This window comes from the organism of the source record quoted next, unplaced genomic scaffold, assembly GCF_019419815.1.
Source record: "Pyrus x bretschneideri cultivar Hongxiangsu unplaced genomic scaffold, Pyrus_bretschneideri_v1 Contig29, whole genome shotgun sequence".
Lineage (NCBI taxonomy): Eukaryota > Viridiplantae > Streptophyta > Magnoliopsida > Rosales > Rosaceae > Pyrus > Pyrus x bretschneideri.
The window spans coordinates 2,106,542-2,178,630 of NW_025999601.1; the positions used below are offsets into that span (position 1 = coordinate 2,106,542).

The 72,089-nt window shown below is 36.0% G+C and overlaps 6 protein-coding genes and 1 pseudogene across 7 annotated transcripts; 1 reads left to right on the forward strand and 6 right to left on the reverse strand.

Annotated features, from left to right (window-relative positions):
* Positions 1-8,470: 8,470 nt before the first annotated feature.
* On the reverse strand, positions 8,471-11,471 carry LOC125479466 (UDP-xylose transporter 1-like). The gene is made up of 7 exons (XM_048588758.1): positions 11,209-11,471; positions 10,547-10,690; positions 10,277-10,461; positions 10,115-10,182; positions 9,894-10,026; positions 9,575-9,736; positions 8,471-9,080 (listed from the first exon to the last, which is right to left on the reverse strand). Exons 2-7 carry the CDS (start codon positions 10,665-10,667, stop codon positions 8,718-8,720), a joined length of 1,032 nt encoding a protein of 343 aa, XP_048444715.1. The 5' UTR covers positions 10,668-10,690; positions 11,209-11,471; the 3' UTR covers positions 8,471-8,717.
* Positions 11,472-17,010: 5,539 nt separating this feature from the next.
* Positions 17,011-24,698, reverse strand: LOC125479446 (annotated as a pseudogene).
* A 15-nt stretch (positions 24,699-24,713) lies between these two features.
* Positions 24,714-25,175, forward strand: LOC125479447 (NAC domain-containing protein 101-like). The gene has a single exon (XM_048588723.1). The coding sequence runs from the start codon at positions 24,714-24,716 to the stop codon at positions 25,173-25,175; it is 462 nt and encodes a 153-aa protein (XP_048444680.1).
* Positions 25,176-25,663: 488 nt separating this feature from the next.
* On the reverse strand, positions 25,664-30,665 carry LOC125479448. The gene is made up of 14 exons (XM_048588724.1): positions 30,646-30,665; positions 30,409-30,517; positions 30,212-30,331; positions 29,837-29,941; positions 29,405-29,488; positions 29,199-29,314; positions 28,932-29,033; positions 28,705-28,818; positions 28,522-28,578; positions 28,077-28,143; positions 27,873-27,926; positions 27,070-27,144; positions 26,435-26,470; positions 25,664-26,101 (listed from the first exon to the last, which is right to left on the reverse strand). The coding sequence occupies exons 1-14, from the start codon at positions 30,663-30,665 to the stop codon at positions 26,009-26,011; spliced, it is 1,152 nt and encodes a 383-aa protein (XP_048444681.1). The 3' UTR covers positions 25,664-26,008.
* Positions 30,666-38,973: 8,308 nt separating this feature from the next.
* LOC103941265 lies at positions 38,974-44,705 on the reverse strand. 2 transcript variants are annotated; one of them, XM_048588764.1, is made up of 4 exons: positions 44,560-44,705; positions 42,183-43,317; positions 40,363-41,033; positions 38,974-40,233 (listed from the first exon to the last, which is right to left on the reverse strand). In XM_048588764.1, exons 2-4 carry the CDS (start codon positions 43,286-43,288, stop codon positions 39,212-39,214), a joined length of 2,799 nt encoding a protein of 932 aa, XP_048444721.1. In that variant the 5' UTR covers positions 43,289-43,317; positions 44,560-44,705; the 3' UTR covers positions 38,974-39,211. The 2 variants fall into 2 exon arrangements, with proteins under 2 accessions (XP_048444721.1, XP_048444720.1); XM_048588763.1 differs by lacking the exon at positions 44,560-44,705 and adding an exon at positions 43,434-43,606.
* Positions 44,706-52,933: 8,228 nt separating this feature from the next.
* Positions 52,934-56,742, reverse strand: LOC125479450. Its single transcript, XM_048588726.1, is given in 5 exon segments — positions 52,934-53,418; positions 53,548-54,218; positions 55,367-55,956; positions 55,958-56,502; positions 56,621-56,742. Coding segments are annotated over 4 exon segments (2,262 nt in total). The 5' UTR covers positions 56,474-56,502; positions 56,621-56,742.
* A 9,485-nt stretch (positions 56,743-66,227) lies between these two features.
* LOC125479451 lies at positions 66,228-69,969 on the reverse strand. Its single transcript, XM_048588727.1, has 4 exons — positions 69,797-69,969; positions 68,548-69,682; positions 66,734-67,404; positions 66,228-66,604 (listed from the first exon to the last, which is right to left on the reverse strand). Exons 2-4 carry the CDS (start codon positions 69,651-69,653, stop codon positions 66,228-66,230), a joined length of 2,154 nt encoding a protein of 717 aa, XP_048444684.1. The 5' UTR covers positions 69,654-69,682; positions 69,797-69,969.
* Between the last annotated feature and the right edge of the window lie 2,120 nt (positions 69,970-72,089).

Sequence of the window (72,089 nt, forward strand, 5' to 3'; positions counted from 1 at the left end):
CACTATGATTTAGACAATGCGAATTATATTTGAGATTTACGAGAGTACTAAAATTAGGTTTAAGCAAGCATGTGTGTGGAATTTTCATTTTGTACCTCTTTTTGATGTAAAGTTTCATTTTGTAACAACTCTTCGCGTACTATATATAACAAGTGTTTCCGCTAACCCCCCGGGGGGGGGGGGGTGGTTCTATATTTTGGACTGACAAATTACTCCCCTGTGCAGGTTCTAGCATGGGCAGTCTAGTTGAGTTAACCAGGTTTCTCATTTATTTTGAGTTTTAGCCCAATTACATAATGATACAACAGTCTTCAAACTTATGCAATTCAAGTACCAGAAATAGAAATAGATTGTTCAAAAAGAAAAGAAGAAATAGAAAATAGAGGAAATTAGACATAAGCATTCAAAATTTACATTTTCTAAACATTTGTGGGTTTTCAACTTTTAATAAGGGTGCTTCTACCTTTATTCATGCCATTTTTCTAATTTCCAATTAAACATTTATATATATATATAATTTTTTTTTTAATAAAGAAAATAAGAGTTCGTAAGAAAACAGAAATCTTCCTAAATTCATGGCATTTGAAATTATTTTTGAATTGTCTAGCAATTGAAATTCCTTTTGAATTGTCTATCAATTGATTGAGAAAACTGTGAACTAACTCCTTTTCTTTTCTTTTGTTTCTCATTTTTGTTTTTGTAAAACAATATGAGTCCCTATTCCAAGAAGTAGTTGTTAAGAACTAATAGAATATTTTTAGTACAACATTTTAATATGAAAACTTATATTTTTTGGGGTTACACATAATGTACCATTATATTTTTATACGTATCAAAATTAGGATAACACAACGTAACAATAACTTGGTAATTACCAATAAAGAATTACATAATGTACCTAATGTTGCAGTCCTATTAGATTATGAATGTAATTATGTAAATTCTAGTTTATCTAGGGATATCTTTGAATATTCTCTTTAGTAGTTAATATCATATTAGAGTTGTAATCCTAAAAGGGTAAGGAATTAACCTTCCCTACTACTATATAAATAAAGGCACAATGAGGTGGAACAGTGGAATAGAACACAACTCACAATTACACATTTCTCTCTTCTCTCAACTATTGCCGCACCCCTCTCTATGACCTCCATAATTGTTTAGTAAATTATGGCTATAACACATTATCAGCACGCTCTTGACGCTGCGCTAAAGAGAGTTTATTCTTCAATTAGGGAAGTATTATGTTTTAAGCATTCTTTTTATGATTAATTTATTGTTTTATTAAATTGATCTACATAATATTGATGCAATTTTATTTTTCTGTGTTGAATGTGATATAACGCATTGGAGATACAATTCTGGCTTTTCGAGAAGGATCTTTTACAAATTCAAAGGCTTTTGTTGTTTTCTGCCAATCAGGTACTTTTAAAATAAAGGAAGATATTCGAAACGACCATGAAGCATGAAAACATTCCCCATAATGCATGAACCCCTTACATTTATATTTACCTTCCAATACACACACACACACATATATTTCATATATTTGTCAATATATATATATACACGTTTTATGCATTACACAATTTTTGCTATGTGAAATTTGTGAGTCAAAGAATCGAAAGAAATTAGAAGCAATTAGAGGTTTTTTTTTTTTTTTTTTTTTTTTTTTTTTTTTTTTTTTTTAACCCCTAGGATTTTTCGAAAAAGAAAAGAAAAGAACAAAAAAGGGGAAAAATCGTTGAGCCGCGCCGAAGCAGTGAGCCAAGCTGCGCCTAGCTGGCCTGAAGCCAAGCCAAGCCGTGCTGCAAAGCCGCGCCGGTAGCTGAAGCCACTCGCTCGCGCCATGCCAAAGCCAAGTCGCGGAGCTCAGAATCTGGGCTCCAGAACGATGACCTAGCCGTTGTCTTCTCGAATCGATTTGGGCCACCACCTGGTGAGCCCAATGTCCAAACTCATCACCGCCGACGACCTACAGTCGTCCTTCAACGGTATAATCAGCCGTCTCCGACGACAAATCCACGAAATTCCAGTCGCAATTTCGTTGGAATTCTTGGAGATTCAACTCAAATCTCCAATTTTTATTTGAACCTCTTCGACGTCGAGATCATTCTCCATCTTTGTGCAAAGGTTTTTCTGACAAACCCATAATTTTCCCCGGTCTCCGTCTGGTCTGTATCATCGCCATATGTGGCGGCGCCACTGTCTTGCCTGGCAATTACACGCACCCAGCAAAGCTGGGGTGCCCCGAATCAAACCCACTTGGGCTTCTTTTTGTTTTGGCCCGTGACATTGCAGCAAGCATGCAGCTTGCTTTGTAGGTTATTAGGCTACCCAATGAGGGCAACCCGAGCCCAAATTTGGGCCTACTTTTTCCTGTGGCCTGCAGCCCACATTAAATAACATATGGGCTTAGATAATTTTTTTAAGTTTTCTTTTACGATCTATCTCGAATGGTCCTGGTATATTGAATTAATTAAAAGTGACATGCAATCCATTAATCCGATAATTAATTCAAAATTATTGACCTGAAGATCACTTTTGGATATTAACGATTCAATAATTTAATTCTCTTCTTTAAACCGTTGACATCCTTTCGTAGTCCTGAAGCTCTTACACTTGAGTTCCCGAAGAAACTTAAATTAACATATTGCATTCTGTGTTTTTGCAGAAACCTCTCTTTTATGAACTAAATAAACTAAATTGAATATGTAGTTTCAAATTTAGTGTCTTTAAAACTCAAAGTTTTCATAAAACAAATACAGCCATGAAAACTTGGCATTTTTCATGAAAGCCATGTCTTAGAACACTAATGTTCTAACTTTGATGCTTATGGATGATTCATTCCCATAGCACCAATCACAATCTTGTTCCCTCCAATTTAGTGGATTGTCGAACCGTCATAAGTTCGATTTTCCTGATTTGGACGTCTCTAATAGCAACCATTTTATGTGGGGGTACAAGACGTGAATCTCCACTTGACTATCAAGAAGTTGAGAAACCATTGTAGCCAACAATGGAATGGAAGAGCTGAATAAGCCTTTACCATGATCTTCATTCGACGACTTATACCTGAAGCATTACCCATGGAAATACTTCCCGAACGAGGATTTCATGGCTATTTGGCTCGCTCTTACTGACTGTTTAATCATGAAAGATATTGCCTGAAGCACACCATGATTATGTCCATGAATGAGTATAATTCTAAAGTTTATAAATCTGATAGAATTTTGATTAGAGAATACTTCTCTTGTCATTCTATGTTTCTAACTCGCTCTTGAAGCAGCATTGTCGAAGTTTTCCACAATCTCAGATCTAATTACTACCACAAATGTGAGAGAAAGGTATAGACTTAGTTCGGCTAGAGTCTACTTAATGGCTTAAGCCAGTTCGGTCAAAGCCTACCGAATGATGATGCCCTGCTTCGGCAGGGCTGTACACAAGGGCATGCTCTGCTTTGGCAGAGATGCACCGAATGGTACGCTTTGCTTCGGTAGAGGCCTATTGAACATACCCTTCTGGCTTCGACTAGAGCCTATCGAACCTAATTTTGGGTCTGTCTTTCTTACAATCCAATTTCGAGTTTGTTTTTTTTTACAACATATGGTAGAAGCAGGGCCTGCCAAGGTGTGGCATCATGCCCGAAGTGTGATTCTTGGCACCTAAGACCTAAAACTTCAAGAATAAGGGATAATATTCCTGAACCTCAACCCTGCATAATCTACTTCTGTCTGGATGTAATAGATCATTAGTTAAGCACCAGTTCGTGCCTCTACCAATGTTGTTGAGGAGTACCATTCTAGTAGTCAATATGTGAAACTAATTTTGCTCTATCAAACATCGTTGGAAAAGCATAATTTTGACATGGATGACCTTGTTGGCCGAATCCCCTCAGTAAACCATATACTTTGTGAACATTTTTTCATGTCCTTGGATTCAAGTTTGGTGTTTGGTGTTTGTTTTTCGTTATGGATAATCTTATTGATATTGTCCTTGAATATGAGTTAATTGAATCAAGTTTCTTAAAACATGTGATCGAATTCAATTAAACACCTGATTAGGTACGAATGTGGGAAAGTTAGTTGTCTGGATGAATGTGATACTACACACACTAACTTTATACCTAAATCACATCTCTAGCAACGACTTTAGGTCTATCCAACCTGATTAAGAGCCTTGGCACGCTCCTCATTGTATGAATGGTACTGAATTACCATTTAATAGACCTTATATTCTCCCCGTTCTGGAAGAGCGTTGTTGAGTTTTAAAGGATATTCAAGATGACAATGATCATGAATGAAACCACTGAAGAAAATAGAGTATAATATCTTTGCACCACCTCCAAAAATGAGCCTGAAGCTTTGCTTTGGGGCTAATGGGTTGTCTCCCAACTGGGAACACACCACATGTGGCCGGTCTGGAGCCTTGTGATTGAGCAGTTTACTTGCTTTTGCACAACCGTTTGGGATACTCAGGTTGAACAATGATGCTATGACGCATCTTCTTACCCGAAGTACGGATATTGTGCCTACAAGCACACTTTGCCAAGATATGAAACGACCCTCTTTTCACAATGGATTCAAGGGAATATATGTGGACTAATCCAACCAAAATGCGGACCATATAAATACTTATGGTTTTAGTTGATGAATCGACATACTAGGAACATGTTTGTCCACACACATTGTTGCTAAACCTCCTGGCTGATTTTAAGGGTTTACCACCCTACTTATCCCTTAAAGTCTGGGAGACTGGATAATGCCGGAGAGTTTATATCGACAGTTTTTGATAAAGTATTGCATGTATTTTGGGTTTATAATTAAACATCGAATTCCTATGTTCACCCCAAATAACCTTACATAGTGATCATAAAGCGCAACTTAAATGATCGCTCGGAGTGCCAAGTTTTCGGTTTCTGCCTAGGGCTATGCAATCTTGTACGCAACTATGTTGGTCTGCCTTGAGGCCCATTGTCACCCAACTTATTCGACGTTACAGTTGGTTACTGGGTACGAACTTGACGCTTCATATTTACGTGATTTGGGTGTGCATTCCATGTGCTAAGTTGCACTGCCGCAACGTACCAATATGGGTCTTTTAGCGCAAATTTGTGTGCTAAGTTGCTCTAGATGCATTCCTCTAATCTAGCTAAAGTGACAAGATCATATACCAGCTGCAAACATGACTACAAGGATAGACGTGTTTAACTGACATCGAGTCAACATCCCTAGAAGGTGTGCTGCCCCTGTTGGATGGTTTGGACGTCCCTGTTTGACGGTCTGTTACACTGGCGGATAGCCAATCAATATGTCTTAGCCTGGAGCATGACAGATCACTCGGTTCATAGGATTCACTTCCCTAGATGAGGAAGGTCATGACACAACAATGAATCTATACTAATCGTCGTCTCAAATCATTTCTATCTCATGAGATTAATCCGGATTACTCTTGGGACTTGAAGTTCTTGGTCCAGTATACTAGTTTGGATGAGTTGATGGAATTGAAATGAGATTACCATCGATGATGTTTTCACTTATATGATAGCTACCGACATAAATGAAAAACGACGATATCGAATTGTGTTCCGTTGATTAAGTGACAATGTAGAATTAATTGAACAACTGAAATTACAATCGCGGTTAAAATTCCTTACCAAAATGTGTTTTGGACCTATCGTTCCTACACTACCCAAGGTAGCCTTGTTGTGTTACAAGTGGGAAAGAAAATGTTATGAGATGAATGAAATAGTGCAATATGATGTATGCTTTACAGTGCAAGGTTTCTCTCAAACATTCTGTGATTGATAACAACATTATGAAAAGTGTTTAGTGTTTTCTCCATGGGGATATAAATATGGAGATTTACATGTAAGTTCTCGAAGAATTATATAGACTGGTTCAAATAGTTCCAAACCATGGAACACTCTTTTAACTCATTTGAGGTGTTCACTTATGGATTGAATCAATCCGACGGATGTGGTATACCCGTCTAAGTGATTATTTGATCTGTCATGGATGTAAATGAATGCCCTTACGTGTTAAATTATGAAGTCTTATTCCGAATTGCTAGAGTTACAGTTTATGTCAATGACATGAATCTCACTAAGACTTTGGAAGAGTTTGAGAAAACTACCTCGCACTTGAAGACGGAATTTGAGATGAAGGATCTTAGGAAAACTTGTTTATGCCTTGACCTAAAGTTTAAGTGTTGTTTTGACAGTACTTTGGTTTACGAGTCGAACTACACCCTGAATGTGTTACCTTTGAGTATACCTGTGATCGTCTATACGTTATATGCAAATGAGACATTTGAAGAGGTTATGGAATCCGAAATTCCATATCTATGTTCAACTTTGTGCTTCGTTGTACTTAGCTCATTGCATTAGATATGACATCTTTTTCGCTGTTGATCTATTGGTAAAGATGCAACACCGCGCCTACACAGAACCATTAAATTGGTATTAAAGATGTTCCCTGAAGGTACTACAAATTTGCGTAAATCCCAATGCATCTCGAGCGGATCCGACCCTCCTAATCCTTAGAATGATACTTGCTTTGTTTGTTATGTTGACGCATGTTACTTATCAAACCCGCACAAGGCACATCCCCGAATGGTTATGTCTTTACCGTTAGGGATATCGCAATATCTTGGAAGTCCATGATATGACCTTAGTTGCGAAATTTTTGAATCGTTCCAAAACTCACTTTACTTCACTACGCCATAAGTGAGACATGATTAGGAGTTCTTGTTGAGCATATTCGAAGTACTTACTGTTTTCATCTATTGTTGAGTCCCAACAACGATCCGTGAAGACTAAGTCGCATGTATCCACCTGACCAAGACATGATACATCAATGAAGTCAACACTAAAGACATATTGCGTCTACATCTACATCAGCAAAGCATCAAGAGATTGAAGTCATGCAAACCGATCCCAGACAACCTTGCTGACCTCTACACGACGTCACTGTCGAAGTCAACCTTCCAGAAGCTTGCCTGTGGAATTGGTATACTTAACTATTCATATGCAATGCTTGTAGTTCTCATTTGGAAGTTCTGTCAAACTCAAGGGGAGTATCCAGAAGTATACTCACTTGATCTTAATGTACTCTTTTTCCTTACGATTAGGAGTATTTTTCCCTTCGGGTTTTTGCTACCTAACTAGGTTTTGACGAGGTACCCATCCTGGGTTGATCATACCCTTGTGAGCTCTTCTACTTGCGTCCAAAAGACGTATAGTTTTGACATAATGCAACTTCTCACTTTTCTCCTTAGTCTATGAGGTTTTCTCCCACCTTGGGTTTTACCATAGCGAGGTTTTGTGAGTTTTACTTTTCATGCATTCTTCCATTGGTCTGAGACTTGCATTCGCTCATTGTGTCGATGACTTCATCAACTGTACTTACTTCATCGTTGAAGACCTGATGGGCCATTGTTTTAGTATTTACACACTCAAGAGGGAGTGTTGTAGTTCTATTAGATTAGGAATGTGATTGTGTAAATCGTAATGTATCTATGGATATCTTTGAATATTCCCTTTAGTAGTTAATATCCTATTAGGGTTGTAATCCTCAAAGGGTAAGGAATTAACCTTCCTTACTACTATAAATAAAGGCATAATGGGGTGGAATAGAACACACCTCACAATTACACATCTCTCTTCTCTCTACTATTGCCGCACCCATTTCTCTATAGCCTCCATAATTGTTCAGTAAATTATGTCTACAACACCTAAATTAATATTTTATAACATACTAAAATACAAATACGTACTCAACTTAGGAATATTATATAACGTACCAATAATTTGGTATTGGGAATGTTATATTTAGATATACGTGCGTGCATATATCATTTCTTGTAATTAGATGTGAATAGAATCTTTGTTGTATTTTTTAGAATTTTAAACTTTTTTATTTGAGTAAAAATTTCTTTTGAAACAAATTTTTATAAGATAAGATTTTTTTTTTTTTTTTTGAAAGAAAACGATTATATTGAAGCAAACTCAATGAGGGTTACATATGTCTTGAAGAAGAAGCTCCTGAATAAGATTAGGAGGCTTCTTAGTCCAAACTAGTGCATTATTAAAAGACAAAGCAAACTTAGCTAAATAATGAGCAATCCCATTACACAAACGAGGACCAAAATTAAGCTTCAAATATGAAAAAACAGGAGCAATTTGTAGCACATCCTCTGCAATCATCCCCAAGGCCGATGAATCCGAGTGAGTCTTGTTGAGGAGTTTTAGTAGTTTTGTGATATTAATTAATTTGTGAATTAATTGGTAAATTGAATATAACAAAGAACATATTTTTTAATTAAAAATTAGTAAAAGAATATTTGATCAAAAGTCTTAAAGCTATACGTGTTTGATTTAAAAAAAATCAGAATTGAAGGACCTGCGAAAACTATTTCCCAAAACACATTATAAGTAAAAAAATAAGAGACAAAAACAGAAGAAGAAAAAAAATGATATGTAAAGGGTAAACTTATTAATTCAAAGAATAGAACAACTGATGGGTTTCCACCTCAGTGGCAGAGCACTTTACCTTACACCAATGACAAGGGTTTGGGTCTTTGCCCATCCCCTTTTCTGACCCAAAAAAGTAAAGAGAAAACCATTTACACCAATCAAAATGTCTTACTTTAATAAGACTGAAAATTCAGAGTGCAATAATACACATGCATGAAATCATATGATCTAAAACTCTTATCAATCAAACAAGAGAGTTCTTAGTTGATTTCTTAACCTCATGGGTATCATTATCTTGGCTCGAAAGTGGAGTGCCATCCTTTCCTTTAGTCGGAGATCCCAATGAGAGGTCACCACCAGCTTGTTTCTTCTTGTTTTCCTGGGCACAAAAATATGAATACAATCCCATCCCAAAAATGGCAACCAGAATTCCAATTATATTCCTCTCAGTGAAGGGGTCATGAAGTAATGTGTAGCCAAACCCTAGAACAAGGCATGTCTTGAGATGACCTAGCACTTGATATGTAACTGGGGATGTCTTGCCAATTACTAAGAAGGTGCTGAAGTTCACAGACACAGCTATCAGGCATGATAGTATGATGAATACCTGCACACACAAAAACCAAAAATAATGGAAAAATATGTGAGAATAATATATTCTTGTCAATTTTATAACTATATGAATCTGAAGCCACATATTAAAATAAGAATCCACCTGATCAGTAATGTATTTTGGTTGTTTGATGATAACGTAATATATCAAACAGTCTATCAAGAGAACATTCAATCGTATGTATTTTTATCATCTAGATGAGCAACTTCTCTTGTTAAATAGGTTGACATGTTACGGTGTCATATTTTATATCAATTAGAACCATTATTGTGAACATATTTCATTAGCTCATTTTCTTCTTAAGCAGGCTTAACATGTTATATATATGTTGCCACATTATCAATCATAATCATAATTCCTCTTATATTAATCAATTTGACATATTATCTATGTTGCCAGATTACAAATAAGAAGAATTACTATGTTTAATTGAAATCAATCATGGAATATAAATTGCAATTAATATATGTAAAGGAGAATTTACCTACCAATACTATAGAAGAGTATTTATGGGCAAAAATATTTTGCTTGGTAAGGAACTGGTCCACCACAGGGCCTGATACAAAAAGAATAGCTGCTTGAAAAGGGGCTGATTGGTAGAGAAGCTGAGTAGAGGAGACATTGAGCCTTTTCTGTATTGTGTTTGTTAGCTAAATTGGAAACTTAGTTAAGAATTAACTTGTTCTACAAGCAACTGAGCCAGATGACCTGCCCAAAAGAGACTTCGAAAAGAGATGGTAGTTGGAAAATAAAAAATAAAAATTGATATGCAATAAAATAAAATAAAATAAAGAATACGAAGGATACAATTTGTCCAACACAGGTTGTTACGATGGCTAGAAGAGAGAGAATCGTTCCAACAAAATTGAGCTGGAGGTCTGTCACTGAGGCAATTCCAACTCCAACAACTAATAAGAAGAGAGAAAACTTGATCTTCTGGCTGCAATAATTAGATAAAAGTAAACGGGTTACTAATTTTGAAATATATATATAAACTTGTGGAACTTGCATTTAAAAATGCATTATACCTGAATTGCTTTTTGAGGAAAAGAGTTTCCAATAACACAGTAAAGGGTATAATTGCAAGCTTGGTCATCTACAAAAACAGAATCCAAAATGTTATAACAAAGACAATTGTGCAGAACATATGACACTCGAGGTGACCTGAAATTAAAACTAAATTAAATTACCTGGTAGAATCCAATGGAATTGAATCCGAGGCTCAAGTTTAGCAATCCAATGGAAACACCATTAAGAATGCCAAAGAGCATGACAGTCTTCATGTCAATTGACTTACTCTCGAAAAATTTAAGACGTTGTGCCGCATGAAGGGTGCCAAATGTTACCATCAGATGCCAACTGGTAAGCGTTGTTGCTACAAAAAGAAAAAAAAAAAATTGAAATGACAAAAGAAAATTTTAGTTTATTATCAAATGAGAAAAGAAAAATTGATTTATTACCAAAAGGGAAGCCGAGATTGCTCATCAAAGCTTTGTTGCATATAACAATAGAGACAGACGATGCCACTGAAAGAAACAGTGCACCAATAACGCCCAATTGGAATCCAGCCATCTCTCCCATGATCTTCAGTGATGATGTATATTGTATCATGAAAAAGAAAAAGAGGATTATAATATAGTTTTGAGAACTAATTACGTACCAGTATTATGATATGTTTTTCCAAACTATGTCAAGTGCTGCTTGCAATTGAAATTTAGATAACTAATGAACGGTTGCTGGAAACTTATCATTTCTAAAGAACGCTAATGAGGAAATTTTAATACAATGTATGACTTGCCAACCTACACGGTCTAATGACAATACTAATTGGTAAACGGTAAATTTAATGATAATACTAATTGGTAAGCTTTAGCTACCTTCTTAATTTAATATTGATCAACTTGGTTAATTTACACCATCATCTTCATCACACTTCTGAATTATATGCAGTAATATCACTTGGTCAAACAAAAAAAAAAAGGAAGATGTAGAACTAATGAGATCATAACATGAAAATGACCATAAGAGTTCCTTCTTTGACTATTATGAGTAAAAAATGGATTAGAATATGATAAGGAAAAAGAAAAAAAGACGATATGAGTTGCTAATGAAACCAGAAAACCTGATGGAAGTCTAAGAGCCCCAGAAACCTCAGCAAAGAAAACCAATTGCAACAAATGTGATCAAGGTTACCGGTCAACCTCTTGAGATGATCAAATGTGCCAATTATGAGTTGCTAATGAAACATATATATGTAACCCTAGCTTTACAAACTGATGGTGGAGTTGGATATGAACGACCAAGCTTTAATTGAACCACGAACTCAGAGAGAAAGGAAAAGAGAGAAAAAGAGAGATAGAATAGTATTGTCGTGGCAATAATTGGATTTTTATAAGAATGCAAAGGTTTTGCACCCTTTTTATTTTAGATGACTTTTGTCGTTGGTGCCAAACGTCGTTAAATTTAAAACAATATTGGGATCTTTTATTTATAAGGAAAACTAACGAAAATTCTAATTTTTTTTTAGTTTTAATGAAAAATGACAAATAAATGTGCAGTGAATAGTATCAGAAAAAGGTAAAAATGTGATTTTTCATTAAAAGTGAACAATACGGAAGTGTTTCGTTAAAACTTCATTTATAACATGCTCCTTTCCTGTTTATCCAGAAGCAAGTTAACGGCAACTATAAGCAAACCTTGCAACAGACAGTCAAATAAAAACGACCGTTAAGATGTCAACCTGATATTAATATGAATTTCCAAAATGAACCTTCCCCATCCTAATTGGAAAGTGAGTTGAAAAGAGTCTTTGATGAACATATGAAATTTTGTTCACCATAGAATGTGACCGTGTTTCATATTTCTTATGTAATTTGTTTTACATATGTGTAGATGATTTTTAACTCAAACGTCATGAATAGGATTCATTATATTCCTGGTCAAGAAATTTGAATAATTTAATTAAAAAAAAACATTTTTTAACCAAATTAAAAATCCCATTTTTGACAAAAAAATAAACCTAAAAATCTCTTTTGCTCATTGATCGAATTCATGTGAATTTTGGCATGACGTAAGTCCAAAAATTACCATGGTCAATTCTTTTTGACCTTTTTATTGGCGATTGACGGATCGTGTATGTATTTGGTGGGAGGGAAAGGGTGTTTTAGACCAAATTGATTTTCTTTTATAAACTTCTTTGCACACCAATGACAATGGTGGAAAAATATTATTAAAGTCTTGGCAAACAAGCCAGGACGGTGAGTTGAAACGTTTCTTTTATGAGGGTGAGGTACCTGCAATTGCAAGCAAATTGTTTGGCACTCTCAACCTCAATTAGTGTTTGGTGGAAGAAGAAACTTTAGTTCTACTCCAAATACTTTGTGTAAAGAAAAGAAAATATTGGCCCATCGTTCGCCCCTTTTTATAGCATCACACACTAAGGCATGCATATGAATGGACAAATAAACCTACCTTTCAAAATCTTAAAACATCATGCGGGTTTTGGGGTGATAAGCATTTTATTTCATGAATATGAAAGTCATATGCATATGCGTGGTACTGCAGTCTTGAATCTTAGCTAGTGTTAAGTGCTGTCTTCTGATCATCTAGCTCAATGTAGCATCATATTGTAGCTAGAACGTATACTTTTGTTTGGGCCCAAAATAATATTGTTGGGCCGAGTGTAGGTTTATGCTCAGCCCAAAGCTATTTCAAATATAATATGGGTTGCCTCGTGATCCCGGGCCATTCAGCAAGGATGGGTGAGTCCTATCGCAAGAAGAAGTAGTTCGGATGAGCAAGGAGGTCGAAGAAGTCCTACTGCAATTTGGATTATTGACCAACAATGAATATAGCCTTAAAAAGGAGGTAAGTTCAAAGTCCTAAAAAGGGTAGGATTGGTTGAAGTACAGTTGGAACAGAACAAGAAGTCCCAATCCATATATGATTTTGACTCGATCTCAAGGAGGATTTGGTGCTATAAATACAAGACATCATGCAACAATTGAAGGACTGCCAATTCAACACACAATTGCTTTGCGCAAAACCTCTCAAACATCTTGAGATTTTTTATTTTCTTTTTCCCGCCGACACATCTTTAGTTTGGATAAACAACACTGTGAAGGCAACCGGCGAACACCTTCAGTTTGGATAAACAGCACTGTTGTCGTAGAATCAGCCGATCGAGGAGCACCTTTAGTTTGGATAAACAGCACAGCGTCGAGGTCGACTGGTTACCTATCCAAGTTTCGGTCGAGAAGAGTTTCTGAATCCTTATTGGCAGAGGTCATCTTATTAGCCTTCTCGACGAAGTAGGGTGTTACGAGTTATGACATTCGACGCATTGAACGTTGAGTGATTTTATGATTGGATACTCATAAGTGAGTTTCAGAGTTCGGCATTCTGACAGCCGAACCACATTCACCATTAAGACATACATCACCTTTGAATACTTGTGTCCGTACATTCTGGTGTCGATTGGACGTGCTTATACTCTCACGAATATAATCATTGTGACCGAATCCGGCGCTGACGATTTGTGAACTTCGCAGAACTAGCATCCTTGTCTTCAGGCTCGAGAATCCAAAGGTCGAGATTTGTTCCTTCCTCGGCCGCAGTCGCAAGATAAAAAAGTCAGTAACGCGCTCAATGCAATATCTACAAATTTTACTCCTCGGCCGAGCTCGGCCGACGAGTTGGCACGCTCCGCATTCAGCCGAATGACGTAGTTAGCTTATTAGTTACTCGGCCTGCGCGCCACATAGGCTTTGTAATTTTTAGGGTCACCAACTTCCTAAGTAAAACATTGACTAAGAAAATGTGTTAAGATGTCAATGGCCATTTGATTAGTGGCGTGTTCAACTTCAACTTTGTTTCATGAGGGTTTGAGTTTAAATATAATGTGTGACTATAGGTAATAGAATCCTCACAAAAATAGAGTCATTTTGTTATTGTCCTCGCAATCAAGAAAAGAACTCAACACACCGGTATGGTGTGAGGCAAGGTTTAGAAGATGGATGAGAATTCAAGAGTTTAGAATTTTTTGGCCGAGGAAACCGTTACTTCCCATGGTTGAAGGCATACCCTTTTATATCAGTAGGGTTGAGTTTGATGGTTGCTCATGGTGGTGCATATTGTGTGCAACGTGCTATGGTTGGGGGGTTTGGGTCGAAGGTCTGCTGTCCTTAAAATACATGTCCTTTTCATGTCTTCTTGTTAATTTTGCGACACTTGTCTTGGACTAATAGAGAATTAACATTGTTAAGTCCATTAAAACACAGGCGAAATAAAATATATTATATAATAAATCCCATAATTCTATCGGGTTCTATACCCATTCCAGTGAACACCTCTTCCTCCGTTCGCCGTTGCGGGTCTCAGATGATTCTAGTGCAACACCACTTTTCACTCTTTTAATCTCGTTTTATAAATTATGGATATCATTAGGCTAGCTCTAATTCAAGGGTGGGAAATCCTAAAATTTAACCTCGTATATTCAACTATTCATCTATACGTATAAGGTTAAATAGTTTTTTCCTCCAACAGTAAGTGATCCATAATTTTCACCTCCAACTTTATAATTTATTACACTTTTGTATTTCGTTGAATTTTTTTGCTAATAATTTTGAAATTAGTTTTTGTATAATCTATCTTGTTTTATTTTTACAAACTTTTGATGTAAAAAAAAAAAAATCAAATTCCGAAAAAAAAATTGTTGAGAAAATTTATAAATTAGTGAATAAATAAATAGGTATTTATAGAGGTTTGAAGTTGGAACTGATTTGGATAAATTAAAAATATTATTTTGTCCATTGGATGTAAATTTGAGTGTTGTTGTTTTTTACATTAAAATTAATTAAATAAGATTTGAACTGTTGGATCAAAATCGTTAGAAACTGGTATAGCTGGGCGCGTCACACTAGATCAAAACCCAAAGCATGCGCCAGCCAGTGAGGGAGGAGACCCAGATTCCCAACCCAAACCCAAAATCCCATAATAGCCACCCCAAAATACATCAATTGGAGAGGTTTGGCCCCAAATTTGGGGTTTTTGTCTTACAGTCTTAGAGACGCAAAGTCTGCAATTTTGAGCAAGTGCAACTTCAGATCCAAATCCAAAGTTTTCTAAGGTTGCAACCCATCTTTGAAGATTGAAGTAATCTTTGCTTGTTGGTGCCGAAGGCCGTGCTCAAAAGGCCTCAAAGGATCGCCATGATTTTCCTTTTGTCATTTGCCGGTCGAAAGTGGCAGGAAGAAGAGAAACAACTGGTTAACTGAGGATAGATCATGCATTAAGATACAAATTAACTGATAACATTGAAAATCTGTAACAAAATTTTTGATAGATGTGGTAGTTTTGTTTCTTTAGTAGTATTATTATATGTAGTATATTTCACGTGGTTCAATATCTGAGTGGATAGAGTGTTGAGTTTTTTTATCTATGAGTTCTGGGTTCAAAACTCCACTTATCTAAATTATTATAATAATTTCAAGCTCTTCCTCTCCCCTAACAATTGTAAAATTAAAAATGGATATAGTATGTAAAACCCCTCGACCTTTTGGTGTGATTCCAAATCAGTCACAACCTTTGTAAACATTCTAAAAGAGTATCCCACATATAGGAAATATCTCTTATGTTAGGTCTGAAGTTAGGAGAACTGTCAAGTGCCTACGTGGCATTCATTGTCATTTTTTTTAAATGACGTGGACAAATCTCATGAAGCAACTTTTAATGACGTGGCATTCATGATCAAATTAGTCCCAACCTTCTAAAATTCCTCTTTTCTCGCCCTTCCCTCTCTCCCAAACAAGAGAAAATTCTTGTCAACTTTTAGTCTCCCGTTATGGTGGCATCATCCCCAAGACAATATCAATATAGCTATGTACAAAACTATTTCAAAAAAAAAAAAAGAAAAAAAAAAGAAAATTGAAAACAAAGAAGAGTAGATATAATTCTAAAATGGTTAATTATCTTAAATTATTTGAAGTGTATTTTACCAAAGTCATACATTCAAGCTCAGTATATTCAAAGTAAACAAAATAAGTGCATGCCAATAGGTTGGTTACATTCGAAAAACATTGCCTACTATTGGCCTTAGAGAAATAGTAAACAAAATGTCAAAAACACATGCCATAAACTCAAATGCAACTACACTTTATTGGGGCCATTAAGCCCTCTCGGCTCTTTTTTCCCTCGATAACAGCACCTTTTGTCTTTAAAAATGCAATTGGGAATCCTGAAGCTTGGCTTGCCTAAAACAAAAGCACACATTTTAAGGGAACTAAATCAATGGCTATGCAAACCGTGCTTAAATTGAATGAATCAATTCAATTCCAAGGCTGCTACCTGAGTTCCAACATAATTTGAAGCATTGTGGAGCCTGTGCTAGTTGATCATGGATTATTTGAAGACCGGTTGGTATTTATAATTTACAAAACTATTGATGCAATAATTACATATCTATAGGACTTAGGTTATACAGAACCAGTTACAATGAATCCAAAACAACAGGATTACAAGCCAATTCTCTAGAGCAGGCACAGATTGATAAGCAGCATGCAGACGCAAAATGTGATGAGAACAACAGCAGTATCTCACAAACCACCCACACTCCAAACAGATGTGAGATAAAGTTTACTTATTGTAACGTGGTCCCATCCTCCCTTCGACAAGAAATCTCCATCCCGTGGCACCAAGATTGTTGTCTTAGGTCTGCAACCCTAACTCTGCACTTTCAGAAGAAAGAGAAGTTTAGCTTTCGAAGTAGTACTTTTGATTTCCATCAACACCTATTCAATGGGAAGAAATCCACGTAGGTTTGGAAATTATGAGATTTGTCCATGCCATTAAAAAAAATTATGACCAAGAATGTCACTAAAACACTTAACAGTTGTCATAACTTGGAACTTAATGGAAGTGATATTTTCTATGCGTTTAGATACTCTTCCTGTTCCAGTTAAATTTACTCTTAATTTCTTAGTTTTCCATATAAATGTACATCCATAATATATAAAGGTTCTTATTCGCTAGTTAAACCTTGAAATTGATTTTAATTAATAGTAGTGTTTCAAACACAAAGCATAAACTTTAGACCTACCCGTCACCATATCCGCAATGATGGAAGTACATGTTAAAAAGCAAAAAAAAGAAGAAAAAAAACTCATAATAAAAACTCTCAGAATAAGGGGGTACTTGCAGAACAAGTCACTAACTTAACATCCTCAATTGCCAACCTATCATCAGGGAAAGCACAATCAACTACTTCTTGCTTCTCCGGCAACAAATTGCACGCCCTTGGAGTCACATTGCCTATAATTCCCTGAACATCAGTGCAGTTCCATTGCAATTTCTTTGGCTGCTCAGTCAGAGTGATTGTCACATTAGAAATGCATATCCCCTTGAAAGGATATCATTAGGAATTCCCTCCAGTCTCGCCGAATAAGTGACATTCTGAGCCACAACTTGTTTGTAGTTGATGTTTGTAATCAAAGGCAATGCTTTAGGATTGAAACCGGGATCTGGGTGTGACCCGTAAGAGCCAGTCATACAAAAAACATACTTCATAGACTTCAGGGTTATCCTTCTTACATGGAAATCTTCGACATAAGCTCCTCTTCCTATTGCAGTTTTTATACTTACACTTGATTAAGTGTCAATGGCTGTGATGTCCTCAGCTCTGACGTCTCTGATTCCACCGGACATTTCATTGCCTAGAGCAATGGTAGCACTGTCAGGTGAAATGCAGGTGAATCTTCTGATCACAAGGTGCTCCGTTGGGATACCAACTTTGATTCCGTATTCGTCCCATCCACTCTTTACTGCTATGCAGTCATCTCCCTAGACTATGCAGCAGTCCTCGATTCTAGTTTGTGAACAAGAATCTAAAAAGGAAGCCAAACAAAAGGATTGTAGATAGATATATAGTTATTTAACTATGTCTAATTTTCAATTAAAAACTAATGACCAAGAGCTAGAACAAAGTGTAAGCAACTTAACCAACCTGGGTCTATCCCATCTGTGTTGGGAGAGTCAATTGGAGCAAGGATTGTCAGCCCTTGGATTATTGTATTGCTGAAAGATAAAAACCACAATGTCAGCCACATTATGTATAGTGGAAATATTTCAGTGTGCCGGACACACTCTCACGTAATATCATGTGCTGATGTGACTGATTATGTGGATTAGTTAGAAAAATGGTCAAACCTGCTGTAAATGGGATGGACAAACCACGAAGGAGAGTAAGATTGGAAATTTAGATCTGACTAGAGTACATAATCTCAATCATGTATGGTCGGGTGTTGTTCAGTTAACCCTTGCGGAAATTTTCCCACCAAGAAACACCTTGGCCGTCAATTGTGCCGTTATTACCCTTAATTCACATCGGTGAGGTTTGTTCCGAAGATGACTGCTGAACCTTCCACCAGGAGCATCTCTGCCTCTCCCATATGAAGGCAGTACTGGAAGAGGAGGCCACTCTGACTCATCCTGTTCATTAGGATGGGAAAATAATAAGCTCAATAAAGAAAGGTAAATAGTAAATAGTTCATAAATTTATATGAAAAAGGTGGTATGATAGAAAGAAAGGAAATCAAGGAAGATTACAATCTAATAATTCAGATTTGAAGAAAAATTGATTACACAATTGTCTAATCACCATACGTTTTCCAATTATATATAGACCATATTACGTTGATATGCTTCTGTTTCATTTAACTTCACCATCACAACTCACAATATATACATAGCATGTCCACATACTTGCGTTATGCATTCAGGTATTTGTTACTTAAATATATGCTTAATTGGTTGTAAATTTGTAATTACAATCGAACTAAGTTGTAAGCTAATTCTATGATATAATGGTGATTAAGCATTGTACGTATAATATATATATATATATATATATATATATAGAATATCGCATAAAAAGCATGAAATTTGTGTTGAATTGTAATCTTGTCTTGACTCAAGACAATTGATCTGGCCCATACACAAAGAAAGATCCATGCACATGCTACAGAGTTCTAGCAAAGTTCAAGTTGATGGAAAGCATGCATAAATAACTAAGGCTTTTTGTAGAAAGATCTAGAATCTTGTAAAAATGTGTGGTTGTTAGGCATTAGCTAGAAAGTTCTAGCAATGCCAAAGTTCGCAAACCTTGCCTATAAATAGGTGAAGTGCTAAGCTATGTGATGTAACAACCACGAGAGCAAGTAGTGAGAAGTGAGAGTGCCAAGTGAGAAGTGAGAAGAAGCAACAAGGCTTCTAAGAGTATTTCAGTGTTTCCTCTTGTACTAAGTTTGTGAGTGAATAAAAATGTTGTGTAATACTTTGAGTATTCTTTCTTTCTCTTGCCTATCAATTCCGCTCTTATTTGTGAGATAAACATCTCTAAAGTAGTGAAGTCTTTTTAAGCCCCAACAAAGTGGTAACAGAGCTATGGCTAGCAATGCTATGGCAGCCTTCCAAGTTCCAGTGCTCGACAACAACAACTTCGATAATTGGAGTATCAAAATGAAGGCCCTTTTGGGAGCACACGATGTATGGGAAGTCATGGAGAAAGGCTACACTGAGCCAGAAGATGAAGCTACTCTGTCCCAACCCCAGAAGGAGAGTTTGAAAGATTCAAGAAAGAGAGACAAGAAGGCTTTCTACCTTATCTACCAAGCATTAGATGACAATGGCTTTGAGAAGGTCTCGAGTGCAACTTCTGCCAAGCAAGCATGGGGAAGCTTCAAACCTTTTACAAAGGAGCCAAACAAGTGAAAAAGGTTTGTCTTCAAGTATTAAGAGGTGAGTTCGAATCTCTACAAATGAAAAGGTTTGAATCAATCTTTGATTATTTCTCAAGAGTCTTAGCTGTTTCTAATCACTTAAAAGAAACAGTGAAAAATTGGAAGATGTTAGAATTATGGAGAAGATATTAGGCTCGTTGGACCCCAAATTTGAGCACATTGTCGTGACGATTGAAGAAACTAAAAACTTGGAAGAAATTTAATGGGTTCGCTACAAGCATATGAAGAGAAACATAAGAAAAGGCAAGGGAATGATGAGCAGCTCCTCAAGATGCAAGTTCAGCCAAAGAAGAAAGAAGGAAGCTTCGACAGTGAGAGAAGCCAATACGAAAGAATTTGTGGCCAAGGTCACGGACGTGGACGTGATTGGAACTTTAACAACCATAGCAACTACGAAAGAGGAGAAAGCTCAACGAAAGGTCGTGGAAGAGGACGCTCAAACTTGAGGTATGAAAAATCTCAAGTTCAATGCTACAATTGTCAAAAGTTTAGGCATTATGCTTGGGAATGTAGGGTTCCAAGCAATAGACCTGATGAGAAGGTCAATTATGTGAAAGAAGAGAGAGAAGCGAATGACATTGTGCTACTAGCATGCAAGAACAATGATGGAGACCAAGACTATACATGGTACCTTGACATCGGCGCCAGCAACCACGTGTGCAGAAGAAGAAGCATGTTCGTAAAGCTCAATGAATCGGTGAGTGGCAACGTTTCTTTTGGAGACGAATCCAAAATACCAGTAAAAGGAAAAGGTAACATCCTTATTCCCCTAAAAAATGGCGGTCACCAAGTAATTTCAAATGTTTACTACGTGCCCAATATGAAAAGCAACATTTTGAGTTTGGGTTAACTCTTAGAAAGAGGTTATGATATTCACATGAAAAATTATAGCCTTTTTCTTAGAGATGACAAAGGAAGATTAATTGCCAAGGTAAAAATGTCAAAGAATAGGATGTTTCCCATGAACATTCAAAACGATGTTGCAAAATGTCTTAAGATATGTTACAAAGACATATCCTGGCTGTGGCATCTTCGTTTTGGGCATCTTAATTTTAAGGGGCTAGAGTTATTGTTTAAGAAGGAGATAGTGAAAGGCTTACCATGCATCAGTCACCCTAATCAAGCTTGCGAATGATGTTTACTTGGGAAACAATTCAGGAAAAGCTTTCCAAAGGAGTCGACCACAAGAGCCCAGAAGCCACTCGAGCTCATTCACACCGATATGTGCGGTCCAATAAAACCAAGCTCTTTGGGTAAAAATAATTATGTCATTCTCTTCATTGATGATTTTTTAAGGAAAACCTAGGTGTATTTCTTGAAGTAGAAATCAAAAGTCTTTGGAGCATTCAAGAAGTTCAAAATCGCTGTAGAACAAGAAAGTGGTTGCAAGATCAAAGCCATGAAATCTGATCGAGGAGGAGAATTCACTTCAAAGGAATTTCATGAATTTTATGAAGTAAATGGAATTCGTCGACCTTTGACAGTTCCAAGATCCCTTCAACAAAATGGTGTGGCGGAAAGAAAAAAATCAAACTATCCTCGACATGGCTCGAAGCATGCTCAAAAGCAAGAGATTGCCTAAGGAGTTGTGGGTAGAACCTGTAGCATGTGTTGTCTACCTATCCAATAAGTCTTCAACAAGAAGTGTGTGGGGAAAGACTTCACAAGAAGCATGAAGTGGAACAAAACCAGGTATCTCTGATCAAAGAGTTTTTGGAAGCATAGCCCATGTACAGGTACCATACGACAAGAGAACCAAACTCGACGACAAAAGTGAGAAGTTCATCTTTATCGGATATGTTTCAAATTCAAAAGGCTATAAGCTATATAATCTGAACAATGGGAAGATAGTGATTAGTCGAGACGTGATGTTCGATGAAGAAATGAGAATGGGATTTTGGCTCTCATGCAAGTGATCTCAGCTTCTTTCCTCAGTTTGAAGAAGAGAATGAACAAGGGATGATGACACAAGTAAAAGAGGTTTGACAAGAATCCACTACTCTACTTGCTTCACCAACATCAACCAATCATGGCAATTCACCAGCATCAGCATCGTCAAGTGAGAGTTTAAATGAAAGAGAAGTACCACGCACAAGAAGTATATGAAACCTTTATGAGGTAGCGGAAAGACTTCATAATCCTACATTTTTCTATCTTTTTGCTGATTGTGAACCAGTTAACTTCTAATAAGCACTGCAAGATACTAAGTGGAGGAAAGTAATGGATGAAGAAATCGAAGCAATCCAGAAAAATGATACATGGGAACTTGCTATTCTTCCAAAAGGACACAAAGCCATCGGAATCAAGACAAAGAAAAATGCCAACGGAGAGGTCGAAAGATACAAGGCGAGACTAGTGGCGAAGAGCTATAGTCAAAGAGCTGGAATTGACTATGATGAGTTATTTGCACCCGTTGCTCGTTTGGAAATGATACGATTACTAATTTCTTTGGCAGCTCAAAACAAATGGAAGATTCAACAAATGGCCGTGAAGTCCGCTTTCCTAAATGGAGTCCTTGAAGAAAAAGTCTACATTCAGCAACTGTCAGGCTATGAAATCAAAGGGCATGAAGACAAAGTTCTGAAGCTGAAAAAAGCCCTCTAAGGGTTAAAACAAGCGCCACGAGCATGGAATAGTCGCATTGACAAGTACTTTCAGGAGAACAACTTCATCAAGTGCCCTCATGAACATGCTCTCTACGTCAAAGTCAAAGATGAAGATATTTTGATTGTGTGCTTATATGTGGATGATCTAATCTTCACAGGAAATAATCCAAACATGTTTGAAGAGTTCAAGAGAGTGATGACGAAAGAATTCGAGATGACCGACATTGGGCTGATGGCATACTACCTAAGCATTGAAGTCAAGCAGAACGAAGAAGTCATTTTCATCTCCCAAGAAAGCTATACAAAGGAGATACTGAAAAAGTTCAAAATGGACGACTGCAAGCCCATAAGCACGCCAGTGATTAGGCAAGAGATTCCAATGATAAAAAAAGCACTACTAGATTTGTGTTCTTCATGGGAGACACTGCATTCATATGGATGTCGAAGAAGCAACCGATTGTCACTTTCTCTACCTACGAAGCTGAATACGTAGCTGCTACCTCATGTGTTTGTCATGCAATCTAGCTCAGAAAGTTGCTGAAAGAATTAAGCATGCCACAAGAACAACCAACAGAGATCTATGTCGACAATAAGTCTGTAATAGCTCTAGCAAAGAATCCAGTGTTCCATGACAGGAGCAAGCACATAGATACTCATTATCACTACATAAGAGAGTGCATTGCAAGAAATGATGTGCAAGTGGAATACGTGAAGTCTCAAGACCAAATTACGAACATATTTACTAAGCCACTCAAACAAGAAGACTTTATCACACTGAGGAACTCAATCGGCGTCACAAGACAAGATTAAGGGGGGATGTTGAATTGTAATCTTGTCATGGCCCAAGACAATTGATCCGGTCCATACACAAAGAAAGATCTATGCACATGCTAGAGAGTTCTAGCAAAGTTCAAGTTGGTGGAATGCATGCATAAATATCTACGGCTTTTTGTAGAAAGATCTTGAATCTTGTCAAGATGTGTGGTTGTTAAGCATTAGCTAGAAAGTTCTAGCAATGCCAAAGTTGGCAAACCTTGCCTATAAATAGGTGAGGTGCTAAGCTATGTGATGTAACAACCAAGAGAGCAAGTATTGAGAAGTGAGAAGAAGCAACAAAGCTTCTAGGAGTGTTTGAGTGTTTCCTCCTGTACTAAGTTTGTGAGTGAATAAAAATCTTGTATAATACTCTGAGTATTTTTTCTTTCTCTTACCTATCAATTCCGCTGCATTACATTCTTCTTTGTGAGATAAACGTCTCCAAAGTAGTGAAGTCTTTTTAAGCCCCAACAATTTGATCGTATGATGTTAACAATATATAACCAAACAAACACGGAAATATACAAAATAAGAAGAAAAAAAAAATGAAGAAATCACACAAAAATGGGCAAGAAATTCAGACCTGAGTTGCAAGAATAAACGGTATGGAGGAAGAGGGTAAAGTGGCTGGTGAGGTTGAAGCTCCAGTGAGCCACCTCCCCGGTGGTACAATACGCTGCGGTCCACTGTCAGATGCAAAACTGGCTTAAATGATCAATGGCCGCCTTGAAGGCCTTTGTGTTGGAAGTTTTTCCATCGCCAACGGCTCCAAAATCAGTCAAAAGAGCACTATGCTTTCTACAGTTAATGGCAGAGTACTCGACTGTGCCCGAAATCGGTTTTCTACGTTCATACAATTTTTTTGGAATTATTCGATGTTAGTAATTAACATGTAAAGGTGCAAAAACAGAAATCTATATATAAGCTGCACAATGCAAATCTCCTTCGCGGCCACGTGAAAACAAGCAGAGGATCCTACTTTATTAATTTTCTATCGTTTGACAAAAAAATAAAAAATAACTTCACTAATAATTAAGCTTTCCTGATTCGACGAGGAGAGATTCTTATTAAGTTCAAATTCCAAAACCCTAGTTACTTCCAATTCCTTGCTCTCCAAGTAACTCACTAACCCTCCGTCCTATTCCTAATCATAATAGGATAATACTATTCCTACTCCTACTCCTACTCCTACTCCTACTCCTACTCGGCCACTCCTACGCCTACTCGCTTATAAATATCACTAGTCTCTTGCTCTCTCTTCCCATCAGAACTTAAGCAAACATATACAGAAACAAGAACCACGCACGTACTTCACTTTCCTTTTTGTGTTTGCAATGGCCGGACCCCTTGTGCCCTATACTTTCTGCTTCCAACCCACCGACCAAGAGATCATCCATTCCTTTCTTTACAGGATGGGGGTTAAGCGTGAGCTGTTACTGCAGCCATACAACGAGTATGTGCATGAGGAGGACCTCTTTGACTTCAAAGAACCATGGGAGATTTGGGAAGAATATGGAGGAGATGACCACTTTAATCAAGACTTGTATTTCTTCTGCGAGCTCGAGAGGTTACCCCCGACTGGTTTGCGCATCCGTCGCAACATTGGGGAAGGCATTTGGAACCAAAAACAACCCACTAAGCTGGTTTACAATGAGAACAGACACCCTAATCCTATGGGGAGGAAGAAAATGTTCCTGTACGAGAATCGAGGGTCGGAGCAGCACGGAGGGTGGATTTTAGATGAATATAGTCTGCTTGTTGGTGCTGACGGCAGTGATCAAACGGCCTCAAAGGATCGCTACGATTTTCCTTTTGTGATTTGCCGGCTGCGGAAGAATGACAGAAGTGGCGGGAAGAAGAAGAGAAACAACTGATGATTAGCTGAGGAGAGATCATGGATATATTACAAATTAGCTGATGGCATTGAAAATCTGTAACTAAATTTTATATAGAGGTTGTAATTTCGATTCTTCAGTAGCATTGTTCTATATAAGATGTTCAAAAATATTAAAGCTGTTCGATTACTTTCTGCAAACAAATTTATTTTAAATTCACTCAGAGTTTCACACTTTGAAAATTTTACGCTTTCCTTTCGATTTGCACCCAGAATAAAAGTTCTTGTTCGCTAGTTAGACCTTAAAATCGATTTTAATAAATCGTTTGATGAACCAAAGCTTAATCATTTGATCTCCGAACTCGTAAACATATCTAAATAATAGTTTAGATCTTCTTTAACACGCGTTTCGTATCGCTACCATATGAATCAGCCTTTTAACCCAGTGACAGTTTAGAGAAGAAGCAAAACCAACAAGCAGCCGCAGAGGAATTGATGGCATTGATGTGCTGTACTGTATATAAATAGTTTAATTTCAGAATCCATACAGAATTGGAATGCAACTCCCTTCGCAGGCCACAATTCCCTTGGTGAAAGAAACTGGTACGGTAAATTTTCTGTACCTTGGTGAAAAAGAACAAGGTAGAAACTTGACTCAATCGATCTCAGACGGTAAACTTCTCCCTTCTCTGATAAAACTAGCGACGTTTAAGATACATGTCAGCAAAGGGAGAAAACATTACGATAGGAATTGGACTCTTCCGACACCCTCCCCTCCCTCCTTTGCGGCCGATCGAAAACATGTACAAAATGAGACAGAGGGATGTGTGGGGGTGGGGGTAAAGGCTTTTGTTTAACGGGATAAGCGTATATTTACCCCCTTCCTTTCTGAGCAAGGTATGCCTGGTCTGCGCCAAGGAGGCGAGCCTGAAATTCAGCCCACTCATTTTTGCACCTTGTTCTCACCTGCAAGGAACCAGGAAAGAAAAGTAACCAGTAAATCACAATCACGGAAATATCATTGAATGACATATGAATGAACACAATAGGTTTATGCAGTTTTCCCCCAACAATTATGAATGTAAGGATTTGAAGGCAGAAGAAAGTATGGAAAAGCATGATTTACTAATCCAGTAAATACATTGAAAGGAAGCCAATAAATCATGGGATATTATAGTCTAAATGGTCACAACCATGAAAAAATTATCGAAAATAATCGAGATGGTAGCTAAACTTCTAAAGTTAAAAGGCAATAAGAGAAAAAGAAAGTACGATATCTTATTTTACCATATCACGTACCCCTTCCCATGGAGCTTTTCCATCCTCCTGATTTCCCTGAACATGATGATTTAAGAAGGATCAAGATCAACAGGTTATTTTATTACAGCAATGAAATAAGGGTTTAATACAATTCACGACAGCAACAAAACAAGTAGCTACAAAATGATATGATAACTTCCTCCTTGTGCAGCTGTGCTAATGGTCTTTCAAGGTAGAAAATTGCTTGTTACCAATTTAAAAGTAGAAAACTTATCAATCATAACCTCACATCAGACAAAGTGCCAACACCATCGCGTCAAAAGCTTTGACAAAAAAAAAAAAAAAAAAAAAAAAAAAAAAAAAAGCAACCATCGCATCAAAAAACATGAAACTATTAATATGCTTCCCCATCAACACCTGTATCAATCCTTATATAAGATAAAAGACTAACCAAATATCAACCGTTTCATGTTTCATGTTTCATATAATATTCTAAACACTTAATTAAGCAAAGAAGATGTACGCATTGCTTAACTATTACTGTACCCTATACAGGAAAGGGAGATGTCTATGTATGAGTTTTGTTTTGGTCATAGTCCATGTACGATATGCATATAAATGTGCCGATACATGCATGGATTCTCTATCTAGAAAAGATACCAACGATGACTCACCTGGCCCCCAAGAGAAGGAATTACTTGATGAATAATCCACTGTGAATCAACTACACCAATCTTTTCATGTGCAGGCTGGTGAGACAAAAAAAGCATAGAAAACAAAAGTATTAGGGTTTTTTTTTTTAAGAATAGAGAAGCCTAGCTTATCTAGCAATTGCAACGCTTCAAGAATGGTACAGGCTATCTCATGCCTACTTTTACTACTCCGGATGAATTGCATTCCAGAAATAGATACCACATCTCAAACACATGTTAATAAATATGTTCGTAAATCGCAGGCACTCATATCGAGAGCAGAACTCGTCAATGATCTATCCAACAAAGACGTTAGGCATAATCCTATTGACTAAAGTTTCATACTTGTACTTTATGCATTTAATTTTTTATCACTTGGATTGGAATGAAGTTGGCACCTATTTACACGTTCCTTGGTTTTGAGTCTTTTGGCACATGCTCAACAACAAGCCAACAATTGCCACCTTAATCTCAGTACGTGATTTTTCGTTTATGGAAATCCTCTGCAGATATTAAATGAAATTACCTCTGAATTTTCATGCAAAAGAAATAAGTATCACTAACAAAGTTTTAAAAGTCTTTTCTTAAAGTATTTTTCAGCTAGTAAAAATGGAGGGGGGGCAATAAAAGGACAACTAAATGGAACTGTGAGAGGCATCATCAAATGCAGGTTTGGAAGTGTGCAATTGAAACACAACCAGCAATATAAGGAAAATCACATAGCAGCAAAAACCCTAGGAAGAAAATACGAAGGAGAGGAACAATAAAATGCAGAAACTGCTAACCTCTACACATCTTCTGAGAGCAAAATCCAATCCCCATCCATGCACTAAATCATTCTACAAGAACACAACAAAGCATTTTATTATCATTGCAGGGAAGTTTAAAAAGAAAAAAAAAATCCTTCAAAATAGAAGATTATATCATCCGCAAGATGTTGTAAATGACTACATCAATAGCCAGCCAGAAATTACAACGATACACCATACCTGAATCATATGCCATGCACAACGCCAAGCTTCCCGAGAAAAGACAGGGGCCATTATTTCCACAAATCTGAACACTCAGATGGAATTGTCAATCTGTTAGAATCATTCTGACTATAACTGAGACCAGTACTAAAAGAAAACAAACTCCCTCCTTTTCCAGCTACTGAATCTTCCTTCAAGCTAGAGTTGTTTATTCAATCTTGCGAAAAGTATAACCATAATAACAAGCATGCCCTCTGAACAACTTAGTAAATACTTAGACCGAATACAGCTCATGTTTGACCATGTTATTTTAAATTTTTTCTAGAAGCACCCAAGATGTATGCATATTGTTTGAAAGCAGGAAAACTCACACAATCTTAGACAGTTAGACCCATATGCATGCTCATAACAACATACATGTCCATAGAAAATCGTGCTAGAGAGAGAGCGAGAGAGATCATACGCAGCACAAGGAGGAAGAAGTGGGTCACTACACCAGCCTGGTTTCTCTTCAGTATCCCTGTTTATCAATCCAGACACAAGGAAATTAATTTCCAATACATGGAACATTTATAGCTGCATGGTGATTTGAGTGTCAGTGTATAGGGGGCAAGGGGCATTGAGTGAAAGAGGAGAAAGAGCGTACTTGTGAACTTCTCTGTCACCTCTCCTCTTTGTCATCTCCCACGTCAGTCCATTATTGGGTTCAAGACCAGGTTGAGAGATCTCCAAACCATATTTCTTGACCAACTGTATATATCTGGTAATCACACGGAATATGAGTTGGAGAATAAGGTAAAAGGGAATGAGAAGAAGACATGAATGGATAAAGTAAGACGAGAAACCATGTTTGATGAAAGACATGCAACTTACTTCTCTCCATTGAAATGTTCTACTCCCAAGTCTTCATCCCAAATGAAAATATATTCATAAGCTGCTACGATATCAGGATGCAAAAATCTCTTTGCGTACCACCTACAAAGCAATGGAAAGTATGACAACTGGCTGCAAAAGATCCATTTCTAAATGACAATGCAATAAGAAGAAAAAGACAACTAGTTTAAATTTTAAAAAGCTTGTTAGTTGAAAAAAGCCACACAATGAGAACTTTAAACTATGAAAAGCACCATTGAGACTTACCATTTTGCTTGCCTCTTCACACTAACATGAATTGCCCTCTTTGACCACTCAAACTCCTCCCACTCACTAGTCCGGCCATCATAGTGAAAGAGCAATATTGTGAAGTTCTCGGAGAACTACCAAATGTAAGAACGAACCTCAGTATTTTTGAACATCAAATCAATAATTAAGAGAAAAAAAAGAAAGGAGATAACAGATTTTTCAACCTTTTTAACCGCTGCATCAATATTCTTTTTCTGATTTATACCAACAGTAAATGATACCAAATACTTTGGCGTTACTTTCAGATCCTGCAGAGTTCAAGAACGTCATTATAAGCATTTTTCAGACCAAGTTTATTAAGCAACATGCAAAATACATAGCGGCCTCGAAGATGGCATGTAAGAGTAAGACTACTACTGCAAGATCGTGCTTTGCATACAGAAAAAGTTCGACTAGAAATTTCCACAATATTCCTCCAACTAATCTTTCCTTACAATACCCATCTCCATAATCCGCCCTTTCTACTTAAACCAAAACCCTCGGATCCTAACTCATTCAGAAATGTGGATACACCATAAATAATAAAATTAATAATGTTTTGAAAATTAAAATATGTGCAGTACAGCTACTTTCACTATGCCTATCAGATATCATACCTCACCGGGTTCACCCCACAATCTCCGGATATAAAGATCAGATTTAGGAACAATAATTCCTGGAGGTAGTGTTTCCGCACCACGCGGGTTTGTTGGAACATATATCTGTCAGAAAATTAACAAAAGGATATGAAAGGACTATTACTTGGAATGTGATGGACATGAATTATGGGTGAAAAACTAGCTAGCACTATGAATAAATGTTTATGACCATGGCGGTCTGGAATCCCAGGCTGCACCATATCCTAAACATTTTGGGAACTAATTAATGTAGGATTATAGACAAAATTATGCAAAACCACGGATTCGGTCACAAAATTTAAAATTGAATTGCCACAATTGCGAAATATCTTGTACAACAAGTAGAATAAGTACCTTAGGGACACCCTCTGATCCTTCATCTTCAAGACTCTTGCTTGAAGGGGGAGTATTAGGTCTACGCAATTGGGTGAAGGCTACATCAAGAGATGTTATAAGGCTTGAAGGTAACCTAATCTGTGAAATTCAAAACGAATCACATACATATACACGGCCAATTCGATATAAGCACATACTGATGAAGGCCGATATACCTTGTTTAAAGAAACTGACGGTAATGATACACCAAGGAAAAATCCAAAGACAACTCCCAAACTTGTAGTGAAAATAAGCCTGGCACTGTCATTTGATTTTTTAAACCCGCTGGAAAATTAAAAAAAAAATAATAATCAAACAAATTCAGAAAAACAAAACTAATGATGAACTGAGGTAAATGTAACAATCTTATGAGGCATCGGGTATTCGGGATCATCATGATAATACGCACATACCTGCGGTGTACAGTGCCCATTATGGTGTTGTCTCTGAGACTCAACTCAAAAGCTTACTCCCAGAAAATACTCAATTGATTCAGCAACTTCTCAATCCAATATTGCATTCTTCTTCAGTCCCACAATCTTCTATCAAACTACAAATCCCCAAACTTACACTCCTAAACAATCAACATCAAAACCACAGCCAAATCAATACCATAATTAATTGACGAAAAAAAAAAAAAATCAAAACCATAATTCTCCCCTGCTCATTTCTCACATCACATTTCACATTCTTCATCAAACCCATAATTTATTTAAAATTAGTTCATATCATATGATCCCAACGTTCGATTAAATAACAAAATTCAATTTCAGCATATGAACGTTATGAAACGAAACAAAAATGGAAAAAACCCGAAAATGAAAATTCACATTCTCTATTCGTTTGACGATCAGAAAACTGGGAATAAAAATATTTAAAAAACATGAACAGCATTGCGGAGATTCTAGGGTTTGGAGATTACGGCGGTGGCCGGAGATCGTATCGGAGACAGAGAGAGAGAGAGAGAGAGAGAGAGAGAGAGAGAGAGAATGCAGTGGCACAGCGTTTGCAGCACTTCCACGGCTACAGTTGTTGGTTTTGATCAATTTGTTTGCCCGCTTTGCTCCTCCAGCTTTGATAAACGTACATGGAATTTTATTTAACTCTGCTTCTATGCGTGCCACGTACGTTATTTTACATTACAATTTAGGTGTACACTTCCCAAAACACGATGACATGTCACGTTTCCATTTCTATGGATTCTCTGTGTCAAATCTAATTGGACACAAATAGAATTAGTAAAATACTTGCAAATTTTCATTAATTTCATTCCTTTTTATTTTCCTTTTCCATGCATTCATGAATCGAGACATTTTTATTAATTTCATTCTCTAAATCGTAAGCCAAAACAATGCATTGTGTTCAAATTGTAACGTAGGCGCATTCATTATGGTCATCAGACGTAGTGGCACATTAGGGCACAAACTAATTAGGTTGGCTCATGTAATGAAAGTCTATACTACAATTATTTCAATTTTTTTGGTTAAATATACACAGGGATTTTATATGCGTGCCACCTACGTGATTTTAGATTACAATTTAGGTGTACACTTTCCAAAATACGATGAACATGTCAAATTTCCAATGTCTACACTCAAATCTATTTGGACACAAATAGACATACTTGCAAATTTTCATTAATGTCATTCATTTTTATTTTCCTATTCAATACATTCATTAATCAAAACGTTTTTATTTTATTTTCTTTCATTCTCTAAATCGTAAATAAAACTATGTATGTTGTTCAAATTGTAACGTAGGCGCATTCATTATGTTCATTAGACGTAATGCCGACCTTGGCTATTTGGTGGCGCATTAGGGCAGAAACTAATTAGGCTGGCTTATGTAATGAAAGTCTCTACGACAACTATTTCAATTTTTTTTTAGAAACATACAAGCTTATTTTATTTATACTCTGCTTCACTTCGTGCCACCCATGTGATTTACATTACAATTTAAGTGTACACTTTCCAAAATACGATGAACATGTCATGTTTCCAATTCCTATACTCAAATCTATTTGGACACAAATAAAAAAAGTAATTACTTGCAAATTTTGATTAATTTCATTCCTTTTTATTTCCTATTCAATGCATTCATGAATTGAGACTTTTATTTTATTTTATTTTTATTTCATGCTCTAAATCATAACTCAAAACTATATATTCTGTTCAAATTGTAATACAGGCGCATTCATTATGGTCATCGAACGTAATGTCGACCTTGGCTATTTGGTGGTGCATTAGGGCAAAAAGTAATTAGGCTGGTTAATTTATGTAATGAAAGTCTCTATGAAAATTATTTCAATTCTTTTTTGTTAAACGAACACAGGATTTTATTTATACTCTGCTTCTATGCTTGCCATGAACGTGATTTTACATTACAATTTAGATGTACAGTTTCCAAAATACGATTAACATGTCACATTTCCAATATCTATACTCAAATCTATTTGGACACAAATACAAATAGTAATACTTGCAAATTTTCATAAATTTCATTCCTTTTTATTTTCCTATTCAATGCATTTATGAATCAAGACTTTTTTATTTTTTATTTTATAATTTCATTCTCTAAATCGTAAAACAAAACTTTGTATTTTGTTCAAATTGTAATGTAGGCGCATTCATTATGGTCATCGGACATAATGTCGACCTTGGTTATTTGGTAGGCATTAGGCCAAAAACTAATTATGCAAGCTCATGTAGACAATTTTTTCAATTTTTTTATAAACTTACATGGGATTTATTTGTACTCTACTTCTATGCGTGCCACGTGATTTTTCATTACAATTTAGGTGTACAATTTCCAAAGTACGATGAACATGTCACATTTTCAATTTCTATACTCAAATCTATTGGCACACAAATAGAATTAGTAATACTTGCAAAATTTGATTAATTTCGTTCTTTTTTATTTTCCTATTCAATGCATTCACGAATCGAGACATTTATTTATTTATTTCCTTCTCTAAATCATATACCAAAACTATATATATATATATATATATATTTTTTTTTTTTTTTTTTTATTCAAATTGTAATGTAGGGGCATTCATTATGGTTATCAGACGTAATGTCGACCTTGGCTATTTGGTGGCACATTAGGGCAAAAACTAATTAGGCCCATGTAATAAAATCTGTAGGACAATTATTACAAATGAGATGGCGGATATTGCAGTCACCAATGATGCGCCATTCAGTTCTCTTCTCTTTTCTCCCACCCCCATACTCAAGGATGGCTATTTCGCAGTTACCATGCGTGATGTTGCAAATCAAGAAGAGTAGCCTGTTTGGTGGGCCGAATGGGACAGCCTATTCAACATTAAAATTGACTCGTTTCTAAGCCCTTATTTGATGCGATTAAAAGGCATCGCGGATGAGATTTCTAATTCGGATCTAAGTCAGGAATTACACATTTCATAACGTGTCTGTTGACACATTTCATAACTCATCCAAAATTTTCTCTCCGTGTGTAAGAGTCATTCTCTCTTCTTGAGAGTCTTTCCCACCATCTGTGTGAGTGAACTCCCCACCGTATAAAATCGTTGCCGACGGCGGAGGAAAGCTTTTCTTTTTGCTCTCTGTTTCTCAGTTTTTTGGTTAACTTTCCCCCCAGTTCTTCCTGATTCACCCAAACAGTCTCTCCTCGACGTTTGTCATCCCAAATACTTTCAATTTGATCTTCAGTCAGATTTCAACGCAAATTTTTGCGATCATTTGAGAGGGTGCGTAGAGCTCCAGTGGACTCATCGGCTCGGGTGTTTAATACAAGACCTCCTTCTCCCTTGTTTGCCTTCGTTGGCAGTCTCGTTTGGGGTATTCTCACAGATTTCTTCCAATTTTTGGCTGAGATCAGGGTGATCGGAGCAATCCGGGCGATCGGGCTTTCGTGGTTGGGTTCTGCAGAGCTGTTTGATTGGATTTGGCGTTGGCTAGAGGATTTGTTTTGGGTTGATTGGAAAACCTGTTACAGTGATGGATGCTGGGGTCGAGAAACTTCTTTTGTTTTGTCCATAGTGCTGGGCTCTTTTTTTAACTTTGTTGGGTTAGTTGGGAGGTCCAGTTGTGTGTCTGGTACTATTTTGTATGTGGGCTTGTGTTTGTAATTTAGTGTTTGAAATAAAATTGTCTCATTTCTTCGGAAAGGTTTTACCCAAAAAAAAAACCTAACTAATCCAAAATACGAAGTCCCCTCATATATGTCCGTCCTTCCGAAAGAGCCCAAAATGTGTTTCTCATGTTTCTCTCTTCCTGCCTATTCACGATTACTAGTGTTGGTGATGTTGGTGGCCTTGGGTTGTTTTGGGAAATGAGTTATGGCTATTTTGCTCTTGATCTCCATTTATGCAAGAAAATTGTCGTTTAGTACTATAATTTAGTTGCTTTCCTCTTCACTTGTAAGTGAGAAGAAATTTTTTAAAGCTCCCCTCAACAAAAGGAGTTATTATTTGAGACATATCGTAACAAGTCTAAAAAAAAAAGAAATAAATAAATAAAAAAAATAATAAAGTTAGGCTTTTTATATTAGCACCTCACAAAATGTTGAATGCATCCCACATTAAAATTTAATATTAAATGATTTATTTACCCTACTATGCAATGGCAATTTTGACCTTATTTGGTTAAAAAAAAAAAAAATTCTAAATACACCCCAAATCACTTTTAACATATTATTTATCTTCTTCAACTATCAAAATCCCTCCGACCCTCAATTGTTGAACAAAACCCTAACCAATGAAACTACAAGCATGTTAATTGAGAAATTATTTTTGATGAATGAAACACGAAATCGATGTTTCGGAAGCTTCACATGATGTAAGACTTCATATTTTTTATTGTTTTAGTGATTTTGACGACATCGATAATGATTTAATCTTGCTTTTGCTGCGTTATTCAAGCTTCTATGTTCGTATTCATCTTTTAGGGATCACAAGGATTACATGAAGAATTAAACATCTAAAATTACCACCAAATATTAAAAACAGAAGACATGGTTTTTAATGGTGGAATTGAAAACAACTCATGTATGCTTTAAATCTCAGACGACATCTTTTGTCAAAATTCCAATCGGCATTTTTTGTCCAAATTAAAAGCTTTATAAGATTTGAGAAATGTGGGATGTATAGAAAATATGGGGTGCATGTAGAAAATATAAGGTGTATATTAAGAATGTGAGGTGTGAGGATAAGTATATAAGGTTTATTCAACAATTTGTGGGGTGTTAGTATAATAAACCTAAAGTTATTGTTCAAAGTTTAGTAGTCATAATACCTGCAGTATCACGGAAGTTACCAAACATGAGGTTATCACTAATTAAAGCCTCGAGGTTCTTTGAGAAGATTACCACCACATTGGCTTGACATTTTAAACACATGGTTAGAGCATCTTCAAGAAAGATAATAATGGGGTAGTAAAGTTACATTTGTTATGCCATGTAAGAAAAAACACATCTCCCATGAACGAAGCAATTGAATTTTCTTTAAATAAAAAAAAAAATCGGTTGCTCCTTAGCAAATTGAAAAAATAGCAACTAATCTTTCAAATATGAGTAATGCTAAGAGCATCTCCAACAGAGATAACAAAGTTTTCTTTAAAAGTATTATTTGCTAACTCATTTTGGCACTTTTATGCTATTTTAATAATTTGTTACTCAAATTCACTATTCAACCAACTCTTCAAATTTTATTTTTCATCTTAAAAATATTAATATATTAAGTTTATCTCATCTTGTGAGACCCAAATTTTATTTTCAAAACACTCTTTACTAAACAATATTTTTTTTCTTGAACAAACGATATTATCTACGCTAAACGGTGAAGGATTGGGCTAAGTCTCGCAATGAGCTAGTAATAATGTGATTCAAATTTGCCTTTGATGATAATCAAACCTAAGACTTCTCACTTATAAGTGAAGAGGAATATCACTATCTTCCTTTGAATGAAATAGAGTGTAGCGCCCAATTTGCTAAATTGAAGAAGTAGCAACCGACATTGTATATCTACAAAGTTAATTGCTAATTTTTCAATTTGCTAATTCAGTTCCTACTTCTGTTGGAGATGTATTTTTTCTATGTGGGATAGCAATCTAACTTTGCTACCGTATTGCTACCTCCCTTTAAGATGCTCTAATCCTCTTTCAAATGTCAGGTGAACATGGTGGTAATTTTCTCAAGTAACAGCGTGGCTTTAAGAGTAATAACCTTTGGTAACTCCTATGTCATTGTGGGCATTAGCTCTCAGTTTAATTGTGTGTGTTTTTTTTTTTTTGAAACACCAGTTTAATTGTGTTTGTCTATTTTTTTTTTTTTATGTTTTGCTTTGTTTATGTTACGGTTTTATGTTTGGTTTGGACTTAAAGTCCATCTATCACAATTTGTAATTCTCCTTTTGATTAATGAAGTTTATTTTCAACAAAAAAAAAAAAAAAAAAAAAAGAAACTTTTTGCCTTGAGGAATAACTTTATTACTTATTAGAGTCACCTCTCGTTATTATTTGAGAGGAAAATCAGCTTGTAATAATATGCCTCAAATATTAACACGTGGTTAGGCTTGCCTGAGTGTTGGGCAAATGAGGCCACATATTTATACTATATTGGTGTATTATATGACGTGGTAAATGAGGGGTACAATTGATAGCCAATGAGATAAATTCATCAATTGACATGAATGTAGACATCACTTTGTCACATAAGATGATACGCTAATGTGGTACAAAAATATGATCTCCCTAATGGTTTACTAAAACATAGTTTGCTTCAAGTAGAGAGGATACCACAAGATTGCAATGTTGATATTTGTTATATATATATTTTTTTAAAATAATTTTATTTATTGAGGTTGGCAATAGGTTTTGTCAAGGTCATTTTCTATGGACTTCTTGCCTATGAAAAATAATTTAGTATTGAAATTCCATCCAAACGGTAACTAATTCATTATTTTCAGACAACTACTAGGTACACACCAATGTCATATTTCTCCATCCATATTATTCCTAAAATAACCTCTAATATACTATTTATCCACCCACTATTATACCTAGAAAATTGAAATGTTATTTCTTCAACAACGAAGTCTTCTCCGACGACAATTTACCAGCAAATGAATGACCCTTCAAATACTACTGTTGTTGTGTGATTATGCACTCGCATAACTACCATCAATATCCAATCATCATCAGCGGTTAGCTTCTTATCCTTGAATTGGAAAGGGCATCCACATTCTATCCCCATCATTTGTGTCTTTGTTGTGAATTCAGCAAATTATATTGTCCATTTCTTTCACAACCCAATGTAAGTCTAGGGCTCCTACTACCTTTTCGTGCCTAATCGATTATTATTATATAACTTTCAAAGTCCTTATAGGTAATTTTACAAATAGGTAAACTTGTAATTAAAATTTTTATTAAAAAGTGGGTGGAGAGATAAGATAATGGAATGAGAATAACAACACTCTTTTTTAGAACACGTTGATGAGTTATATCTTTCATAGTGTAAAACATAAACTAGTTCACTCATATTATAACACTTAAATTAGTTATATCACGTGGCTGTTTGCCAAAATATGCACTAGTTTTTGTTCCAACAAGTTTTTAAGTAAAAAAATGTGGGAACTTGAATGAAATCAATATCCCCACTTTGTACTATGGTCTAGTGGTATTTATCTTCACTTGCAAGTGAGAGGTTTTAGGTTCGATTCTCGTGAATATCGAGTTCGATACCAAATTTATTTCCCCACCCACCCCTTAGAGTATCATTACAAAAGTGTGTAAACTATAAAAACAAGTCAAGGTGGATTGTCTAACACTAGAACTTCCGCGTAACAACTTTACTAGGGGCGAGCCTATTACAAGAATAGCATCTGGTACGCCTGTTACAATTTTACTGCCCACTAACCAATTTGGTCTCGAGGTAAGGAATAACCGGTTACACTAAAAGATACGGTCAATACACCAGAAACCACACTTGTAACCTAAGTCAATTCACGAGGTTTTTTAAAGTCGTCGGTGAGATACACGCGAAATACGTGCAGGATCATCATTAGGACCATCATACTTGCCGACCATCGATGAACTGATCGGATTAACCAACCAAAATTAGCTTCAGTCATTATATATTGAACACAATCAGGTAGCTACTTGTACTAAAAAACAAGTAAGCCTAATTCCCTATAGACAACAAAATATGTTGACGTGAGGAGGAACATATTTACTAGTTATATCATCGGCAATTGCCTGAATCTCAAGACGTTCTTCGAACCAATCATAGATTTTATTGAGATAGGTAAATCAAGGGGACACCACTGCCCCTGCCCCCCTACGGGGAGAACGTTTATGAAAATTTCATCTTGTACATCTCAAAAAGAAACACCCAAATACTAGTTCTAATGGATGTGTTTAATATGAAGTACTAAAGAATAAAAATTCGAAAGCTCTTCTTTGTGGTTATAATGCCAAAAAATCAAGTCGGCTCATTCCTCTATATATTGATTGTTATAGGCCTCTTGAATCTTCTATCTACCTATTTTCTTTGATGTTATTTATGTTTAACGTGGCTTTACTGCTGTTTTCTTTACTATTGAGGGTTTAGGGATAAGGAGGGGAAAAAAAAATCACGTATTTATCAGGGATAAGGAGAAAGGAAAAAATAGAAATGAAAATGTGAGACAGCAAATCATTTTGAGAGCAGAGTTTACATTCATTGAACAATCTTTTCCTTGCTTACAAAGTTTTTTTTTTGTCAAACCTTTGCTTACATAGTTACAAGCCAACTTTCGGCTGCATTACAACATTAGCAACACAATCCCAATTTTCCTTGCCAAAAATCTATCTTCACCAGTCACCACCTAATTCAGCACTGTTTTTCCTCCACTCACCCAAATTGTTCTCAGCACCAACCCCACTCACATAAAGTTTAAAAGGAAAATAAAAACAGAAATTACATAAAGAAATAAAGAATAATCAACTAACAGAAATTTAATTTTTAAAATTTGGCACACCTTGATGGCAGACCTGTTTGATGGTCAACCATCACTATCTCTGTGGCATTATTGCATCCAATTACATCCTGCCCCAACTTTGCCCCAGCTGCCTTTAGGCCCTTCAGAGAGACTGGTTGGTTGAAGAGGTTCAAAGATGGCAGCCTTGAGGCTGGAGGCAATTTCCCACCTGGCAAAAAGTTTCTAAAGTCTTCCTGCAACAATGGCACCTCAAAATCTGACTTGTCATGCTTCACAACATTGTCCTTGGCACTGATATGTGCTCCGGGTTCCATATGGTTAGTCGAAAAGCTTGCCTGATTCGGAAAGTTTGGATAGAGACTGACGTACCCTCTGAGATACATCATGTCTATGAGGAACTTTTTCCATGAAGCTTGCCAGCCATTAGTCCTGGACTTGGGAATTTGAACCGGGTTTTTCTTGGCGTCTTCGGTGAACCTCATGTTCATGTAGACATAGAATTCTCTCCATTGCTTGGGGAAGAAGACTGCACCCCAACTGCATGGTAACTGATGGACATATGGTGTGTTTGGATGGATGTTCTTGAAAAATTCGGTTGGATTCCACTTAGGCCTTTCTTTCACCACTTCAACCAGCTTAGGGGTGTAAAGAGAGATTGAGGAGAGCTCTGGGAGGGACACTTGGGGGTCATAGTGATAAGCTAAGAGGGCGTATTTGATCCATAGGTAGTAATAAGGAGAGACTTCAATATCATCCTCGAGTAACAGACCAAAATCATCGTCAGATGAAGGGTACCAACTCTCGCTGACAGCTCGAATAAGCCCTCCTTGGATGATTCGTCTTTTGAGGGTTTTCGGGCCATGAGCCCAGTCAAAGGAGCTTACTAGTCTAATAGTTGCCTCATCCACTTTACTGTCCATGTTAAAGCTGATAGGTACCTCATCACCAAGATAGTAGGCATCACTGAGAGATTTGAGCAGCCTTGTAAGTGAGTGAACTCTGTTTTGGGTGATGATGTTGATGGATATCCGCATTCGGTTCCAATCTGCATTCGAGAAATTCGTAGGTTAGATACATGCTAAAAGAAAGTATGAAATGGTACGGAAAGTTAGTGATACATTTTGAAGCAAATTTGTTATCTTAATTGGAGTTAAAAGCTATCAATTTATCTTACTTGGCAGTGCTGTTGTTCTAAGATCAGCCATCCAAAGAACCTTAGAAATCGAAGGCCTCGGTAAAAGAACCAATGTTGTAGCATTCGTATTTGTTTCTGTCGCCATTTTCAATGCTTTCTTCACATTAGGATCAATGTCAGCCACTGTGATCACTACACTTGGGTTGTGAATCTTGATCAATCCTTTCATGCTAGCATACACTCCTTGCAGCACTACCACCTCCGAGTTTGACACTCCCGAGAGAGCTCCCACAGCCAAATCGAATATCTTAAACCTTCTCTCTCTACAGACCAATATAGGCCACTTGAGAGCAGTTGCTGCATCTTCACAAGTGCAGTAACTTCCGCCCGAGACAGCGATGTAAGCTTTCTTGCCAACGGTAGACCTGAATTTCTCAAGAAGGGGTGCAAGTGCCTTAACTTCATCAACCGAATGAGCATAAAAGAGAGCATCAACCTTTTGAGGATACATTGCAGCCCACTGAGTGATATAACCAGTAGATAGTGCTTTCCACCATTGATCATCTCGGACTTGAACGATATCTTTGAAAATTACAGTGGTTTCGGACACATAAGCAAGCCTATGTTCACTGTCGCCCCAAGTTTCCTTATCATTTGAGTCAACTGGAAGAACAAATGATCCTGCATTTCTGTACTTTTGAAGCTGATAGCTGCATTTTCACCAAAATAAAAAGTAACCATCAGAAACTATTCCAAATGGCTAAATATAATCCAATTTGAGAATTGTATATCCGGTTGATAACAGATTACTCAGAAAAAATTCTGAAAACAGTAAAATTTTAACACTTGGGTTTGATCGAAATTCAATTTTGTCGAAGGATGAAAATCTAACTACCTCTTTTCGTCATTCTTGTATTACAAAATTCTGACTTCTAGCCACAAATAAATGCTTTAGTGTGTGAACTATTCTACAGGGCTGCCCTCCATATACGACCAGTCACCTTAATGCCCTACGTAGTTACTAACCCATTACTCTAGACTTGGCGCCACAAAAACTCCTTAATTATATTCAGAGTTTAACTTGTAACCAATGTTCCAATGTTTTTGCAGGAAAAATTTGAAATTTTAGTTGTTAGTTTGGTCAGCCTAATTCAAAAGAATCGACTGCTGTAGTTGGCAATGTCCTCCCAAGCCAAATGCAATGAAATAATAATCCCACAATGCAAAGGGGAATCTGGAAAATTTCGACATGCGCAAGTGGGAGTAAGTAAAGTACAAGACACAAGCAAGCGGATGCAGAACATCAATTAGTGGAACAAGGAAACAAAAATACCAAATATTAAAATAAAATAATTAATATGCACATCCACAACAGACAAGTTGACCACATTATTAGAGCAATAGTGTTTATATTCCTTCACACAAATTAATCCCCATTAGAAAGAAAATCTGATTTAAGTGCGGAATTAAAACTTGAAATGGCCAAATACACTTTGTGTTCACAGTTTATTCCAAATCAATTTTGTAAAGTATGCCTGAATTAATTTGATTTTTTAAACATATGATGACTAATAGGATTTGAGTTTAAAATTTCCAGCTAAGCCAATCAAATTTCTGATTTAAATACTTAGAAGTGCTGGCTACTTGGCTGAAATTAACAACATTTCGTGCAAATTTAACAGTAATTTTCTGTAGTAATTAAGAATATAAGCCTGCATCAAGGTAAAAACTTCTCTACTAAGATGAAAATAACCAAGCGGGTTAGTTCAGTTGGGTAGAGCAGTGTGCTCGCCCTGTATATTGGAGCAGTTAATATTATGGCTTTGTAAAAAACAGATGAAAAGCAGTCAAAAATGTACCTGAGGTGTAGATCTTCGCCAGTCGAAAAGGTGAAGGGTTTCTCGATGAAAAGTGTCTTGATATGCTCTGCAGACAAGAACCAAGAACTGGAAAGGAAGTCCACCTGCACAATTTTATCCAGTGTGATATCATAAGCAGGGTCAGGCAAATAAAGCCCTGCCTCCTTAGACCTGAACTTTCTGTAGCTTGGAAAGGTAAAATCCTTCTGCCTGAATGGCAGAATTCTCCCTATGCTTCCCAAAACCGCATTCTTGTACTTCTCCGTTCCCGCTACATGTGACAAAATCTGCAGCATTTTCTTCCCAGGAATCATGTCATCATCAAGAATGTACACAAGATCGGCGTCGGTTTGCAGAGCCATTTGGAACCTTCCATAGTACTTGAAGTCATAGCTTGAACTTATGAAGCTTATCCTTGAATCGTTGTAGCTTTCGACAATTCTCTTCAACGAAAGCTCATTTGGGCTCCCAAATGAAAGCACCCAAACGTGGTGGAAGGGAAGGGTTTGTTGAAGCAAGGTGTCCAGCTGAGCACAAAGTGTTTTTCTCTTGAAGTGGTTTAAGATCACTGTGACTTTTGGTCTGTTGGGGCCCTTCAAATCCCACTTCGATTTCATTGCCATCAACTGAGCAAGAGTTTCCGTGCCGATGGATTTGCTCTGAAAGTCCAAAACCTCATGGTAAAGCTCTGTCTTAAGCTTGATCATCTGGGCATCGTTGGACTTCTTCTGCATGAAATCAATCTTCTCATGCTCGCAAACTAGCGAGGGCATGATTGGAAGGCTTTCGGTTTGAACAAGAGAAGCGGATTCTTGATAGTGGTTGAGAATGTGGGGTTGGATTATATAGTGTTTCCATTGTTGTGCAATCTTGGTAGCCCATGCAAAGTCTGGTTTGGTTCGTAAATCGATCGAAGGGCTCATGTAGTAAAGAAGGAATGTTGCATAAACTGCAAAGGCAAATTGGAGACAAGTGAGAGCAGTTACAAGCCTAGAAGAAGTACTCTTATGAGCCTTCAACTTGGCCTTCCCTCCCACATAATCATTTAGCATTCCTTCCAAGCAGTCCGCACTTCTTGTGTTCGAATTTCGAGGCATTTCCATCATTTGAGTTCAAGTCCAAATCAATCTCACACCTGCAAAAAAAAAAAAAAAAAAAAAATATCATCAACAAACACATTCATAAATCGTTCATCGGCCTAGGATCTTGAGCTAAAAAAAACTTGTGAAGCAATTTAAGTTTGAAACTCACCAAAAACAAGAACCCAAATGAGCAAAAACAACAAATCTGAACTTGTTAAGAGTGCTAGCTATGAAACAAGTAGAGGTTGAGATTATTAACGAAATTTCATCAAACACTTGGACTTCACCACCACCAACCCCTTAAGGAGAAAAGGTTTTGAGGAGAGGCCAAAAGGGCTTTCAAGTAAGCTGGTCCTAATTGTGTTGACAAGCTTTGAGGGGTCATGTGTTTATATATATATATATATATATATATATATATATATATCTATGTATCCATATGTATGTATATGTATAGAAGGAAAAGTACAAGAAAAGTGAAGGGGAAGCACCCCATGGAAAATGCAGCAAGGGTCACATGGGCAAAACGCATATAATTAAAACGGACGGTTAGGATTAAGTTATAAGAAGAGTGTTTTTTAGACGCGTTCGCTTTTCACTACAACTCGTACATTTCCACCCTTAAGGCACCGTTGAAAGCGGGCTCTGCTGCCGCAGATAAGGGCTCCTCCTGCGTTTTCGGCACTGCTATGTGACAAAAAATTCTCACTCTCCTTCTCTCTCTGTCTGTCTCATATGTACTGCCCACTGAGACCCCACAAGACAATCGAAGCCCTCAAATTCTGAACCTTAGAAATCTATAATCATTGTTTAACGGACTTTATAGAAACCCAATTGGCCAAATCCCCAAAAATTAAATTTGTCAAAATCTCAATTCCCAAGAAAAATTGGTATCTGATTTTGTCTTAAGACGGTCAACACATGGAGTTCATGAACCAGGAAAGAAAAAGGAGTAGTAGTGCATACGCCAAGTTATAAGATACAAATTGATGTGGCAATATTTTATTTGTTTTCGGTCTTAGTCGGTTATAAAAATTATGTATTCACAAAAAGTAAAAATTGGAAATTTGCACGTCATTTAGTAACAAATGTTGGTAATAAATGAAAAAGAACTTGTATCATGTAGATTTACTGACTCATACTTCCTAGTTTGATTATGAAAAATAAAAATAAAAAGTACTACTAGATACATTAACTTATAGGATACAAACTAATGTGTTAGTGTTTTATTTTTTATTTGATATTTGTCCAAAGGAAAATGAAGACAACGTAGAGATAAGACTCATGCAAGCTACCTTGATGATGAAGGAAATGAGTAGAGATAAGAGAGAAGTTCCTTTTTCAGCTTTTCTCCTTCAGCAAAACAGGCGAAAGCTAAACCTGAAATTCACACCCCCACCATACACAGCGTGAACGAGAGCTGCCGCGTAGGTTTACAGAGAATGATGCATGTGCATGAGAGGCATAAAGATTGAGTACTATAGAGATAATTAGTTCATAAATAACTAAACAAATCTTTATGTACATTTGAAATATATATAGTTTGACCATATGAAGATACCTAATTGTACATTGCAGCAAGCTGTAATTTGTTAATGGTTTTTGGCCGAACTTTGACAAGTTGAATGCAAGAAACCTTTATTCCTGCGAATTTTGCTTGCAGTGGGGATAATCCAAATGGGTTTGTACCCTTTATTCAAAGAAAATTAGAAATTAGAAGGCAAAGTATGAATTGAGAAAGAGAAATTTCCTGTATTGCATAAACTGGTCAAGTCGTATTTTTGTTGGTGAATTGCCATTAGAGTTGCAGAAGCTGAATAATTAAGAAGAAGATGGGATTTTAGGTTTCATAACATTTGCAACGAGGAAAGCTATGCTTACACGTTTGCTCATTCACATCTTGACAAAGTTGGTCACTGGTCATCCAATGTGCTACAAAATAGATTTACTGCTTGGAAATGATAAAAGAGCATTTCGGTTAAGAAGAAGGGTTGAGAAAATGAACTAGTTATATTGAGAAAATACCTAATCAATACATGGAAGTCCTTCAGACAAAATTTACTTTTGCATACGGAAGTCTTTTAAAAATAATAGTAAAGAAAAAAAGTGTTTTTGCTCACTCCGTCTGAAGTCTTTCCCATTGGGCCCAAAAAAATTAGGCTTGATCCAATTTTATAAAAATCAAACTCCTATGATAAATTGGAAAGACTTTTCATATTAGCATTCCACAAAATGTTGAATGCACCTCATATTAAAATCTAATATTAAATGATTTATTTACCCTACTATACAATGATAATTTTGACCTTATTAGGTTTAAAAAAAAAAAAATTTCTAAATACACTCCAAATCACTTTTAACGTATTATTTATCTTCTTCAACTATCAAAATCCCTTCGACTCTCCATTATTGAACAAAACCCTAACCAATGAAACTACAAACATGTTGATTGAGAAAAATTATTTTTGACAAATAAAACACGAAATCGATGTTTCAGAAGCTTCACATGAGGTAAGACTTCATATTCTTTATTGTTTTAGTGATTTTGACGACATTGATGATTAGTATTTTAAGGGTATTTTAAGGTAAGACTTCATATTCTTCATATTCTTTATTGTTTTCATATTCTTCATATTCTTGAGTTTAGTATTTTAAGGGTAGTGTTATTTACACACTTCTTTTTAACTCACACACTATTGTTAATTTTTGTCCATTAATCTTTTACAACTCATTTTATTCGACAACACGAAATTAAAAAAGTGTGTAAGAAGTAAGAATGAGTGTGTGAATAACACCACCCTATATTAAATTCACGAGTCTCAATCATAAACATTTTCTTTAATCAGAAACATTTCATTAATCAAATAAAATGTAGAACATCATGAAAGGGCATGATTCGACTTTGAAAATTGTACGTATCACATGCATGCATGGTCCCTTTAAAAAGAACTAAACACACACAGAAATCTTATTATCTTCGATCAGTCTTATTAATTACCATCTGCTGCTCTGAGGAGGACATAATTGTTAATTAAGCATCTCACAGAAGCGCATGCGCCCCTGACATTTTAAATAAAATTTAACCGACATGCATTTGACTCTCACTAGATTAGATCTTAACCTCAATTTAGTAAACGTATAAACCAGCTTCAGAAACATTTCATTAATCAAATAAAATGTAGAACATCATCCAGAAGAAATACAATTTCACGATTACAAACACAATGGAAAGGTAATACAAAACCTCAACTACAGAATCATATCCAACCAAACTAAATGATAATGCTCATGAGAACAAAACCTTACATTACTTTTTAATGAACCTGTAAAAGACGATGCTTCTTAGGCAAAGAAGTCGTTCTATGAGATATAATGAAGAGGTCCTCACAGTCCATTGCCGGGAAAAAATACGCCAAATCACAATCTAACCATCAAAAAAAGCCCGAACGGTATGAATCCCCTTAAGCCACCGCAATGACACCAAAGAGGAAAAACTGCACCAACCTTTGATGATGTTTCAGTAATGGGGTAAAAAAACCATGGTATAAGTCACCTCCAAGGTTCTAACAAATGTCGAGTTTCTTCTCATAGAACATTGCCAAGAGCACAAATCATAGAAACACCTCGGATTTGAACAACTATCATTGCTCTAAATTCAAGATTGACCAGTAATTCATAATTGCTACAAAAGGCTCTTCTCAACAGAAGGAGAGAGCGACCATAACCATAAAAGTCGACAGATCGAGCAACCGACCACTACCTGAAATAGGGATGCAAAGAGAAGGAAGAGATCAAGAAAGACTTACCATTGACAACCTAATTAAACAAATGAGATATTGATCTAACCAATCATAGACTAGGGAAAGAAACAAAAATAGATGGGTGACACAATCGACTAACTAATTGGATTACTTAAAATAATGCAATTAGAGCACATGGTATTCTTGTGAAAAAAGGACTAACTAATTGGACACATGGCACTCTTGTGATGCTTTGATGTTTGTGAGCAGGTTAACATGCGGCTATTATGGTGAACCTGTATTGATTGACTAACAGTCTCAACTTTGGTTAAAATAAAAAAAACAAAAGATAACATAAAACATCTGTACCAACGAACCAACGAACTAAAAAAAGAGAACATAAAAATTTGAAACACTCGAACTCATTCACTTTTAACCAAACCATATTTACCAAAAAAAAAACCTCTGGTGGCAATTATAATATGTTTAGGATTGAAATATTTCTTCTCCACTATCGTGTAATTGGTGGTTGACCTTGTACGATCAACAATGGACTATCGAATTATTCCCCTAAATAAAGATGAAAGAAGAATGAATATTTTCAAACTTCAAAGTTAGGGAAATTATGTTATAATAAACCCTGCTTGCTCTGGAGCTTTGTTTTTTTTTTTTTTTTTTTTTTTTTTGGGAGGTGGAAGAGAGAGAAGGGTTGGGGGAGGAGGGCCAGCTAGACTATTTGTTCTTTTCCTCTTTGTTCAAACTTATTCCGTGTTTTTATTGGCCCAAAAAATAAAAAAAGTTTGCATTGTGTCCCTACTATGTTATCTATTGAAAAATTAACCATCTGCTTATGTAATCATAAAAAAATAAAAAAAATAAAAATTAGGGCATGGTAGAGCTTCCTCCGTATAATTTAATAGGATGAAATTAATCACCTACCATATATGAAGATTATATGACATGAAGCAAATAAGAAGAGTGCAAAATGGATGACCTCTTCTAAGGAATCTGACCAATAACAACTAATAGGAATTTTCTCATTAGATAAACGCGATTCAATAATACATATGAGTGAATTATGGTCAAAACTTATATGCCAAATAAGAGAAGCAATATAAAATTAATTTACACTTCTTTTTATTGGCACAAGCTTAAAAATTTGAATTATAGATACATAAGTAGCTCACTTAAACCTAAAATCAAATTATTGATTTTTGAGATTTAAGTAACTTATCTTCACCTTTCACCTTCACATTAAAATAGGAAAAATGGAATGGTGTTCTGTTTTTATTTTTGGCCTCACTTAAACCTAAAATCAATTATTGATTTTTGAGATCTTTCTTCATTTTTTATGTGATTAATAAGACAAGTTTTGTAATATCATGGCTTTCATTTTAAACGTTGTAAAGCATGCATCCTATTATAATTTCCAATATATTCATCAATTTCTTCTTAGTATTTTATAACTTGATTAAAATATGAAACTATTTGGCAATAATATGACTTCACTTTCTTGATAAATCTCTCTATTAAAAATTATTAATAATGTAAGTGTTAGATTGCCTTGATGGATACAACTTTCCTCTTTCATGGCCCCTGACAATTTATTTATTTATTTTAACCGTCATGCATTTGACTCTCACTAGATTAGATCTTAACCTCAAATTTAGTAAACCTATACGCCACTTCTGACACTTTCAAGCATATTTTATCCCCCCCCCCCCCTCCTCTTCCCTCCTCTTCTCTCCTTTCATTGTTTCATATATATGATCCAAGGTCAAAACCCTATATATTAGACCAAATAAAAAAAAATCATTCTCTCCTTTCATTGTTTCATATATATGATCCAAGGTCAAAACCCTATATATTAGACCAAATAAAAAAAAATCATCATTGGTGGTTGTCAGTATGGAATCTTGAAGAAAAAAACGCTTCTTTGACTCCAGCCATGTATGAATGAGGTGTATCAGATTTGGACAGTAAACAAAAATATAGTTAGTGGAAGCTACGTAACCAAAATGTACAAAAATGTACAAAAATTGAGTTGGACTATAACTTAACTAGTTTTACAAGCTGATCAACTCATATTTGTAAAGAGTTCTGGATGAAATACAATATCTCACGTAAGAAGATTGATTCTTTACAAATGATAGGTTAAGTGCTACTCAGTAGATTGCATTGAGATTTTTTGAGATAAAAACCATGCATGCAAGTCCAAAAAGCTTAGCACGACCTTGCATTGGATTTATATATGTACACGATATCGTCGAGGATAATATCATTAAAATACGCAAGTAGCTAATATAAAATGTAGACCCTAACAAGAATAGAAACTAGTTTTACGTGACCTAACAATACCTAAGAAATTTGCAGTTTATAAAAGTCTTAAGAATCTCCATGTGCATGTTCTTTATTTAATTACAAGCGTACATACCCTTGTACCCTACGTCGTTTGTCCTTTCTCTTAGTCAATGTGTGATGATTCTTGGTCGTACTTAGTGGGCATTTGTACATGTAAGTGGAGTAACACCTAACAGATTTCTCGAGGTATTTCACGTGGCCTAAAGAAAGAGGAGGATTTTGAAGGGATCTGGCTAAATCCAATTCAGGACTGCTTTAGTCCCATAAGGTGTACAAATAAATATTGTAGTTTAAATTCTGTTTGGCGTTGACTTATCTACAATACGTGATCTATATATGCTAGAGTTCTCTCGTTCATTCATAATAGGATTTGTTTACCATAGTACTTTTATACAAAAAAAGACTAATTGGTGGTTTCAACACGGCAATAATTACATATAAATAAAACCTTTAATAAGAATTAAGGAAATGCTTTCTAACCATTAAATTAGATAAGAAATGGTCCAATGATGCTAAGAATTAGGTATTCTCATTTCTTTGTCCATTAATATTTGATATTAAGAAAAGAAAATTATTATGGTACTCCAAAATTCTTATTTTGCACTCCAATTTTTTATATTTAGAGAAAAAAATACATTTGTAAAGAGTGCAAAATGAGATTTTTAGAATGCCAATAACAATTCTTTAAAAAAAATATGTGTTTTATATGTAAGAACTAGAAGTTCTGAATCCAGATACTGTAATGAGACCTGAAGTTCTTAATAAAAAGATTTGTAGTACAAAAAAAAAAAATTGTGGGATTGTAATGTGGAAGCCAACTGTTAAGGACATTGCATTCTTTCATGTCCATAAATTGTGCTCTAGCAAGCTAGTAGCAGCTCATAACAATGGCAACAGAACTCAAGAAAATGTAGAGAGAGAGTTTAGAGAGAGAAGCAAATGAATAAGCTTGCATGTATTTCTAGAGAGAGAATGTTCATTACAATAGAAAGTGAGCCAACTCACTATTTATACAAAGAAGGAATCTTAACAACTAAGTAACCTCCTAACTAACTCACATCCAATGGTCAATATTTCTCTAACCAATCTTTGATCTAATGATACATCAACAGAACACATGGCTTACATCAAATCATGCCATTTGGCATTTACATGGTTAATACCCCCTCTCAATCTCAACTTGGGTAACCAAGTTTGAGATTGCAGTAATGATGAAGAAATAGCGAACCATGTAATCCCTTTGTCAAAATTTCAGCTACTTGGTCTTTAGTTGAAATGTATTCAACCTGCAAGTCTCTCTTTTGCACTCGTTCCCTAACAAACTGAAAATTAGTTTCCAAGTGTTTGATCCGAGTATGAAAGACAAGATTCGAACAAAGTGCCAATGTGGAAATATTGTCACAATGTAACAGAGGAGGAGTAGGTAAAAACACTTGCAAATCTTTTAAAATCAGTCTAATCCAAGCTAGGTCTACTGTTGCATTAACTAAGGCTTTGTACTCAGCCTCTGTTGAACTTCTGGACACCCCAGCTTGCTTCTTAGATTGCCATGAAATTGAATTGAGGCCTAAGAACACAACATAACCAGTGGTAGATCTCCTAGTATTACTATCAGATGCCCAATCTGCATCACTGAAAACAGTTAAGTCGACTTGTGAATATGCAAAGTAAGTGAGACCACAAGCTACAGTGCCTTGAAGATAACTTAAGATCTGTTTAACAAGAGAAAAGTGAACATCTGTAGATTTAGCCATAAATTGACAAGTACAATTCACAGAATAAGCAATGTCTTGATGAGTGAATGTGAGATATTGAAGGGCTCATACTAAACTTCGAAAATTGGTTGGATCTGTCCATGGTGTGCCTTCATCTTTGAGTAGTTGTGTGTGAGGCTTACAGAGAGTAGAATAAGGTTTACATGATTCTAGACTAGCCTTTTTGAACAAATTCTTGATATACTTGGACTGAGATATAAACAGGTCTTCATTTTCCGGATATGTAATTTGCAAGCCCAAAAAGAAAGTGAGCATACCCATGTCTTTCATATCAAAAACCTCTCCTAAAGAATCAATAATCTGTTGCACCAGTGAGGAATTAGATCAGTAATAATGATATCATCTACATAGAGTAGAAGTATCACTACATCAGCACCTTATGTTTTAACAAAAAGATTGGTATCTAACTCTGAAACAACAAAGCCCAATGTTGGTAGATATGTTGTAAACTTAGAATTCCAGGCTCTAGGTGCTTGTTTTAAACCATATAAAGACTTCATAAACACCTCTTCTTGTAAATCCCCATGAAGAAAGCATTATTCACATCTAGTTGTCTAAGAATCCATTTTTGAGACGCATTAAGAGCTAAAACAAGTCAAATTGTACTATGCCTTACCATAGTACTGAATGTTTCTTCATAATCTAACCTATGTTCTTGACTGAACCCTTGAGCAACTAGCCTTGCTTTGTACCTGGAAATCACACCATGTTGATCTCTTTTGTCTTTGTATACCCACTTGCTACCAATTATATTTTTGTCCAAAGGTGGAGGAACTAAAACCCATGTACCTTGTTTCTGTAAAGTTGTGAATTCATCCACCATTGTTGCTCTCCAATTTTCACATTTAACTATAGCTTTATATGAGGAAGGTTCATCTCTTTCAACAATACTAAGTAATGCAGTATATCCACAGAATGCAAAATCACCAGAGAATGAAGATGAAGGAGAACATGCAGAATATGCATTATAATCCGTTCTCTGAATTGCACCAGACTTTAGTCTAGTTTGCATAAAATGTTCATTTAAAGATACTAGTTTGTGATGAAGAACTTGCTAAACTTGAATCATAATGGGTTAGAAGGAATATTTACCTCGATTTGAGCTGAGTTATGGACAGGCAACAAAGAGTTGATAGTTGGTGCAGAGAGTAAAGTAGTGTGGGGTGGAGAATCTTGTAATTGAGAGGTTGCTTGAACACCTGTGGATCCCTGTGAATTCTGAGAAGATTCTTGTATATCTAAACTCACTTGAACTTAAACAGAAGTCTCACTACTGGAATTTTGTGAATAAGTAGAATCTAGCTGTGAATTCTTAGCATGAACTGGTAAAACATAAGGAACTATCACAACATGATGTCTATGCAATTGTCCAGCAACATTTGGTGCACATGTTTGAGTACTACTTTGATAAAAAAGGAAATGTCTGCTCATCATGAATCACATATCTAGAGATAAACAACCTTCTTAGCTCTATGATAACAAAACACACCCTTATAGCCTAGAGCATATCCCACAAATACACATTGTTCTGTCCTGACACCTAATTTGGATGTTTTATAAGGTCTAAGGTAAGGGTACACTGCTGTTCCAAACACTTTTAGAGATTGTAACACATGGTGAACTTTGAATAATTGGAAAAATGGAGACTGCATACTTAAAGATTTACAAGGCATTCTATTGATTAGAAAAACTGCATGTGCACAGGCATGGAACCAAAATTGTGTGGGAGATTAGCTATGGTAAGCAAGGTAACTATAGTTTCTAATATATGCTTGTGTTTCCTTTCAGCAGTGTCATTCTGTTAGGGAGTATATGGGCATGAAATCAAGTGCACCGTGTGAGCTTAGAAACCTTTTAAAAGCCAAACTCATATATGCACCACCACTATCAAATTGGAAAAATTTAACAACAGCTTGGGGGTCATAGTGATAAGCTAAGAGGGCGTATTTGATCCATAGGTAGTAATAAGGAGAGACTTCAATATCATCCTCGAGTAACAGACCAAAATCATCGTCAGATGAAGGGTACCAACTCTCGCTGACAGCTCGAATAAGCCCTCCTTGGATGATTCGTCTTTTGAGGGTTTTCGGGCCATGAGCCCAGTCAAAGGAGCTTACTAGTCTAATAGTTGCCTCATCCACTTTACTGTCCATGTTAAAGCTGATAGGTACCTCATCACCAAGATAGTAGGCATCACTGAGAGATTTGAGCAGCCTTGTAAGTGAGTGAACTCTGTTTTGGGTGATGATGTTGATGGATATCCGCATTCGGTTCCAATCTGCATTCGAGAAATTCGTAGGTTAGATACATGCTAAAAGAAAGTATGAAATGGTACGGAAAGTTAGTGATACATTTTGAAGCAAATTTGTTATCTTAATTGGAGTTAAAAGCTATCAATTTATCTTACTTGGCAGTGCTGTTGTTCTAAGATCAGCCATCCAAAGAACCTTAGAAATCGAAGGCCTCGGTAAAAGAACCAATGTTGTAGCATTCGTATTTGTTTCTGTCGCCATTTTCAATGCTTTCTTCACATTAGGATCAATGTCAGCCACTGTGATCACTACACTTGGGTTGTGAATCTTGATCAATCCTTTCATGCTAGCATACACTCCTTGCAGCACTACCACCTCCGAGTTTGACACTCCCGAGAGAGCTCCCACAGCCAAATCGAATATCTTAAACCTTCTCTCTCTACAGACCAATATAGGCCACTTGAGAGCAGTTGCTGCATCTTCACAAGTGCAGTAACTTCCGCCCGAGACAGCGATGTAAGCTTTCTTGCCAACGGTAGACCTGAATTTCTCAAGAAGGGGTGCAAGTGCCTTAACTTCATCAACCGAATGAGCATAAAAGAGAGCATCAACCTTTTGAGGATACATTGCAGCCCACTGAGTGATATAACCAGTAGATAGTGCTTTCCACCATTGATCATCTCGGACTTGAACGATATCTTTGAAAATTACAGTGGTTTCGGACACATAAGCAAGCCTATGTTCACTGTCGCCCCAAGTTTCCTTATCATTTGAGTCAACTGGAAGAACAAATGATCCTGCATTTCTGTACTTTTGAAGCTGATAGCTGCATTTTCACCAAAATAAAAAGTAACCATCAGAAACTATTCCAAATGGCTAAATATAATCCAATTTGAGAATTGTATATCCAGTTGATAACAGATTACTCAGAAAAAATGCTGAAAACAGTAAAATTTTAACACTTGGGTTTGATCGAAATTCAATTTTGTCGAAGGATGAAATCTAACTACCTCTTTTCGTCATTCTTGTATTACAAAATTCTGACTTCTAGCCACAAATAAATGCTTTAGTGTGTGAACTATTCTACAGGGCTGCCCTCCATATACGACCAGTCACCTTAATGCCCTACGTAGTTACTAACCCATTACTCTAGACTTGGCGCCACAAAAACTCCTTAATTATATTCAGAGTTTAACTTGTAACCAATGTTCCAATGTTTTTGCAGGAAAAATTTGAAATTTTAGTTGTTAGTTTGGTCAGCCTAATTCAAAAGAATCGACTGCTGTAGTTGGCAATGTCCTCCCAAGCCAAATGCAATGAAATAATAATCCCACAATGCAAAGGGGAATCTGGAAAATTTCGACATGCGCAAGTGGGAGTAAGTAAAGTACAAGACACAAGCAAGCGGATGCAGAACATCAATTAGTGGAACAAGGAAACAAAAATACCAAATATTAAAATAAAATAATTAATATGCACATCCACAACAGACAAGTTGACCACATTATTAGAGCAATAGTGTTTATATTCCTTCACACAAATTAATCCCCATTAGAAAGAAAATCTGATTTAAGTGCGGAATTAAAACTTGAAATGGCCAAATACACTTTGTGTTCACAGTTTATTCCAAATCAATTTTCTAAAGTATGCCTGAATTAATTTGATTTTTTAAACATATGATGACTAATAGGATTTGAGTTTAAAATTTCCAGCTAAGCCAATCAAATTTCTGATTTAAATACTTAGAAGTGCTGGCTACTTGGCTGAAATTAACAACATTTCGTGCAAATTTAACAGTAATTTTCTGTAGTAATTAAGAATATAAACCTGCATCAAGGTAAAAACTTCTCTACTAAGATGAAAATAACCAAGCGGGTTAGTTCAGTTGGGTAGAGCAGTGTGCTCGCCCTGTATATTGGAGCAGTTAATATTATGGCTTTGTAAAAAACAGATGAAAAGCAGTCAAAAATGTACCTGAGGTGTAGATCTTCGCCAGTCGAAAAGGTGAAGGGTTTCTCGATGAAAAGTGTCTTGATATGCTCTGCAGACAAGAACCAAGAACTGGAAAGGAAGTCCACCTGCACAATTTTATCCAGTGTGATATCATAAGCAGGGTCAGGCAAATAAAGCCCTGCCTCCTTAGACCTGAACTTTCTGTAGCTTGGAAAGGTAAAATCCTTCTGCCTGAATGGCAGAATTCTCCCTATGCTTCCCAAAACCGCATTCTTGTACTTCTCCGTTCCCGCTACATGTGACAAAATCTGCAGCATTTTCTTCCCAGGAATCATGTCATCATCAAGAATGTACACAAGATCGGCTTCGGTTTGCAGAGCCATTTGGAACCTTCCATAGTACTTGAAGTCATAGCTTGAACTTATGAAGCTTATCCTTGAATCGTTGTAGCTTTCGACAATTCTCTTCAACGAAAGCTCATTTGGGCTCCCAAATGAAAGCACCCAAACGTGGTGGAAGGGAAGGGTTTGTTGAAGCAAGGTGTCCAGCTGAGCACAAAGTGTTTTTCTCTTGAAGTGGTTTAAGATCACTGTGACTTTTGGTCTGTTGGGGGCCCTTCAAATCCCACTTCGATTTCATTGCCATCAACTGAGCAAGAGTTTCCGTGCCGATGGATTTGCTCTGAAAGTCCAAAACCTCATGGTAAAGCTCTGTCTTAAGCTTGATCATCTGGGCATCGTTGGACTTCTTCTGCATGAAATCAATCTTCTCATGCTCGCAAACTAGCGAGGGCATGATTGGAAGGCTTTCGGTTTGAACAAGAGAAGCGGATTCTTGATAGTGGTTGAGAATGTGGGGTTGGATTATATAGTGTTTCCATTGTTGTGCAATCTTGGTAGCCCATGCAAAGTCTGGTTTGGTTCGTAAATCGATCGAAGGGCTCATGTAGTAAAGAAGGAATGTTGCATAAACTGCAAAGGCAAATTGGAGACAAGTGAGAGCAGTTACAAGCCTAGAAGAAGTACTCTTATGAGCCTTCAACTTGGCCTTCCCTCCCACATAATCATTTAGCATTCCTTCCAAGCAGTCCGCACTTCTTGTGTTCGAATTTCGAGGCATTTCCATCATTTGAGTTCAAGTCCAAATCAATCTCACACCTGCAAAAAAAAAAAAAAAAAAAAAAAATATCATCAACAAACACATTCATAAATCGTTCATCGGCCTTGGATCTTGAGCTAAAAAAAACTTGTGAAGCAATTTAAGTTTGAAACTCACCAAAAACAAGAACCCAAATGAGCAAAAACAACAAATCTGAACTTGTTAAGAGTGCTAGCTATGAAACAAGTAGAGGTTGAGATTATTAACGAAATTTCATCAAACACTTGGACTTCACCACCACCAACCACCTTAAGGAGCTAGAAAAGGTTTTGAGGAGAGGCCAAAGGGGCTTTCAAGTAAGCTGGTCCTAATTGTGTTGACAAGCTTTGAGGGGTCATGTGTTTATATATATATATATATCTTATCCATATGTATGTATATGTATAGAAGGAAAAGTACAAGAAAAGTGAAGGGAAGCACCCCATGGAAAATGCAGCAAGGGTCACATGGGGCAAAACGCATATAATTAAAACGGACGGTTAGGATTAAGTTATAAGAAGAGTGTTTTCTAGACGCGTTCCCTTTTCACTACTACTCTTACATTTCCACCCTTAAGGGCACCGTTGAAAGCCGGCTCTGCTGCCGCAGATAAGGGCTCCTCCTGCGTTTTCGGCACTGCTATGTGACAAAAAATTCTCACTCTCTCCTTCTCTCTCTGTCTGTCTCGTATGTACTGCCCATTGAGACCCCACAAGACAATCGAAGCCCTCAAATTCTGAACCTTAGAAGTCTATAATCATTGTTTTAACGGACTTTATAGAAACCCAATTGGCCAAATCCCCAAAAATTCACATAGCAGAGAACATCTAAACTAATGAGATTAATTTGTCAAAATCTCAATTCCCAAGAAAAATTGGTATCTGATTTTGTCTTAAGACGGTCAAACATGGAGTTCATGAACCAGGAAAGAAAAAGGAGTAGTAGTGCATACGCCAAGTTATAAGATACAAATTGATGTGGCAATATTTTATTTGTTTTCGGTCTTAGTCGGTTATAAAAATTATGTATTCACAAAAAGTAAAAATTGGAAATTTGCACGTCATTTAGTAACAAATGTTGGTAATAAATGAAAAAGAACTTGTATCATGTAGATTTACGACTCATACTTCCTAGTTTGATTATGAAAAATAAAAATAAAAAGTACTACTAGATACATTAACTTATAGGATACAAACTAATGTGTTAGTGTTTTATTTTTATTTGATATTTGTCCAAAGGAAAATGAAGACACGTAGAGATAAGACTCATGCAAGCTACCTTGATGATGAAGGAAATGAGTAGAGATAAGAGAGAAGTTCCTTTTTCAGCTTTTCTCCTTCAGCAAAACAGGCGAAAGCTAAACCTGAAATTCAAACCCCCACCATACACAGCGTGAACGAGAGCTGCCGCGTAGGTTTACAGAGAATGATGCATGTGCATGAGAGGCATAAAGATTGAGTACTATAGAGATAATTAGTTCATAAATAACTAAACAAATCTTTATGTACATTTGAAATATATATAGTTTGACCATATGAAGATACCTAATTGTACATTGCAGCAAGCTGTAATTTGTTAATGGTTTTTTGCCGAACTTTGACAAGTTGAATGCAAGAAACCTTTATTCCTGCGAATTTTGCTTGCAGTGGGGATAATCCAAATGGGTTTGTACCCTTTATTCAAGGAAAATTAGAAATTAGAAGGCAAAGTATGAATTGAGAGAGAGAAATTTCCTGTATTGCATAAACTGGTCAAGTCGTATTTTTGTTGGTGAATTGCCATTAGAGTTGCAGAAGCTGAATAATTAAGAAGAAGATGGGATTTTAGGTTTCATAACATTTGCAACGAGGAAAGCTATGCTTACACGTTTGCTCATTCACATCTTGACAAAGTTGGTCACTGGTCATCCAATGTGCTACAAAATAGATTTACTGCTTGGAAATGATAAAAGAGCATTCGGTTAAGAAGAAGGGTTGAGAAAATGAAACTAGTTATATTGAGAAAATACCTAATCAATACATGGAAGTCCTTCAGACAAAATTTACTTTTGCATACGGAAGTCTTTTAAAATAATAGTAAAGAAAAAAAGTGTTTTTTGCTCACTCCGTCTGAAGTCTTTCCCATTGGGGCCCAAAAAAATTAGGCTTGATCCAATTTTATAAAAATCAAACTCCTATGATAAATTGGAAAGACTTTTCATATTAGCATTCCACAAAATGTTGAATGCACCTCATATTAAAATCTAATATTAAATGATTTATTTACCCTACTATACAATGATAATTTTGACCTTATTAGGTTTAAAAAAAAAAAAATTTCTAAATACACTCCAAATCACTTTTAAACGTATTATTTATCTTCTTCAACTATCAAAATCTCTTCGACTCTCCATTATTGAACAAAACCCTAACCAATGAAACTACAAACATGTTGATTGAGAAAAATTATTTTTGACAAATGAAAACACGAAATCGATGTTTCAGAAGCTTCACATGAGATAAGACTTCATATTCTTTATTGTTTTAGTGATTTTGACGACATTGATGATTAGTATTTAAGGGTATTTTAAGGTAAGACTTCATATTCTTCATATTCTTTATTGTTTTCATATTCTTCATATTCTTGAGTTTAGTATTTTAAGGGTAGTGTTATTTACACACTTCTTTTTAACTCACACACTATTGTTAATTTTTGTCCATTAATCTTTTACAACTCATTTTATTCGACAACACGAAATTAAAAAAGTGTGTAAGAAGTAAGAATGAGTGTGTGAATAACACCACCCTATATTAAATTCACGAGTCTCAATCATAAACATTTTCTTTAATCAGAAACATTTCATTAATCAAATAAAATGTAGAACATCATGAAAGGGCATGATTCGACTTTGAAAATTGTACGTATCACATGCATGCATGCATGGTACCTTAAAAAGAACTAAACACACACAGAAATCTTATTATCTTCGATCAGTCTTATTAATTACCATCTGCTCCTCTGAGGAGGACATAATTGTTAATTAAGCATCTCACAGAAGCGCATGCGCCCCTGACATTTTAAAATAAAATTTAACCGACATGCATTTGACTCTCACTAGATTAGATCTTAACCTCAATTTAGTAAACGTATAAACCAGCTTCAGAAACATTTCATTAATCAAATAAAATGTAGAACATCATCAAGAAGAAATACAATTTCACGATTACAAACACAATGGAAAGGTAATACAAAACCTCAACTATAGAATCATATCCAACCAAACTAAATGATAATGCTCATGAGAACAAAACCTTACATTACTTTTTAATGAACCTGTAAAAGACGATGCTTCTTAGGCAAAGAAGTCGTTCTATGAGATATAATGAAGAGGTCCTCACAGTCCATTGCCGGGAAAAAATACGCCAAATCACAATCTAACCAACAAAAAAAGCCCGAACGGTATGAATATCCCCTTAAGCCACCGCAATGACACCAAAGAGGAAAAACTGCACCAACCTTTGATGATGTTTCAGTAATGGGGTAAAAAAACCATGGTATAAGTCACCTCCAAGGCTCTAACAAATGTCGAGTTTCTTCTCATAGAACATTGCCAAGAGCACAAATCATAGAACACCTCGGATTTGAACAACTATCATTGCTCTAAATTCAAGATTGACCAGTTAATTCATAATTGCTACAAAAGGCTCTTCTCAACAGAAGGAGAGAGCGACCATAACCATAAAAGTCGACAGATCGAGCAACCGACCACTACCTGAAATAGGGATGCAAAGAGAAGGACGAGATCAAGAAGACTTACCATTGACAACCTAATTAAACAAATGAGATATTGATCTAACCAATCATAGACTAGGGAAAGAAACAAAAATAGATGGGTGACACAATCGACTAACTAATTGGATTACTTAAAATAATGCAATTAGAGCACATGGTACTCTTGTGAAAAAGGACTAACTAATTGGACACATGGCACTCTTGTGATGCTTTGATGTTTGTGAGCAGGTTAACATGCGGCTATTATGGTGAACCTGTATTGATTGACTAACAGTCTCAACTTTGGTTAAAAAAAAAAAAAAGATAACATAAAGCATCTGTACCAACGAACCAACGAACTAAAAAAAGAGAACATAAAAATTTGAAACACTCGACTCATTCACTTTTAACCAAACCATATTTACCAAAAAAAAAACCTCTGGTGGCAATTATAATATGTTTAGGATTGAAATATTTCTTCTCCACTATCGTGTAATTGGTGGTTGACCTTGTACGATCAACAATGGACTATCGAATTATTCCCCTAAATAAAGATGAAGAAGAATGAATATTTTCAAACTTCAAAGTTAGGGAAATTATGTTATAATAAACCCTGCTTGCTCTGGAGCTTTGTTTTTTTTTTTTTTTTGGGAGGTGGAAGAGAGAGAAGGGTTGGGGGAGGAGGGCCAGCTAGACTATTTGTTCTTTTCCTCTTTGTTCAAACTTATTCCGTGTTTTATTGGCCCAAAAAATAAAAAAAGTTTGCATTGTGTCCCTACTATGTTATCTATTGAAAAATTAAACATCTGCTTATGTAATCATAAAAAAATAAAAAAATAAAAATTAGGGCATGGTAGAGAGCTTCTCCGTATAATTTAATAGGATGAAATTAATCACCTACCATATATGAAGATTATATGACATGAAGCAAATAAGAAGAGTGCAAAATGGATGACCTCTTCTAAGGAATCTGACCAATAACAACTAATAGGAATTTTCTCATTAGATAAACGCGATTCAATAATACATATGAGTGAATTATGGTCAAACTTATATGCCAAATAAGAGAAGCAATATAAAATTAATTTACACTTCTTTTTATTGGCACAAGCTTAAAAATTTGAATTATAGATACATAAGTAGCTCACTTAAACCTAAAATCAAATTATTGATTTTTGAGATTTAAGTAACTTATCTTCACCTTTCACCTTCACATTAAAATAGGAAAATGGAATGGTGTTCTGTTTTTATTTTTTGGCCTCACTTAAACCTAAAATCAATTATTGATTTTGAGATCTTTCTTCATTTTTATGTGATTAATAAGACAAGTTTTGTAATATCATGGCTTTCATTTTAAACGTTGTAAAGCATGCATCCTATTATAATTTCCAATATATTCATCAATTTCTTCTTAGTATTTTATAACTTGATTAAAATATGAACTATTTGGCAATAATATGACTTCACTTTCTTGATAATCTCTCTATTAAAAATTATTAATAATGTAAGTGTTAGATTGCCTTGATGGATACAACTTTCCTCTTTCATGGCCCCTGACAATTTATTTATTTATTTTAACCGTCATGCATTTGACTCTCACTAGATTAGATCTAACCTCAAAGTTAGTAAACCTATACGCCACTTCTGACACTTTCAAAGCAATATTTATCCCCCCCCCCCCCTCCTCTTCCCTCCTCTTCTCTCCTTTCATTGTTTCATATATATGATCCAAGGTCAAAACCCTATATATTAGACCAAATAAAAAAAAATCATCTCTCCTTTCATTGTTTCATATATATGATCCAAGGTCAAAACCCTATATATTAGACCAATAAAAAAAAATCATCATTGGTGGTTGTCAGTATGGAATCTTGAAGAAAAAAACGCTTCTTTGACTCCAGCCATGTATGAATGAGGTGTATCAGATTTGGACAGTAAACAAAAATATAGTTAGTGGAAGCTACGTAACCAAAATGTACAAAAATGTACAAAAATTGAGTTGGACTATAACTTAACTAGTTTTACAAGCTGATCAACTCATATTTGTAAAGAGTTCTGGATGAAATACAATATCTCACGTAAGAAGATTGATTCTTTACAATGATAGGTTAAGTGCTACTCAGTAGATTGCATTGAGATTTTTTGAGATAAAAACCATGCATGCAAGTCCAAAAGCTTAGCACGACCTTGCATTGGATTTATATATGTACACGATATCGTCGAGGATAATATCATTAAAATACGCAAGTAGCTAATATAAAATGTAGACCCTAACAAGAATAGAAACTAGTTTTACGTGACCTAACAATACCTAAGAAATTTGCAGTTTATAAAAGTCTTAAGAATCTCCATGTGCATGTTCTTTATTTAATTACAAGCGTACATACCCTTGTACCCTACGTCGTTTGTCCTTTCTCTTAGTCAATGTGTGATGATTCTGGTCGTACTTAGTGGGCATTTGTACATGTAAGTGGAGTAACACCTAACAGATTTCTCGAGGTATTTCACGTGGCCTAAAGAAAGAGGAGGATTTTGAAGGGATCTGGCTAATCCAATTCAGGACTGCTTTAGTCCCATAAGGTGTACAAATAAATATTGTAGTTTAAATTCTGTTTGGCGTTGACTTATCTACAATACGTGATCTATATATGCTAGAGTTCTCTCGTTCATTCATAATAGGATTTGTTTACCATAGTACTTTTATACAAAAAAAGACTAATTGGTGGTTTCAACACGGCAATAATTACATATAAATAAAACCTTTAATAAGAATTAAGGAAATGCTTTCTAACCATTAAATTAGATAAGAAATGGTCCAATGATGCTAAGAATTAGGTATTCTCATTTCTTTGTCCATTAATATTTGATATTAAGAAAAGAAAATTATTATGGTACTCTCCAAAATTCTTATTTTGCACTCCAATTTTTTATATTTAGAGAAAAAATACATTTGTAAAGAGTGCAAAATGAGATTTTTAGAATGCCAATAACAATTCTTTAAAAAAAATATGTGTTTTATATGTAAGAACTAGAAGTTCTGAATCCAGATACTGTAATGAGACCTGAAGTTCTTAATAAAAAGATTTGTAGTACAAAAAAAAAAAAATTGTGGGATTGTAATGTGGAAGCCAACTGTTAAGGACATTGCATTCTTTCATGTCCATAAATTGTGCTCTAGCAAGCTAGTAGCAGCTCATAACAATGGCAACAGAACTCAAGAAAATGTAGAGAGAGAGTTTAGAGAGAGAAGCAAATGAATAAGCTTGCATGTATTTCTAGAGAGAGAATGTTCATTACAATAGAAAGTGAGCCAACTCACTATTTATACAAAGAAGGAATCTTAACAACTAAGTAACCTCCTAACTAACTCACATCCAATGGTCAATATTTCTCTAACCAATCTTTGATCTAATGATACATCAACAGAACACATGGCTTACATCAAATCATGCCATTTGGCATTTACATGGTTAATACCCCCTCTCAATCTCAACTTGGGTAACCAAGTTTGAGATTGCAGTAATGATGAAGAAATAGCGAACCATGTAATCCCTTTGTCAAAATTTCAGCTACTTGGTCTTTAGTTGAAATGTATTCAACCTGCAAGTCTCTCTTTTGCACTCGTTCCCTAACAAACTGAAAATTAGTTTCCAAGTGTTTGATCCGAGTAATGAAAGACAAGATTCGAACAAAGTGCCAATGTGGAAATATTGTCACAATGTAACAGAGGAGGAGTAGGTAAAACACTTGCAATCTTTAAAATCAGTCTAATCCAAGCTAGGTCTACTGTTGCAATTAACTAAGGCTTTGTACTCAGCCTCTGTTGAACTTCTGGACACCCCAGCTTGCTTCTTAGATTGCCATGAAATTGAATTGAGGCCTAAGAACACAACATAAACCAGTGGTAGATCTCCTAGTATTTACTATCAGAGTGCCAATCTGCATCACTGAAAACAGTTAAGGTCGACTTGTGAATATGCAAAGTAAGTGAGACCACAAGCTACAGTGCCTTGAAGATACTTAAGATCTGTTTAACAAGAGAAAAGTGAACATCTGTAGATTTAGCCATAAATTGACAAGTACAATTCACAGAATAAGCAATGTCTTGATGAGTGAATGTGAGATATTGAAGGGCTCATACTAAACTTCGAAATTGGTTGGATCTGTCCATGGTGTGCCTTCATCTTTGAGTAGTTGTGTGTGAGGCTTACAGAGAGTAGAATAAGGTTTACATGATTCTAGACTAGCCTTTTTGAACAAATTCTTGATATACTCTGGACTGAGATATAAACAGGTCTTCATTTTCCGGATATGTAATTTGCAAGCCCAAAAAGAAAGTGAGCATACCCATGTCTTTCATATCAAAAACCTCTCCTAAAGAATCAATAATCTGTTGCACCAGTGAGGAATTAGATCAGTAATAATGATATCATCTACATAGAGTAGAAGTATCACTACATCAGCAACCTTATGTTTAACAAAAAGATTGGTATCTAACTCTGAACAACAAAGCCCAATGTTGGTAGATATGTTGTAAACTTAGAATTCCAGGCTCTAGGTGCTTGTTTTAAACCATATAAGACTTCATAAACACCTCTTCTTGTAAATCCCCATGAAGAAAGCATTATTCACATCTAGTTGTCTAAGAATCCATTTTTGAGACGCATTAAGAGCTAAAACAAGTCAAATTGTACTATGCCTTACCATAGTACTGAATGTTTCTTCATAATCTAACCTATGTTCTTGACTGAACCCTTGAGCAACTAGCCTTGCTTTGTACCTGGAAATCACACCATGTTGATCTCTTTTGTCTTTGTATACCCACTTTGCTACCAATTATATTTTTGTCCAAAGGTGGAGGAACTAAAACCCATGTACCTTGTTTCTGTAAAGTTGTGAATTCATCCACCATTGTTGCTCTCCAATTTTCACATTTAACTATAGCTTTATATGAGGAAGGTCATCTCTTTCAACAATACTAAGTAATGCAGTATATCCACAGAATGCAAAATCACCAGAGAATGAAGATGAAGGAGAACATGCAGAATATGCATTATAATCCGTTCTCTGAATTGCACCAGACTTTAGTCTAGTTTGCATAAAATGTTCATTTAAAGATACTAGTTTGTGATGAAGAACTTGCTAAACTTGAATCATAATGGGTTAGAAGGAATATTTACCCTCGATGTGAGCTGAGTTATGGACAGGCAACAAAGAGTTGATAGTTGGTGCAGAGAGTAAAGTAGTGTTGGGTGGAGATCTTGTAATTGAGAGGTTGCCTTGAACACCTGTGGATCCCTGTGAATTCTAGAAGATTCTTGTATATCTAAACTCACTTGAACTTAAACAGAAGTCTCACTACTGGAATTTTGTGAATAAGTAGAATCTAGCTGTGAATTCTTAGCATGACTGGTAAAACATAAGGAACTATCACAACAATGATGTCTATGCAATTGTTCCAGCAACATTTGGGTGCACATGTTTTGAGTACTACTTTGATAAAAAAGGAAATGTCCTGCTCATCATGAATCACATATCTAGAGATAAACAACCTTCTTAGCTCTATGATAACAAAACACACCCTTATAGCCTAGAGCATATCCCACAAATACACATTGTTCTGTCCTGACACCTAATTTGGATGTTTATAAGGTCTAAGGTAAGGGTACACTGCTGTTCCAAACACTTTTAGAGATTGTAACACATGGTGAACTTTGAATAATTGGAAAAATGGAGACTGCATACTTAAAGATTTACAAGGCATTCTATTGATTAGCAAAACTGCATGTGCACAGGCATGGAACCAAAAATTGTGTGGAGATTAGCTATGGTAAGCAAGGTAACTATAGTTTCTAATATATGCTTGTGTTTCCTTTCAGCAGTGTCATTCTGTTAGGGAGTATATGGGCATGAAATCAAGTGCACCGTGTGAGCTTAGAAACCTTTTTAAAAGCCAAACTCATATATGCACCACCACTATCAAATTGGAAAAAATTTAACAACAGCTTGGGGGGTCATAGTGATAAGCTAAGAGGGCGTATTTGATCCATAGGTAGTAATAAGAGAGACTTTCAATATCATCCTCGAGTAACAGACCAAAATCATCGTCAGATGAGGGGTACCAACTCTCGCTGACAGCTCGAATAAGCCCTCCTTGGATGATTCGTCTTTTGAGGGTTTTCGGGCCATGAGCCCAGTCAAAGGAGCTTACTAGTCTAATAGTTGCCTCATCCACTTTACTGTCCATGTTAAAGCTGATAGGTACCTCATCACCAAGATAGTAGGCATCACTGAGAGATTTGAGCAGCCTTGTAAGTGAGTGAACTCTGTTTTGGGTGATGATGTTGATGGATATCCGCATTCGGTTCCAATCTGCATTCGAGAAATTCGTAGGTTAGATACATGCTAAAAGAAAGTATGAAATGGTACGGAAAGTTAGTGATACATTTTGAAGCAAATTTGTTATCTTAATTGGAGTTAAAAGCTATCAATTTATCTTACTTGGCAGTGCTGTTGTTCTAAGATCAGCCATCCAAAGAACCTTAGAAATCGAAGGCCTCGGTAAAAGAACCAATGTTGTAGCATTCGTATTTGTTTCTGTCGCCATTTTCAATGCTTTCTTCACATTAGGATCAATGTCAGCCACTGTGATCACTACACTTGGGTTGTGAATCTTGATCAATCCTTTCATGCTAGCATACACTCCTTGCAGCACTACCACCTCCGAGTTTGACACTCCCGAGAGAGCTCCCACAGCCAAATCGAATATCTTAAACCTTCTCTCTCTACAGACCAATATAGGCCACTTGAGAGCAGTTGCTGCATCTTCACAAGTGCAGTAACTTCCGCCCGAGACAGCGATGTAAGCTTTCTTGCCAACGGTAGACCTGAATTTCTCAAGAAGGGGTGCAAGTGCCTTAACTTCATCAACCGAATGAGCATAAAAGAGAGCATCAACCTTTTGAGGATACATTGCAGCCCACTGAGTGATATAACCAGTAGATAGTGCTTTCCACCATTGATCATCTCGGACTTGAACGATATCTTTGAAAATTACAGTGGTTTCGGACACATAAGCAAGCCTATGTTCACTGTCGCCCCAAGTTTCCTTATCATTTGAGTCAACTGGAAGAACAAATGATCCTGCATTTCTGTACTTTTGAAGCTGATAGCTGCATTTTCACCAAAATAAAAAGTAACCATCAGAAACTATTCCAAATGGCTAAATATAATCCAATTTGAGAATTGTATATCCGGTTGATAACAGATTACTCAGAAAAAATTCTGAAAACAGTAAAATTTTAACACTTGGGTTTGATCGAAATTCAATTTTGTCGAAGGATGAAAATCTAACTACCTCTTTTCGTCATTCTTGTATTACAAAATTCTGACTTCTAGCCACAAATAAATGCTTTAGTGTGTGAACTATTCTACAGGGCTGCCCTCCATATACGACCAGTCACCTTAATGCCCTACGTAGTTACTAACCCATTACTCTAGACTTGGCGCCACAAAAACTCCTTAATTATATTCAGAGTTTAACTTGTAACCAATGTTCCAATGTTTTTGCAGGAAAAATTTGAAATTTTAGTTGTTAGTTTGGTCAGCCTAATTCAAAAGAATCGACTGCTGTAGTTGGCAATGTCCTCCCAAGCCAAATGCAATGAAATAATAATCCCACAATGCAAAGGGGATCTGGAAATTTCGACATGCGCAAGTGGGAGTAAGTAAAGTACAAAGACACAAGCAAGCGGATGCAGAACATCAATTAGTGGAACAAGGAAACAAAAATACCAAATATTAAAAATAATTAATATGCACATCCACAACAGACAAGTTGACCACATTATTAGAGCAATAGTGTTTATATTCCTTCACACAAATTAATCCCCATTAGAAAGAAAATCTGATTTAAGTGCGGAATTAAAACTTGAAATGGCCAAATACACTTTGTGTTCACAGTTTATTCCAAATCAATTTGTAAAGTATGCCTGAATTAATTTGATTTTTTAAACATATGATGACTAATAGGATTTGAGTTTAAAATTTCCAGCTAAGCCAATCAAATTTCTGATTTAAATACTTAGAAGTGCTGGCTACTTGGCTGAAATTAACAACATTTCGTGCAAATTTAACAGTAATTTTCTGTAGTAATTAAGAATATAAGCCTGCATCAAGGTAAAAACTTCTCTACTAAGATGAAAATAACCAAGCGGGTTAGTTCAGTTGGGTAGAGCAGTGTGCTCGCCCTGTATATTGGAGCAGTTAATATTATGGCTTTGTAAAAAACAGATGAAAAGCAGTCAAAAATGTACCTGAGGTGTAGATCTTCGCCAGTCGAAAAGGTGAAGGGTTTCTCGATGAAAAGTGTCTTGATATGCTCTGCAGACAAGAACCAAGAACTGGAAAGGAAGTCCACCTGCACAATTTTATCCAGTGTGATATCATAAGCAGGGTCAGGCAAATAAAGCCCTGCCTCCTTAGACCTGAACTTTCTGTAGCTTGGAAAGGTAAAATCCTTCTGCCTGAATGGCAGAATTCTCCCTATGCTTCCCAAAACCGCATTCTTGTACTTCTCCGTTCCCGCTACATGTGACAAAATCTGCAGCATTTTCTTCCCAGGAATCATGTCATCATCAAGAATGTACACAAGATCGGCGTCGGTTTGCAGAGCCATTTGGAACCTTCCATAGTACTTGAAGTCATAGCTTGAACTTATGAAGCTTATCCTTGAATCGTTGTAGCTTTCGACAATTCTCTTCAACGAAAGCTCATTTGGGCTCCCAAATGAAAGCACCCAAACGTGGTGGAAGGGAAGGGTTTGTTGAAGCAAGGTGTCCAGCTGAGCACAAAGTGTTTTTCTCTTGAAGTGGTTTAAGATCACTGTGACTTTTGGTCTGTTGGGGCCCTTCAAATCCCACTTCGATTTCATTGCCATCAACTGAGCAAGAGTTTCCGTGCCGATGGATTTGCTCTGAAAGTCCAAAACCTCATGGTAAAGCTCTGTCTTAAGCTTGATCATCTGGGCATCGTTGGACTTCTTCTGCATGAAATCAATCTTCTCATGCTCGCAAACTAGCGAGGGCATGATTGGAAGGCTTTCGGTTTGAACAAGAGAAGCGGATTCTTGATAGTGGTTGAGAATGTGGGGTTGGATTATATAGTGTTTCCATTGTTGTGCAATCTTGGTAGCCCATGCAAAGTCTGGTTTGGTTCGTAAATCGATCGAAGGGCTCATGTAGTAAAGAAGGAATGTTGCATAAACTGCAAAGGCAAATTGGAGACAAGTGAGAGCAGTTACAAGCCTAGAAGAAGTACTCTTATGAGCCTTCAACTTGGCCTTCCCTCCCACATAATCATTTAGCATTCCTTCCAAGCAGTCCGCACTTCTTGTGTTCGAATTTCGAGGCATTTCCATCATTTGAGTTCAAGTCCAAATCAATCTCACACCTGCAAAAAAAAAAAAAAAAAAAAAAATCATCAACAAACACATTCATAAATCGTTCATCGGCCTAGGATCTTGAGCTAAAAAAACTTGTGAAGCAATTTAAGTTTGAAACTCACCAAAAACAAGAACCCAAATGAGCAAAAACAACAAATCTGAACTTGTTAAGAGTGCTAGCTATGAAACAAGTAGAGGTTGAGATTATTAACGAAATTTCATCAAACACTTGGACTTCACCACCACCAACCCCTTAAGGAGAAAAGGTTTTGAGGAGAGGCCAAAAGGGCTTTCAAGTAAGCTGGTCCTAATTGTGTTGACAAGCTTTGAGGGGTCATGTGTTTATATATATATATATATATATATATATATCTATGTATCCATATGTATGTATATGTATAGAAGGAAAAGTACAAGAAAAGTGAAGGGGAAGCACCCCATGGAAAATGCAGCAAGGGTCACATGGGCAAAACGCATATAATTAAAACGGACGGTTAGGATTAAGTTATAAGAAGAGTTTTTTTTAGACGCGTTCGCTTTTCACTACTACTCGTACATTTCCACCCTTAAGGCACCGTTGAAAGCGGGCTCTGCTGCCGCAGATAAGGGCTCCTCCTGCGTTTTCGGCACTGCTATGTGACAAAAAATTCTCACTCTCCTTCTCTCTCTGTCTGTCTCATATGTACTGCCTGAGACCCCACAAGACAATCGAAGCCCTCAAATTCTGAACCTTAGAAATCTATAATCATTGTTTAACGGACTTTATAGAAACCCAATTGGCCAAATCCCCAAAAATTAAATTTGTCAAAATCTCAATTCCCAAGAAAAATTGGTATCTGATTTTGTCTTAAGACGGTCAACACATGGAGTTCATGAACCAGGAAAGAAAAAGGAGTAGTAGTGCATACGCCAAGTTATAAGATACAAATTGATGTGGCAATATTTTATTTGTTTTCGGTCTTAGTCGGTTATAAAAATTATGTATTCACAAAAAGTAAAAATTGGAAATTTGCACGTCATTTAGTAACAAATGTTGGTAATAAATGAAAAAGAACTTGTATCATGTAGATTTACTGACTCATACTTCCTAGTTTGATTATGAAAAATAAAAAAAAAGTACTACTAGATACATTAACTTATAGGATACAAACTAATGTGTTAGTGTTTTATTTTTTATTTGATATTTGTCCAAAGGAAAATGAAGACAACGTAGAGATAAGACTCATGCAAGCTACCTTGATGATGAAGGAAATAGAGATAAGAGAGAAGTTCCTTTTTCAGCTTTTCTCCTTCAGCAAAACAGGCGAAAGCTAAACCTGAAATTCACACCCCACCATACACAGCGTGAACGAGAGCTGCCGCGTAGGTTTACAGAGAATGATGCATGTGCATGAGAGGCATAAAGATTGAGTACTATAGAGATAATTAGTTCATAAATAACTAAACAAATCTTTATGTACATTTGAAATATATATAGTTTGACCATATGAAGATACCTAATTGTACATTGCAGCAAGCTGTAATTTGTTAATGGTTTTTTGGCCGAACTTTGACAAGTTGAATGCAAGAAACCTTTATTCCTGCGAATTTTGCTTGCAGTGGGGATAATCCAAATGGGTTTGTACCCTTTATTCAAGAAAATTAGAAATTAGAAGGCAAAGTATGAATTGAGAAGAGAAATTTCCTGTATTGCATAAACTGGTCAAGTCGTATTTTTGTTGGTGAATTGCCATTAGAGTTGCAGAAGCTGAATAATTAAGAAGAAGATGGGATTTTAGGTTTCATAACATTTGCAACGAGGAAAGCTATGCTTACACGTTTGCTCATTCACATCTTGACAAAGTTGGTCACTGGTCATCCAATGTGCTACAAATAGATTTACTGCTTGGAAATGATAAAAGAGCATTTCGGTTAAGAAGAAGGGTTGAGAAAATGAACTAGTTATATTGAGAAAATACCTAATCAATACATGGAAGTCCTTCAGACAAATTTACTTTGCATACGGAAGTCTTTTAAAATAATAGTAAAGAAAAAAAGTGTTTTGCTCACTCCGTCTGAAGTCTTCCCATTGGGCCCAAAAAAATTAGGCTTGATCCAATTTTATAAAAATCAACTCATGATAAATTGGAAAGACTTTTCATATTAGCATTCCACAAAATGTTGAATGCACCTCATATTAAAATCTAATATTAAATGATTTATTTACCCTACTATACAATGATAATTTTGACCTTATTAGGTTTAAAAAAAAAAAAATTTCTAAATACACTCCAAATCACTTTTAACGTATTATTTATCTTCTTCAACTATCAAAATCCTTCGACTCTCCATTATGAACAAAACCCTAACCAATGAAACTACAAACATGTTGATTGAGAAAAATTATTTTTGACAAATAAAACACGAAATCGATGT

Excerpts from the sequence above, each read along its gene's own strand:
- LOC103941265 (XM_048588764.1), bottom strand. The coding sequence starts at position 43,288 with ATGATGGAAATGCCTCGAAATTCGAACACAAGAAGTGCGGACTGCTTG. Across the intron at positions 41,034-42,182 it reads GGCGAAGATCTACACCTCAG|CTATCAGCTTCAAAAGTACA; the intron begins GTACATTTTTGA and ends GTGAAAATGCAG. Across the intron at positions 40,234-40,362 it reads TAGAACAACAGCACTGCCAA|ATTGGAACCGAATGCGGATA; the intron begins GTAAGATAAATT and ends TCTCGAATGCAG.
- LOC125479448 (XM_048588724.1), bottom strand. The coding sequence starts at position 30,665 with ATGGGCACTGTACACCGCAG. Across the intron at positions 29,315-29,404 it reads TTGATGCAGCGGTTAAAAAG|TTCTCCGAGAACTTCACAAT; the intron begins GTTGAAAAATCT and ends TACATTTGGTAG. Across the intron at positions 26,471-27,069 it reads TTCCTTCTCTTGGGGGCCAG|GGAAATCAGGAGGATGGAAA; the intron begins GTGAGTCATCGT and ends CATCATGTTCAG.
- LOC125479451 (XM_048588727.1), bottom strand. The coding sequence starts at position 69,653 with ATGATGGAAATGCCTCGAAATTCGAACACAAGAAGTGCGGACTGCTTG. Across the intron at positions 67,405-68,547 it reads GGCGAAGATCTACACCTCAG|CTATCAGCTTCAAAAGTACA; the intron begins GTACATTTTTGA and ends GTGAAAATGCAG. Across the intron at positions 66,605-66,733 it reads TAGAACAACAGCACTGCCAA|ATTGGAACCGAATGCGGATA; the intron begins GTAAGATAAATT and ends TCTCGAATGCAG.
- LOC125479447 (XM_048588723.1), top strand. The coding sequence starts at position 24,714 with ATGGGGGTTAAGCGTGAGCTGTTACTGCAGCCATACAACGAGTATGTG.
- LOC125479466 (XM_048588758.1), bottom strand. The coding sequence starts at position 10,667 with ATGGGAGAGATGGCTGGATTCCAATTGGGCGTTATTGGTGCACTGTTT. Across the intron at positions 10,183-10,276 it reads ATTCCATTGGATTCTACCAG|ATGACCAAGCTTGCAATTAT; the intron begins GTAATTTAATTT and ends CTGTTTTTGTAG. Across the intron at positions 9,081-9,574 it reads AATACTCTTCTATAGTATTG|GTATTCATCATACTATCATG; the intron begins GTAGGTAAATTC and ends TTGTGTGTGCAG.